The 72,089-nt window shown below is 37.7% G+C and overlaps 3 protein-coding genes across 4 annotated transcripts in view; all 3 read left to right on the top strand.

The window, feature by feature from the left end:
• The first annotated feature begins 18,054 nt into the window (after nucleotides 1–18,054).
• LOC137175709 (mucin-2-like) lies at nucleotides 18,055–39,314 on the top strand. The gene is made up of 44 exons (XM_067581539.1): nucleotides 18,055–18,172; nucleotides 18,750–18,794; nucleotides 19,169–19,397; nucleotides 20,026–20,155; nucleotides 20,263–20,326; nucleotides 20,556–20,638; nucleotides 20,901–21,096; nucleotides 21,295–21,420; nucleotides 21,534–21,654; nucleotides 21,787–21,922; nucleotides 22,010–22,087; nucleotides 22,195–22,264; nucleotides 22,362–22,499; nucleotides 22,664–22,813; nucleotides 23,689–23,783; nucleotides 23,901–24,033; nucleotides 24,897–25,140; nucleotides 25,386–25,426; nucleotides 25,712–25,800; nucleotides 26,023–26,177; nucleotides 26,306–26,444; nucleotides 26,594–26,698; nucleotides 26,893–27,084; nucleotides 28,203–28,275; nucleotides 28,359–28,528; nucleotides 28,824–28,980; nucleotides 29,472–29,582; nucleotides 29,995–30,136; nucleotides 30,263–30,291; nucleotides 30,487–32,070; nucleotides 32,184–32,384; nucleotides 32,643–32,878; nucleotides 33,081–33,267; nucleotides 34,918–35,131; nucleotides 35,657–35,829; nucleotides 36,004–36,073; nucleotides 36,194–36,303; nucleotides 36,502–36,533; nucleotides 36,630–36,774; nucleotides 37,258–37,295; nucleotides 37,434–37,508; nucleotides 37,933–37,972; nucleotides 38,145–38,253; nucleotides 38,477–39,314. The coding sequence occupies exons 1-44, from the start codon at nucleotides 18,124–18,126 to the stop codon at nucleotides 38,643–38,645; spliced, it is 6,873 nt and encodes a 2,290-aa protein (XP_067437640.1). The 5' UTR covers nucleotides 18,055–18,123; the 3' UTR covers nucleotides 38,646–39,314.
• Nucleotides 39,315–39,954: 640 nt separating this feature from the next.
• Nucleotides 39,955–52,369, top strand: LOC137175710 (solute carrier organic anion transporter family member 1C1-like). Its single transcript, XM_067581540.1, has 15 exons — nucleotides 39,955–40,131; nucleotides 40,614–40,720; nucleotides 42,919–43,060; nucleotides 43,276–43,408; nucleotides 44,488–44,612; nucleotides 44,803–44,949; nucleotides 45,203–45,301; nucleotides 47,144–47,410; nucleotides 48,348–48,512; nucleotides 49,574–49,769; nucleotides 49,858–50,023; nucleotides 50,779–50,963; nucleotides 51,343–51,407; nucleotides 51,500–51,617; nucleotides 51,927–52,369. The coding sequence occupies exons 2-15, from the start codon at nucleotides 40,670–40,672 to the stop codon at nucleotides 52,135–52,137; spliced, it is 2,070 nt and encodes a 689-aa protein (XP_067437641.1). The 5' UTR covers nucleotides 39,955–40,131; nucleotides 40,614–40,669; the 3' UTR covers nucleotides 52,138–52,369.
• An 11,335-nt stretch (nucleotides 52,370–63,704) lies between these two features.
• The window catches only part of LOC137175802 (solute carrier organic anion transporter family member 1C1-like), an 18,045-nt gene continuing 9,660 nt past the window's right edge, over nucleotides 63,705–72,089 (top strand). The window contains exons 1-8 of one of the 2 annotated variants that reach the window (XM_067581695.1): nucleotides 63,705–63,921; nucleotides 64,115–64,253; nucleotides 64,695–64,844; nucleotides 66,807–66,948; nucleotides 67,106–67,238; nucleotides 67,347–67,465; nucleotides 69,508–69,654; nucleotides 69,862–69,960. In XM_067581695.1, coding sequence (XP_067437796.1) covers nucleotides 64,743–64,844; nucleotides 66,807–66,948; nucleotides 67,106–67,238; nucleotides 67,347–67,465; nucleotides 69,508–69,654; nucleotides 69,862–69,960 — 742 coding nt within the window. In that variant the 5' untranslated portion in view covers nucleotides 63,705–63,921; nucleotides 64,115–64,253; nucleotides 64,695–64,742. Of the gene's footprint in view, nucleotides 63,922–63,944; nucleotides 64,254–64,694; nucleotides 64,845–66,806; nucleotides 66,949–67,105; nucleotides 67,239–67,346; nucleotides 67,466–69,507; nucleotides 69,655–69,861; nucleotides 69,961–72,089 lie in introns of those variants that run through there. The other variant, XM_067581694.1, reaches the window with a different exon arrangement.

Genomic DNA, 72,089 nt, shown 5'->3' with positions numbered 1-72,089 from the left:
AATGTGGAGTATTGCATTGTGGGATTTTTAGCAGAAAGAAGTTCACATGCCATCAACACTTCTTTTTTCGTTCCACTGTGGAATTTTTGAGGGCGCTATATAATAGAAATATTCACACACTGCATTTGGACACTCAAATAAGAGAGTGGAGGGTAAATGTAGTGAACCATATAGCAAATAGGGAGTGATTTTGGACACAGCCTGTGTGTTTAGGTCATATTTCTTTGTGCATGATTAACTGAACAAATTAAGCATATTGACATACTGAGTGACCAACAGTAATTAGTAATTTATTGCCATATCTCATTCTAAGGTGATACATTAATACGTTCTGCATCACCTGTATGCATTCTTCACTTCAAATTACATGGAAATGTTATTGAGATATAAACAAGGTTATATGGCTTTACAAAATTTTACAAAACATCAAAATGCGACATTTCACAAAACACATCATTTAATAAAAGACATCATTTCACAAAACATATTTCACAAAACACATCATTTCACAAAACACGACATTTCACAAAACACAGCAACATTTCACAACACAACATTTCACAAAACATGGAATTTCACAAAACACGACATTTCACAAAACATCATTTCAGAAAAAACATTTAAAAAAACACATCATCTCAGAAAACACAACATTACACAAAACACAATTTCACAAAACACAACATTTCAATTCAATTCAATTCAGTTTTATTTATATAGCGCCAAATCACAACAAAAGTCATCTCAGGGCACTTTTCACATAGAGCAGGTCTAGACCGTACCCTATAATTTACAGAGACCCAACAGTGCCCCCATGAGCAAGCACGTGGCGACAGCGGTAAGGAAAAACTCCCCTTTAACGGGAAGAAACCTCAAGCAGAACCCGGCTCTAGGTGGGCAGCCATCTGCTATGACCGGTTGGGTTCAGAGAGAAAGAAGGGGGGGGGGGGGGGGGGGGGGCACAACAACAACAACAACAACAACAACAACAACAACAACAGCAATAGATACATGTCTAGCAACAACAAACAGCAGCAACAGCTGGAGAAGGACATCCCTACCGCTAAGGCCCACAGCCCGGTCCCTGGGGTTTCCTGCGGATGAGAGAGCACAAAGAACTCCAGGGGAAGAAGCCAAATTGGTAACATGCAGTAATGGTATATGAATACATACAGATGGAGAGGAGGAGAGAAGAGCTCAGTGCATCATGGGAAGTCCCCCGGCAGTCTAGGCCTATAGCAGCATAACTAGGGGCTGGTCCAAGGCGAGCTTGGTCAGCCCTAAATATAATTTTCATCAAAAAGGAACGTTTTTAGCCTACTCTTAAACGTAGAGAGGTTGTCTGCCACCCGGACCAAATCTGGAAGATGGTTCCACAGGACAGGAGCCTGATAGTTGAAGGCTCTGCCTCCCATTCTACTTTTAGAGACTAGAAACCACAAATAAGCCTGCATTCTGGGAGCACAGTGTTCTAGTGGGGTAATAGGGTACTATGAGCTCTTTAAGATATGATGGTACCTGACCATTAAAAGCTTTGTAGGTGAGGAGCAGGATTTTAAATTCAAGTCTGGATTTTACTGGAAGCCAACACAGCAAAGCTAAAATGGGAGAAATATGATCTCTTTTTCTAGTTTTTGTCAGTACACGAGTAGCAGCAATCTGGACCAGCTGGAGAGTCTTTAGAGACTTGTTAGGGCAGCCTGATAATAAGGAATTGCAACAATCCAGCCTAGAAGTAACAAATGCATGGACTATTTTTTCTGCATCTTTTTGAGAAAGGATGTGCCTGATTTTTGCAATATTACCTAAGTGAAAAAAGGCAGTCCTTGAGATTTGTTTTATGTGGGAGTTAAAGGACATATCCTGATCAAAGATAACTTACCACTGATGATGAAGATTCCTTACAGTGGTACTGGAGGCCAGGGTAATGCCATCTAGAGTAGTTATATCATTAGATCATGTGTTTCTAAGGTGTTTAGGGCCAAGCACAATAACTTCAGTTTTGTCTGAGTTTAGTAGCAGAAAATTGGTCCAGGTCTATATGTCCTTAAGGCATGCTTGGAGTTTAGTTAAGTGAATGGTTTCATCTGGCTTCATTGATAAATATATTTGGGTATCATCTACATGGCAATGAAAATTTATTGAGTGTTTCCGAATAATATTGCCCAAAGGAAGCATACACAAGGTGAATAGTATTGGTCCAAGTAGAGAATCTTGTGGAACTCTGTGTCTAACTTTTGCATGCATGGAGGATTCATCATTAACGTGTACAAACTGAAATCGATCTGATAAATAAGACTTAAACCTGCTTAATGCAGTTCCTGTAATGCCAATTAAATGTTCCAGTCTCTGTAATAGGATGTAATGATCAATTGTGTCACACAAAACACATCATTTCACAAAACACAAAGATATTTCCCAATCATCATTTCAAAAAACACATTTAACAAAACAGATCTTTTCACAAAATACAGCATAATTGCACAAAACACAACATTTCACAAAAAACGACATTTCACAAAACACATCATTTCACAAAACACATTTCACAAAACACGACATTTCACAAAACACAATGACAGTTCACAAAACACAACATTTCACAAAACATATTTCACAAAACACATTTCACAAAACACAGCAACACTTCACAAAACACATTTCACAAAATAACATTTCACAAAACACATCATTTCACAAAACACATTTCGCACAACACATCATTTCACAAAACACATTTCGCACAACACATCATTTCACAAAACACATTTCAGAAAACACAGCAACACTTCACGAAACACATTTCACAAAATAATATTTCACAAAACACATCATTTCACAAAACACATTTCGCAGAACACATCATTTCATAAAACATATTTCACAAACCACATTTAACAAAACGTTTCACAAAAAAAGATTTCACAACAGACAACATTTCACAAAACACATCATTTCACAAAACATAATGACAGTTCACAAAAACAATTCACAAAACATATTTCACAAAACACATCATTTCACGACATTTCACAAAATAACATTTCACAAAACACATCATTTCACAAAACACAACATTTCATGAAACATATTTGACAAAACACAACATTTAACAAAACATTTCACAAAACACATCATTTCACAAAACACATTTCGCAGAACACATCATTTCATGAAACATATTTCACAAACCACATTTAACAAAACGTTTCACAAAAAAAGATTTCACAACAGACAACATTTCACAAAACACATCATTTCACAAAACATAATGACAGTTCACAAAAACAATTCACAAAACATATTTCACAAAACACATCATTTCACGACATTTCACAAAATAACATTTCACAAAACACATCATTTCACAAAACGCAACATTTCATGAAACATATTTGACAAAACACAACATTTAACAAAACATTTCACAAAACACAACATTTCACAAAACACAACATTTCACAAAACATCATTTCACAACACACAATGACAGTTCACAAAACATGACATTTCACAAAACATATTTCACAAAACACATTTCACAAAACACAGCAACACTTCACAAAACACAGTTCACAAAACATTTCACAAAACACATCATTTCACAAAACACAGTAAAATTTAACAAAACATATTTCACAAAACAGTAACATTTCATAAAACATATTTCACAAAACAAAACACATAATTTCAAAAAACACAACATTTCACAAAACAGCAACATTTCACAAAGCACATCATTTCACAAAACACATTTCACAAAACACAATGACATTTCACAAAACAGTAAAATTTAACAAAACACATTTAACAAAACATCATTTCACAAAACACAGTAAAATTTAACAAAACACATTTCACAAAACAGCAACATTTCATCAAACACAACATTTCACAAAACAGCAACATTTCACAAAGCACATCATTTCACAAAACACAGCAACATTTCACAAAACACGACATTTTACAAAACACAACATTTCACAAAACACAACATTTCACAAAACACAACATTTCAGGAAACATATTTCACAAAACACATTTAACAAAACACGACATTTCCCAACATTTCACAAAACACATCATTTCACAAAACACAACATTTCATGAAACATATTTGAGAAAACACAACATTTAACAAAACATTTCACAAAACACATTTCACAAAACACAGCAACACTTTATGAAACACATTTCACAAAACATTTCACAAAACACATCATTTCACAAAACACAGTAAAATTTAACAAAACACATTTCACAAAACAGCAACATTTCACAAAGTGCATCATTTCACAAAACACATTTCACAAAATACGACATTTCACTAAGCACATCATTTCACAAAACATATTTCACAAAACACGACATCTCAGAAAACACATTATTTCACAAAAAACAAATATTTCACAAAACAACATTTCATCAAACACAACATTTCATCAAACACAACATTTCACAAAGCACATCATTTCACAAAACAAATTTCACTAAACACAACATTTCACAAAACACATTTCACAAAACATATTTCACAAAACACATTATTTCACAAAAAGCGAATATTTCACAAAACATCATTTCACAAAACACAATGACATTTCACAAAACATAACATTTCACAAAACACAACATTTCACAAAACACAACATTTCACAAAACACAACATTTCACAAAACACAACATTTTACAAAACACAACATTTCACAAAACATCATTTCACAAAACACAATGACATTTCACAAAACAACATTTCACAAAACACAGCAACATTTCACAAAACACGACATTTCACAAAACACAACATTTCACAAAACACAACATTTCAGGAAACATATTTCACAAAACACAACATTTAACAAAACACAACATTTCACAAAACACAACATTTCACAAAACACATTTCACAAAATAACATTTCAGGAAACATATTTCACAAAACACAACATTTAACAAAACAACATTTCACAAAACATATTTCACAGAACAACATTTCACAAAACACAATGACAGTTCACAAAACACGACACTTCACAAAACATATTTCACAAAACACATTTCACAAAACACAGCAACACTTTACGAAACACATTTCACAAAACATTTCACAAAACACATCATTTCACAAAACACAGTAAAATTTAACAAAACACATTTCACAAAACAGCAACATTTCACAAAGCACATCATTTCACAAAACACATTTCACAAAATACGACATTTGACAATACACATTTCACAAAACACAAAACACAACATTTCACAAAACACATCATTTCACAAAAAAACACATTTCACAAAACACAACATTTCACAAAATACATTTCACAAAGCACATTTCACAAAACAAAACATTTCATGAAACATATTTGACAAAACACAACATTTCACAAAACACAGTACAATTTAACAAAACACATTTCACAAAACACAGTACAATTTAACAAAACACATTTCACAAAACAGCTACATTTCATCAAACACAACATTTCACAGAAGAGCAACATTTCACAAAACACAACATTTCACAAAACATATTTCGCAAAACACATTATTTCACAAAAAACAAGTATTTCACAAAACATCATTTCACAAAACACAATGACATTTCACAAAACACAGCAACATTTCACAAAACACAACATTTCACAAAACACAGCAACATTTCACAAAACACAGCAACATTTCACAAAACACAACATTTCACAAAACACAGCAACATTTAACAAAACAACATTTCACAAAACATATTTCGCAAAACACATTATTTCACAAAAAACAAGTATTTCACAAAACATCATTTCACAAAACACAATGACATTTCACAAAACACAGCAACATTTCACAAAACACAACATTTCACAAAACACAGCAACATTTCACAAAACACAGCAACATTTCACAAAACACAACACTTCACAAAACACAGCAACATTTAACAAAACAACATTTCACAAAACACAACATTTCACAAAACACATTTCACAAAACAACATTTCAGGAAACATATTTCACAAAACACAACATTTAACAAAACATTTCACAAAACATATTTCACAGAACAACATTTCACAAAACACAATGACAGTTCACAAAACACGACACTTCACAAAACATATTTCACAAAACACATTTCACAAAACACAGCAACACTTTACGAAACACATTTCACAAAACATTTCACAAAACACATCATTTCACAAAACACAGTAAAATTTAACAAAACACATTTCACAAAACAGTAACATTTCACAAAGCACATCATTTCACAAAACACATTTCACAAAATACGACATTTGACAATACACATTTCACAAAACACAACATTTCACAAAACACATCATTTCACAAAAAAACACATTTCACAAAACACAACATTTCACAAAATACATTTCACAAAGCACATTTCACAAAACAAAACATTTCATGAAACATATTTGACAAAACACAACATTTCACAAAACACAGTACAATTTAACAAAACACATTTCACAAAACAGCTACATTTCATCAAACACAACATTTCACAGAAGAGCAACATTTCACAAAACACAACATTTCACAAAACATATTTCGCAAAACACATTATTTCACAAAAAACAAGTATTTCACAAAACATCATTTCACAAAACACAATGACATTTCACAAAACACAGCAACATTTCACAAAACACAACATTTCACAAAACACAGCAACATTTCACAAAACAACATTTTACAAAACACAACATTTCACAAAACACAACATTTCAGGAAACATATTTCACAAAACACATTTAACAAAACACGACATTTCCCAACATTTCACAAAACACATTTCACAAAACACAACATTTCACAAAACACATCATTTCACAAAACACAACAGTTCATGAAACATATTTGTCAAAACACAACATTTAACAAAACAACATTTCACAAAACACATTTCACAAAACAACATTTCACAAAACACATTTCACAGAACAACATTTCACAAAACACAATGACAGTTCACAAAACACGAAATTTCACAAAACATATTTCACAAAACACATTTCACAAAACACAGCAACACTTTATGAAACACATTTCACAAAACATTTCACAAAACACATCATTTCACAAAACACAGTAAAATTTAAGAAAAAAACACATTTCACAAAATACAACATTTCACTAAGCACATCATTTCACAAAACATATTTCACAAAACACGACATCTCAGAAAACACATTATTTCACAAAAAACGAAAATTTCACAAAACATTTCACAAAACATAACATTTCACAAAACATTTCACAAAACACAGCATCACTTCACAAAACACATTTAACAAAATACAACATTTCACGAAACATATTTCACAAAACATCATTTCACAAAACACATCATTTCACAAAACACAACATTTCATAAAACATATTTCACAAAACACAACATTTAACAAAACACATTTCACAAAAAAACACATTTGACAAAACAACATTTCACAAAATACATTTCACAAAACAAAACATTTCACAAAACACATCATTTCACAAAAAAACACATTTCACAAAACACAACACTTCACAAAACACATTTCATAAAACACATTTCACAAAACACATCATTTCACAAAACACAACTTTTCATTAAACATATTTGACAAAACACAACATTTAACAAAACATTTCACAAAACACATTTCACAGAACAACATTTCACAAAACACAATGACAGTTCACAAAACACGACATTTCACAAAACACATTTTGCACAACACATCATTTCATAAAACATATTTCACAAAACACAACATTTAACAAAACAGCATTTCACAAAAAAAGATTTCAAAACAGACAACATTTCACGAAACACATCATTTCACAAAACATAACATTTCATGAAACATATTTAACAAAACACAACATTTAACAAAACATGACATTTCACAAAACATCATTTCACAAAACACAGTAAAATTTAACAAAACACATTTCACAAAACAGCAACATTTCACAAAACACAGCAACATTTCACAAAACACAGCAACATTTCACAAAACACAACACTTTACAAAACACAACATTTCACAAAACACAACATTTCAGGAAACATATTTCACAAAACACATTTAACAAAACATGACATTTCACAACATTTCACAAAACATGACATTTCACAACATTTCACAAAACATTTCACAAAACACAGCATCACTTCACAAAACACATTTCAAAACACAACATTTCACGAAACACATTTCGCAGAACACATCATTTCATAAAACATATTTCACAAACCACATTTAACAAAACAGCATTTCACAAAAAAAGATTTCACATTGGACAACATTTCACGAAACACATCATTTCACAAAACATAATGACGGTTCACAAAAAACAATTCACAAAACATATTTCACAAAACACATAATTTCAGAAAACACATTTCATGAAACATATTTGACAAAACACAAAATTTAACAAAACATTTCACAAAACACAACATTTCACAAAACATTTCACAACACACGATGACAGTTCACAAAACATGACATTTCACAAAACATATTTCAAAAAACACATTTCACAAAACACAGCAACACTTCACAAAACACATTTCACAAAACATTTCACAAAACACATCATTTCACAAAACACAGTAAAATTTAACAAAACACATTTCACAAAACAGTAACATTTCATAAAACATATTTCACAAAACACATAATTTCAAAAAATACAACATTTCACAAAACAGCAACATTTCACAAAGCACATCATTTCACAAAACACATAATTTCAAAAAATACAATGACATTTCACAAAACACAGCAACATTTCACAAAACACATCATTTCACAAAACATAACATTTCATGAAACATATTTAACAAAACACAACATTTAACAAAACATGACATTTCACAAAACATCATTTCACAAAACACAGTAAAATTTAACAAAACACATTTCACAAAACAGCAACATTTCACAAAACACAGCAACATTTCACAAAACACAGCAACATTTCACAAAACACAACACTTTACAAAACACAACATTTCACAAAACACAACATTTCAGGAAACATATTTCACAAAACACATTTAACAAAACACGACATTTCCCAACATTTCACAAAACACAACATTTCAGGAAACATATTTCACAAAACACATTTAACAAAACACGACATTTCCCAACATTTCACAAAACACAACATTTCAGGAAACATATTTCACAAAACACATTTAACAAAACACGACATTTCCCAACATTTCACAAAACACAACATTTCAGGAAACATATTTCACAAAACACATTTAACAAAACACGACATTTCCCAACATTTCACAAAACACAACATTTCAGGAAACATATTTCACAAAACACATTTAACAAAACACGACTTTTCCAAACATTTAACAAAACAACATTTCACAAAACACGACATTTCACAAAACATATTTCACAAAACACATTTCGCAAAACACAGCAACACTTTACGAAACACATTTCACAAAACATTTCACAAAACAGCAATATTTCACAAAACACATTTCACAAAATACGACATTTCACTAAGCACATCATTTCACAAAACATATTTCACAAAACACGACATCTCACAAAACACGACATCTCACAAAACACATTATTTCACAAAACAACATTTCACAAAACATAACATTTCACAAAACATCATTTCACAAAACACAGTAAAATTTAACAAAACACATTTCACAAAACATCATTTCACAAAACATAACATTTCATGAAACATATTTGACAAAACACAACATTTAACAAAACATGACATTTCACAAAACATCATTTCACAAAACACAGTAAAATTTAACAAAGCACATTTCACAAAACATCATTTCACAAAACATAACATTTCATGAAACATATTTGACAAAACACAACATTTAACAAAACATGACATTTCACAAAACATCATTTCACAAAAAACAGTAATATTTAACAAAACACATTTCACAAAATAGCAACATTTCACAAAGCGAATCATTTCACAAAACACAGTAAAATTTAACAAAACACATTTCACAAAATACGACATTTCACTAAGCACATCATTTCACAAAACATATGTCACAAAACACGACATCTCACAAAACACTTTATTTCACAAAAAACGAATATATCACAAACCAACATTTCACAAAACATAACATTTCATGAAACATATTTGACAAAACACATCATTTCACAAAACATGACATTTTACAAACACATCATTTCACAAAACACAGCAACATTTCACAAAACAAAACAAAACAAATAAATAATTAAAAATGTTATTTTAACCTTATTAGAGACATGAATTTCTGAAAAATCTATTTTGCAATTGATCTGAATTGGTGTTATTAATTTTTCTGGAGTATGATTTGAAAATGTTTACGTTATTAGTTTGTTTTGTCATGTAAAACCATCAGTGCTGCCCACATTTATACACATGACTCCAAAATAAAAACTGTATCTGAAGATTGACAGAGTTGGTTACTTACAAGTAGTTTCCCTCTTCAAGTTTAGAGTTAATCTGACAGAATGTGAATCCTATAAATTAAGGCGTTCCATTGTCATTGTCCATTGAGACGTGATGTCATAGAACCTGGGGACATTCTAATGATGTCATAGGCACTTGAAAGGACACCATCAGCTGTAGAGTCACATGATGGTAGTTTTCACCTCTTTAAAATGTGAAGCATTGCATTGTGGGATTTTTAGCAGAAAGTGGTGCACATGCCATCGACACTACTTTTTTCATTTCACTGTGGAGTTTTTGAGAGCACTATATAGTGGATATATTTACACACTCTGCATTCAGACACTCAAATAAGAGGGTAGAGGGTAAATGTAGGGCACCATATAGCAAATAGGGAGTGATTTTGGACACAGCCTGTGTGTTTAGGTCATATTTCTTTGTGCATGATTAACTGAACAAATTAACCATATTGAAATATTGAGTAACCAACAAAGTAATTTATTGCCATATCTCATTCTAAGGCAATAAATTAACACGTTTTGCATCATCTGTATACATTCTTCACTTCAAATTGCCTGGAAATGTTATTGAGATGTAAACAAGGTTAGATGGCTTTTTTAATTCTGCTACTTAGTGCAGGAAATCTCTGCTGTCCTCTGTCAGCTGAAACCTTAAAAGAACCCCTCCAGGCATGTTTTAAGACATAAAAATACTCTGATTTGACTAATAATTTGTCTGAAATGTTTTTCACACACACACACACACGCACTCACACACACACACACACAAATGTAAAATGACCTTGTTAATTTATTTAAAATGACATCTACTCTTTATCCCATTGAAATCCCATTTAAAAATACAGAATCTATGAATATGCAAATATACGGTGGCCCTGAGGCTCAAAACACAACAACATTTCACAATTCATGACATTTCACAAAACACAATGACACTGCAAATAACGGAAAGGGTTGGACAACACTTGTTGTTTGTGATGGGCTGGATGTGGCTGGCTAGCTATGCACTTCAGCTAACTGAGCAATGAATCAGAGCTCCAACTGCAGCTGTCGTTCCTGCTGCTTTTGGTAACTTTTATTGCCAGCATCGGACTGTAAACAATACTACTTCCTGTTTGTTAGACTGTAGACTACCTGAGAGGTTCTTTGTGTCATTGTCTTTCGGTAAGTGGGGTTTTAGTAACATTTCATTTAGCTTGCTAGTACAAACAGGTGTGCACCTTGCTGTTAGCATAGCTCATTAGCTATCTAACAGCAAGGTGCACACCTGTTTGCACCTCAACAGTAACTCACGCTACTGTTGAGTTTGCAGATACAGTTTTGATGTTGCAGGATGTCATAGGATCATAGCGTTGTTATTTCCACTTGTTTCCAGAATATTGGAAACATGAAAACCAAAGCATATTACTCTACTCAGCTTTTCATAAAAGCAAAAAGTATACAGTATTAGGCAGCTTTATGACACCTACCACATAATTACTGTGCTGGTTTATTAGGCCTATGATATACTCAAGGCCATAATTTCTAGTTCATTCTGAGTTGATAGAGAGAGAGCAAACCCCAGCAACATGCAGGACAATTTCACAATATCTGCTAGTTTTGATCCATTAAAAATCTAATTTATTTGACACGAAAGCATGAACAAAGCATGAAAGCAAAGCATGAGCCGTATACACAAACATAGACATAAAAATATGTGATTTGTTTGTGCTCCTAAATATTTGACAGTGCTCCTAAAGAATTTAACTCAGAGGCACATGTGTTCCTAAATAAAAGTCAGCGTGGAGCCCTGCACAGCATCACACGTTTACACAAATACAATTTAGCTCATTAAATTCAGATAACCGCCTGCTTGTGATCGTTTAACGTTATGGGATAAAGCTCAGACAGATTAAATTTAATGTGCTAACTGGCCCACTGCCACAGGCTGTACCTGTATAGTTTCATTATAAGGTACTGACAACACAACAATTCTTATTTTCAGGTGATTACACACTAATGACAACATAATTCTGAATATTATAATCAATTTCTGCCATATTCTGCCAATAGATCCCCCTAAATCCCAGATCCCGGAGGAAAGGATGTTTAGATACAAGAGTAGCTCAAACATCATGGTACTGCCTACTGGTTGAGTACCTTTGAAAAGAAACACAGAGTTCGTTATCATTTTAACGACTGATTAACATCACAGTGTTTGTTAATGTTTTGTAAAACTGTTCTTATTTGGATACTTGTTCATGATTAAAGCACTATCTATAAGCACCATGGGTCCAGGCTTGGATGTGCTTCTGATAGACATTGACTTAATTATGCAGTTTTGTTTAGTTCTCCATTTTCCATTGCCTCAGGCTAAACTTACCATGTGTACATACAAATTGTGTTAAACAGGACAATGTATGATCTGGGACCTCCACTTTGATCTGTAGGCAGGGGTATGAAAGTCCAGACTCTCCTCCATAAATTTGCGCTTCAGAACAGATGGAAACTCTGGTAACTGAAAAAAAATGAGCTTTTTCCTGAGGAGAGCTTAAACATTATGTATGATTAATCTTAGTTATCAAAATCTGACTTCACAACTAGATGCATTATATCTGATGGAAACAAATAAACAATGGGAGAGGGCACAAACTTCAATTTTGAGAAGCAGCATGCATTCCATTCTGGCAGTGCACTGTTTAAAGAGCCAATTAATCACCTGTTTTGTGGTTATGTTGTTAAGGAGATAGTTGTGTTAAGTTAGTCCCTCATTGCCTGTTTTGTTATTTGGTGCTTACTTATGCTAATATCAGCTATATGGTTAGAGAGCCTTGTTAAGTTTAAGAATTAAGCTATGTGGAAATTGCTAGCCTTCATGTTGTACACCTATTATTTTGATTGAGAGATTTATTCAGTTTGTGTTGACTTTCCCTTTCTGTTAACTGTTAACTGAGTCTAGTCTTTCATGCTTTTTACCTTATTACTATCTGTTTCAGACAACACACAAACATATACACACCAACCAACCACCACATCCCTGCATTGTGGCAGACAGATAAGATTACACTGTAAAGAAAAGAGTGCACACAACAGGTTTATTTAGGTGATTAATTGGCTCTTTAAACGGTGCACTGCCAGAGCCCTTTCAATCCAAAATCAAAAATCACACAAAATCTGACTAAAACATCACTGAGTAACACCTCATGTTAATGTTCTCTAACACAAGGAAACATAACAATAACATATTTTTTGTTGTCATGTAGAATTTGGTTTAGTCTATATTGTTTCATAACTTAAGATTGGAAGTGAGCAACCTAGGATGAATTTAGAAGTAAACAGGCCCTGCCCTGAGCAAAGAGAGTTCAAATGTGTTCCCTCATCCATCTGTAGCAAGACAAGAGCAAAGAGAGTTCAAATGTGTTCCCTCATCCATCTGTAGCAAGACAAGAGCAAAGAGAGTTCAAATGTGTTCCCTCATCCATCTGTAGCAAGACAAGAGCAAAGAGAGTTCAAATGTGTTACCTCATCCACCTGTAGCAAGACAAAAACTTCCATTGTGTTCCTGATTGATCCAGCCAGTGTAAACTGAATATATAAGGGAAGGCACACCTAGAAAAATCCCCAGGTGGCAGCAGTTAGTAGAATCATGAGTGTAAATTTACAGTTTTTTATTGGTGTGTTTCTTGCAGTAAAATGGAGCAGTTTCCTATGTTGACCAAGTTTCTATAATCAAGCTTAATCTGTGAAAACAAACTGTGAACACTTACACTTTTACAATATGAGTCTGTGAGGCTAGCTGAAGTACAGCAATACAGGAAGAAAGCAGAGACTTAAGGGAACCCTATTCTCTGTCTTTGTGTAAACCATCCTCAAATCAAAAGCCAATAGTATGCTTGTTCTTCATTATATCTATATGTAAAGATATTTATATCGAAAGTCAATACTTCCACTTCATCCTCACAATAATCAACATTAGATTAAACATCCATTGAATCAATCTTGTCTATCTGTCCATTAATATCTGCTATCATTTCAGATCCTGCTATTCCTCTCCTGCCCACCAGGCTTCCTTATTGTGTTCCTACTTTTGCCAGTTACCTGAGCTCCCACCTGCATGCTGATATCCCTCTCATTACCTCGTTATCCCCACAGTTTATACTTTATACCTGCCCAGTAACCTAGTCATGTCACAGTCTTTTTGTATCTTGAGTCATAGCATTACAGCCCTTTGTTGAATGTATTTTCTTGCCTGTCTGCTATTGAGATTTTGACCGATGATGAGATTTTGAGTTCTTGCATGCCTGCCACCCTGCAATGGAGCCCTGTATTCTGCCAGCTGAAAAAAGTAGAAAGTTTTTACTTAACTGCGCCTACTTCTTTTAATACACACACACACACATACACACACACACACACACACACACACACACACACACACACACATACACTCTTTATTTCTTCTTGCCTCCTTACTACTTTATTACCCCTCCTGCTGTTCCACTGTCATTTGTGCTTCATTCTTTTGTCTCAATTTCCTTATGTCTTACTATCTGGCCTTTCTTACTTGGTTTCCTATCCTTACTCCATTCTGTTTCTCACCATCCTTCACTTTCTGTCTTTCATTCCTGCCTACCATGTCTTCTGTGTTACTCCATCCTTCATTCACTTCCCTCTCACGCTCTATACATTGTCTGACTATATGACTTTCCCCACTCCTTTCCCACCCTTCTTGGTGTTTCCTTCCTTATCTCTAGCTCCTCTTTTTTATCTCTTCTCTCTCTACTCCTTTTATCCTGCCTTTGGTTAAAAGCCCAATATGTAACTTTTCTGCATTAAAATATCTAAAAACAACTAGACCTATGTTATTTATTTTGTTGAGTTGTGTAGTTATCCCAAATGTTTTCAACAATTTTCAAACCTAGAGAAATCCATAATTTTAATCAAGGTAATTGTTTGTTTAATTTGTCAGCGGCGTCATATCAATGATGATGTTCATCTTGTGCACATGTGTTGACGTTGTGGTTGTCTGCCAGAAGCTCTGTCATAAATTGACTTTTTATCCAGTTTTAAGCCACATTTTTACGATACACTTTTTGGATCTTGGTCATTTTTAACGGTATCTTTTAACTGGATGAAGGATTTTAGTCGCCGGACGTCTGGATCTTACGTTATCAGAGTAACAAGCCGAGCAAACATTAGCAGCAGTTCGGCTCACAGCCCCTCTGGACGTACACTGTCTGCCGAACAGCATCAGAGAAACACTGATTTTTAAAACTGCTTTACTCAATGTTTTTACCAGTTTTCTAAAGTCATCCAATCTGAAATATTTGAAGGGGCTCATGCCCCCAAGTTGAATGGGAACGATGACTCTGGTGACAACAGTCTACTAAAGATGTAATTAGTAACTTTTACAATGACATCACTACATTAAGATGAACCAGTTCCATGCTCTTGTATTGTGCGTGCTGGCATGGCTTACTGGAGCACTTAATGGAGCGCTAATTTATTAGTTACACCTGTGCTTTTTCTCAAAGTACAAGTTAAAATGTGTGCAAAAATTGATACTGTACTACTGACTGTGGTTTGATATAACTGTTAAAGCTCTACTATTCAATTTAATTACCAAAGAATCAAAATACTATGTATGATGAAAAGGTTTGTTATCACCCAATCTGCATTTCTACACAACTTTTAGCCTCTTTTAGCTTATTGCTTTGGTGTTGTGGCACGTTTAAGGTTCAGTCTCACTGCTCTGATCAACCTTGTTTCCAGCATCAACAGGTAAAGCTCTGTTTTTTAGCCAAGAAAGCTCCAGTAAGTCCACTGTATACTATGTGCCCAGCACCAGATAGCAGACAGACAAAGTTAGCAACTCGCTTAGCTGAGCAGGTAGCAGCTAACAGACACAGAGATTTTTTGTCAGGAGTTAATGGAGACCAAACCAGAGTGAAAAGGAGAGTATATATTGGGCTTAAATTTGCCAGTGGCTAGAAATATAACTTCAAAGGAATGATAATGTTGCTGTATGTGTGCTGAATGGGTAAGTAGGCAGTTTTTTGCTAATACGTTAGCCATAGCCTTTTAAGGCGCCAATATATCAAAAGTGTGTGTCTGTTACCTTGTTTTTTAGTTCTGCCTAACAGTGGCAAAAATATGAAAAAACAATTCATGTAGCTTTAGCAAAATTTAAAATGTTTTGCTATGTTCAAAATTTAAGTTTCTCTCTACCTTAAAAGCAAAGTATGGTGAAATAAACCCAGTAATGAGGAAGCGAAATGTGTTTGTTCTGAGGGTATGAAGCAGGTGTGGTTGCTTTGCAGAAGGTGGTTTCTGTGAAGAAAGATTAACAGGCTTCCCGGAGGAACACAATCGGTTAAAGAATTTTGTCAAGAATGGTCCACGCTTGGATACACAAATCTTAATGGCAGGTAGAGAGAGTTATTGCATGTAGAAAGACATTTCGCTATATACATCCGTTACAAAAGAAAAAAAAATGTAACACCATGAAGCTTAAAAAAATCTGCATCATTGAAATCAGCAAAGAACATCTGAATCTTAATTTCATAACTAAAACCGTTTAGCATTTGCACAGGTTATTGCAACACCAATCCTACTTATATGCAGTGAAACTCCTCAGTACTAAACTGACTGAGGGCTTGAATCAGAACATGTGACATCTCAATTGACAGGTGGGGTGCGGTGGGTTAGGGGGAAAGATCTCACCTGTAATGTACATGCTGAAGTGTCGATAAGCCACTTAATCCTTTCACCACCTCACTGATTTAAGATAAAAAAAGAAAAGAAATCTGAATAGCTACAGAATACATCTTTAAATGCCATGTGGTACTTTCCCTCAGTTCTCAAATTAAAAAATAGCTAACTACATCCTGGTTCATGCACCCTGGCCATTTACCTAGCCTAATTTTTCACTTTCACAGTGTTCCGTTTGTCCTCTGTTAACTTGAAAGGTATTGTCTGACTAACCAATGTTTGTCAAGATGTCAGCATCCCCTCTTGTTCATAATGCAGGACTTAATATTTTATCCATTAGGGGTGAGGTTGGTGACACTCTCATTGTCTTACTCTAGTTGTTTACGTTACTCTATTTGATGGAAGAAATGAAATAAGATGAAAACAGTTCCGAATTGAAACTTTGAAAACCTGAGAACATAGATTATATTCAGCTATCATTTTTAGAACTGTTCTACCAGGAAATATTAAGTTTAAAGAGACTAAGAGAACATGTTCAAGTTTCAAACTCTCCTTTATGATTTGCTTTGTGTGTCCATCCATTCATGGGTGATTCTTTGCTGAGGTTCTGAACCACTTCCTCATCAAGATCTCTTTCACACACATGATTTCTCACAGGGATTACTGTTAAACCATGAAAGAGATTTATTAAACTGTTTTAGTTTCCTGGAAGTGTGTGTGTGTTTGTGTGTGTGTGTGTGTGTGTGTGTGTGTGTGTGTGTGTGTGTGTGTGCTCGTGTGTGTGTGCATATCAAACACACACAGTGTACCTGCGTGTGTGTATGCATGTGCATGTGTGCATGGACACTGCATATATAGGCCGTGTGTGGTGGGCAGTGTCTGTACTTTCTCCTGGACTCACCTGCTCCTCTGCAGCGAGGGAGCATCAGGAAGCATGACCTCACAGCGATGGATGCTGGCTGTCTGCTCTTCACTGACCTTAGGTACCATGCAATCTTTTACTTACTCATCTGAATTTTCTTTTCTTTTAACATTTTTTTGCCTGTATTTGACAGTTGAAAGTGCAGAGAGACAAAAAACAGGGTTAGAGAGCCATGTATGACATGCAATAAATGTCCGAAGAATGTTTTTATCAGTTGACTACTGCAGTACCCCAAAATATTTCTTTATTTTTTTATGCAGAAAAGGTGACAAAGGACAAGGATATTAAAAATAAAGATAGAAGGATATGACCTAAACACTCAAATGTGGCCAAAAAACCCCAACTATAAAATTATAATAGCATAAACAACAATTTTCATTATAAATAAGTTATGAATTAGTTATAAATTAGTTTTTACTTTATTGATCAATTTCACGAGGTTTTAATCACAAGAACTGAAGTAGAGAAAAAGCCCTTTATTTTTAATCACATTTGACAGGATGTAATGTACTGGAATAACAGTGATGATGTGCATTATATCAATATATTTATTAATTAGCATTCTGATAACATCCTGCTATATCCAAGGTATTTGTGTTATTTTTATCTCCACATTGACACTGTTTTCTCCCTTCTAGTTTTAGGGATAAGTGAATCCATCACAACAACAGAAACTCAGAAATGTGAGTACAAGTTGGTCAATGTTGGATATTTGATCAGTTTAATTTTACATTACCAAACAGTTACTTTTTCAGATAATTAATCATGTGGTTTAATGATTTTGAAAGACTGCCTGATCTTAAAAAGCCAATAAATTATTCTATAAAATATTCTTAATTAATGCTGTTTTGCAACTTTGTAATGAAAAGTTATTAGATTTCATTATCCAAATTAAGTTGTGTATCGTAATTCTGATTACATCATTACAACATTTACATCATTACAACTTTTCGAATCCAAATGGCAAAATAATTAAACTCATACATGAATTCAGTCATGTCTTCTGTCATTGTCTACTCCCAGCGAGAGTCAGTAAATTGATTTTTGTTGTCATCAGACACTTGCAGGACATTCGGCAGCGGGGTCGTCCAGCCTTTCAATGGCTCTATTTTCTACATGCGATCCACTTGCCCTTTCACCCTCACCCGCTTCACCCACAACCGAGTGGAATGTGACATCATGATACGACGCGGGGACAGCGGGCTGATGGTGCAAGTTGAGATCATCGTCAACAAAGTCAGAACCGAACTTTTGCAGAATGGAAGCATCCTGGTGGAGAAGAGAAGGTTTGTTCCCAAGCCAAACCCACCCTGACACTGAGTCTGTATTTGTGCTGGATTTTAAATTATAATCTTAGAAACTCACATTATTTAGTTGCGTAGGAGTGTGAGGATGTGAGTAACAGAGCATTCACTCAAACAGCATTCAAACACAGTCACACAGCCAGGAGTTTTATCACATGAATGACATCAATGTCAAAGTTAGTTGATTATTATCTTTGACATTGTGCATTATTAATGGTTTTTCTCCGGTTGAGTTCAATGAAAACATACTTGGAAGTTATTAAATTCTTCAAGGTGACTTTCAGGCTGTTTTGGGGAGGGTAGGCAGTGTAATATTTTACCAGTGTTGTCATTTATTTATTTTATTATATCAAAGCTGCGGAAGTGAGGAGACTTCTGATCAGTCGGATGTAGAGAGAACTGTCTTTACAGTTTAGCTGGTGCTTTTATGTTAGAAATAGATTTTCTGACTGCAATCTGCATTGTTTTGTCAAGCGGGGACCTAAATATCTTTCTAGTTTATAAAGGGATGTAGTTGTTAACTATCTGAGATCGATCTCTAAACATCACTGTGATAAACCCATGTTCTCTGTATTTGTACCAGTACCTCTGTGTGTTCATTTGTCAACAGCGTTTCCCTTCCATACGACCACACTTATCAGCATATTTTTCACTACGGCATCTACACCAGACTGAGGAGCTCGCTGCTTCCTCTGTCTGTCACCTGGCACAGTGTACCTGGAGGAATAGACACTCTGTGGGTGAGAGGACACTAATGCTACACAGATCATGCATCATTATTCACAGCTGGTTTGGTACCATGGAGGACCAACTACACCCTCTGACATTTTTTTTTCTTTGTTGTTAGGTGGAGCTGAAGCAGGAGCTGAGCACAGACATGACTGGACTGTGTGGAAAACACAGTGTTGCAGGTGTGATGGCTAAATTACAGGAATTAATAGTAGCAGTTGCTGTATTATAGCAGTTGTAACAATAGCAGCAATACTACCAATAGTAGTAGTAGTTGTAGTATAACTAGTGGTTATACACCATACATCTTTATTGTATTGGAATGGTAAGCTTTTGTTGAGTGTAAAATGGCCTACTGTAAAAAGTTCTTATAGATATATTATTTTTACATACTTTTTCTTATTTGATTAGGAACCAAGCAGCAGTTGATTACAGACAGCGTGCTGACTGAGGACACATGTCAAACACAAGATCCTGTCTCAACTGTGAATTCAGTAAGTGGACAACTGCCATCACTGACATATAATTTAAATCACAATCTAGTTATGATAACATTGTGCTTTGTTTTTTTTTTATGTTTTAATATATTGATCATTTATAAAATAATTTACATTGTTGGGAGTCAATCCATTTAACTGTATTTACATTTTAAACATAAAATGAAGGTAGACACCTCAACTTTGAACTTGTACAAACATATAAAACAATCCATCCGAGTTTCAAACATTCAGATGGTTTCACTGATGATATTTGCAGGTATGCAATGAGTTCTTTTCCCAGGCCATGGATTGCCTGAAAGCTATGACGCCTCACTATATCCAACTCTGTGAAGAGAACATTTACGGCTATGAACAAAGCAAATACATTGGCTGTGCTTTCTTCAAACAAGTTGTACAGCAGTGTGGAAGTAACAGCTATGTCCGGTACACATGGAGACTTATAACCAAATGTGGTAGGTACTCTTTCATTAATAGACTCTCATCATTAATAGACTCTCATATTGTTGAAGTTTAAAGGATATCAAAGTAGTTGTCTTAAATTTGTTTTTCATCTATTGATTTATATTTCTAACCAAAAATGTTGATTTAAGGGACATTTCCTTTAGTTACATTCATTTGATATGGTTGTCTGTTTCTGTGGTTGAATGTAGATCAACCGAGTTGTCCAGGAGACCTGATGTATAAAGATGAGGGTCCTGCCTTTATTCCCAGCTGCTCCAACCCAAACCCTAGATCCTCCAATCAGGATCTTACCAGCACTTGCGTGTGCCCAGAGGGTGAGATCTAAGTGACTGTATAATTAAGCTTGTCACTTAAGTGACTCTGTTGTTTGCTTTTTTAAGACTGTACAGGAGCATAACCATAAAGGATTTATTGATTTGTGTCATAGGTAAGATGCTTAATGATCGTGCAGATGGTTTCCGCTGCATTCATGTGGCCAACTGCCCCTGTGCGTTGGCTGGCAGGAGCTACTCAGCTGGAGATACACGTAGCACCAAGTGTCAGTCATGGTATGTAGGCAGAAGAAAGATTTTTATATTTATGGAATATAAAAATATATAACTGTGAATTTCCATTTGGGATCAGTAGAATTAATCTTTCTGAGGTTTCTGTTAAACTTTCATCCTCATTTTTCTCTACAGTCTGTGTGATAGTGGGAAGTGGCATTGCTTTGAAAAAGCATGCCCTGTCAAATGTCTCATTGAAGGGCAGTTTGTGACAACATTTGATGGCAAACAATATACTCTCCCTGGTAAATGTGCATATGTGGCCTCACAGGTAAATTTCCCTCCTTCACCATCATGTAATATAAACTCATGTTATCTCTTGTGTTTATTTATTTATTTTGTTTATGTCCATCTGCAGGGTCTCAATTGGTTAATAACAATTAAGTTTTCTGAAAAGGCGGCCTCTCTGAAAGCAGTTATTCTCCAGCTTTTCCAGGTACAGGCAGTCTTTGAATATGGCTTCAAAATTAAATAAACCATTAAACAGATGTCAAGTAAGAGTTGCATAACTGAATATAACTGTCCTCATTTTGGGATTTGCAGGAAACTTACACATTCACAGCAAATATGGTTAAATTCGGAGAGGAGGCGATTACTGAACTTCATCAGTCTGGTAAATAGAAGAAATTGATTTGGTAGCCTTGTAAAATATCCATAATAGTTGGGTTACTCATCCACTGAGTCACCTTTTGATCCCTGTCACCTGTCAGATCATGCCCTTGTGTACTGGCCGTCCTCCATGTATGTCCAGGTGCACACATCCTTTGGTATGACAATCCAAGTTCAGATGTCTCCTGAAATACAGCTCGACATCACCCCACCTAGAAACCACACTGGCATGATCTCAGGTAACAATCACAGTCTGCAAAAACACAAGTCAAAATCTATTTGCATCGGAACTTGACTTGAGATTTAATCTTGGACATAGCATTTGATTATTACATTATGACAACTATAACCCTTGATACATGCTCCAGTTTGACTTGTAATTATAGTCAGTTTGTTTTTGAAGGTCTCTGTGGAAACAGCAACAATGACACCACAGACGACTTAACCACCAGCAGTGGGATCATTGAGAACTCAGCTCAACCTTTTGCTCAGTCCTGGAGTGTGGGTGTTTGTGCAGTGAATATACCCCACACCTGCATCAACACAGACAATGGTACCAAAGAATGATATAAATGCACCTGTAAAATGTTGAAAATATGTGTAGAAATTCATACGTGACACTGTAAAGCAGGGTTTATAGATAATTTAAAGAATAAGGCTGGCGATTTTCCATATTTTTCTTATTGTCCACAAAACTCATGTGCAGAGCCAAACCAACAATGAATTGATCGTATCGTATTCCTCTGTGCCGTAGACCTCTATTGTTGTCCAAAAACTATTAAAAACACATCAATTAGCCACACTGTTGCACTGGGTGACATGTGGCCACGGCAGTTAGTTTAAGTGTAAGGCAGACGCCACTAAGCATGTGCATACGTGGTTCTGTTTACAGAGCTTTACTAGCTTGTTGTGCTACATATCACAACCCCTTGACTTTTGAAGTTCTTTGAGAAATGAAAAATTTAGTACAAAGTGAAGAGGTTGTGATATGTAGCACAACAAGCTAACGTAGCTATGTAAATGGAACCACATTCCCACACATGCTCAGTTGCGTCTGCCTTACACTGTACTATTCTCCGGAGACTGAAAATGTTTATTAGTCTTTGGAGCCATTTCTAAACAAACTAACTAACATGACTGTAATCTTCGGGCAAAGTAACGTCTCAGCGCAGTGATGTGACTCATTGATGTGTTTTTAATAGCTTTGGACAACAATGGAGGTCTACAGCACAGAGGAATACAATATATCAGACTTTGGATAAACACACAGCACTTGTAAGTAGGATCAGTTCATTGTTGGTTTGGCTCTGCACATGAGATTTGTGGACAATAAGAAAAATATAGAAATTGCCAGCCTTATCCTTTACTTTACTTCCAATGATTTTTGAAAAATATGTAACCACCCTAACATTTGATCGTTTTTTCTAGAAATATTTGCTGAAGAAAAGTGTTATGTGTTGAATGACCCAAGTGGGATATTTGCTAATTGCCATGGTCACATCCCAACTGATCAATACCACACGGTAGGAAGACTTTTACACAACATATCCTCAATAAGTTACTGGAGTTTTCACCAACTAACTGATATTGGCATATAAATTGTGGACTCATGATTACATGAAATTGATTTTTGTTCCTAGACTTGCATCCAAAGAACCTGCAACTGCGACGACAACCTGCAGCAGTGTTTGTGTGTTTCTTTGGCCAGCTACGCTAAAGCCTGTGCCCGTCTGGGTGTAGAAGTTGGTGACTGGAGGAAAGCTACCGACTGCAGTGAGTTTAGCTTTTAAGGGGACATATTATGCACATTCCCAGGGCTACATTTTTAATCTTGGGCTCTAATGGAATATCTTTTCATGATTTACAGTTGAAAAACCTCCTTATTTATCGTATACTGACCATTTCCACAGCCCCTCAGTTCAGCCTGTGTCTGAAACAGGCTGTTTTAGCTCCCGTCTCTGTGTTTTGATTGGCCAGCTCTGGGAAGCTGCCACTCCGCAGACATCCACCAGCCCCAGAGGCTACATCAGCAAACCATGCAACAAACTATAGTAGTGGGATTTCACTACTTTTTCTCATTCTTTACTCGAAATGTCAGCTTTTCAAATACATCCATACATGTTCAAGCTGAAATCCGATCCGAAATATGAGAGTGGACAACACAAACAACACATGGAAAAACCTTAGCAACATCCTTAGCAACCAAGGCTATGGAATGTTTGGCCATTTATGTGCATGTGCAACAAGCTGACATCAGTTTGTCAGCAAGGTAGAAAAAAACATTGCAAACAAAGCGTTCAGAGCAGGCTGAAGCCCTGGCTCCTGGGAGCATTTCTATATTAACTTCAAGTTTTGGAACTTTGTCCATGTTTAACATGGATATCCGACATCATAACAGTATATAAATAACAGAAAATATGTTCCCTTCAATAAATGTACAGCAAGCTCAAGAAATGTTCCTCTTCTTTGACTCTTACTTTTTCCCTTATTCTATCTACATACCGCCACTGGAATAATGATCACACTGGTGATCCAAAAACATAGATGGTGCAAAAAAATGAAAATGTCACAAATTACGACTTTAAGAAGTAAGAAAGCAGTGCTATGCTTAATGTTATCACAATGTTGTCTTGCAGCTCCTGTGTGTCCAAAGAACCAAAAGTTCTACTACGACATGCAGGCCTGCAACCGTACATGCCTTTATCTGTCTGATCCTGACCCTCGATGTGGGCTGAATGATACCTCTGTGGAGGGCTGTGGCTGTCCGAAAGGCACTTATCTGAACAAAGGAAACATCTGCACCCCAAAGGCAGAGTGTCCATGTCACTACAAGGGTGGAACAGCACCACCTGGGGCTGTTGTTATCGATGGACAACAGTGGTGAGCTGATAATTTAAGTATTTCTAGTTATTTCAATGCTCAAAAACCTTTCGTATTCAGATCTTGCTTTTGCAGTTTATTTCCACAGACTGAGATTATTACCCAGTAGGGCAGCTAACATACCAAATCTTCCTAATGGTTTTATATTGTGCTGAATTATGTTGTCTGACTACACCTATAAAGGAGATGTACTTCAGCAAAAGTTATTATGCTACACCTAAAACCAAATATTGTGTCTTCTGAAGCATCTGTGAGAATGGAAAACTGAGTTGCTCCAAAGACTGTGGTAAATAAATTTTCATTTATTATATATTCTACTATATAGTATTAATTATTATTATCATACTCATGTTTTGATATCTTCACACTTGAGAATTAACAAAAGTTCCACCATAGTTTCAACTACATTCATTTGGTAATAGTGATAAATCACATGTAGGAAACACATGTTAAGTTATGTTAAGATGAATATACATCACATTAATATCACAGCATTGTGCCATTTTTTAACAATATGACACATAATTTACACATTAATATGTTTATGGCTGTAATAATTTGTTTGTGTCAGGTTGCAGCAATGGGATGGTTTGTGTTCACTGCTCACAGCACTTGGTTAATACGGCTCAGAAAACTTGTGACAGTCTCAGTAAACCACGGGTAGGTCAACATATATTATTTGTTCATGCTTAGACACATGACTTACCATTGTTCATGTTTTTCATTCTTTAGTCATGTCATTTTATCTTAACACAAACTCTCTGAAAGGAAATTGCAGCCCTAACACATTCCCTTTGTCCATAACATATTTCTATAATTTGATCACAGTTTTGCTTGATATAGAAAGGTTTTCTTGGGGGGTTGTTTTTGTGTGATTTCCAGGATACCAGTTTGACCTGCGAGAGTGGCTGTTACTGCCCGCATAACCAGTATAAAGATCACAGCGGAAACTGTGTTTCTTCAGACAACTGCACCTGCGTGTACAGCGGCAAAGTATTCAGTGCAGGACAGACAGTCAAAACCAACTGTAAAACATGGTAACACCTGCATTAGTGCTGCTTTCCTCCTTATTTATTTGAAAAGTTGTATTCCTCCTAAAGCAAATATAGTGTCAATTGTGAGGCTAGATATTTGACTAAAACATTTATATCATTTTATCTCACAGTACCTGTAGTCAGGGTCAGTGGCACTGCACAAAGGAGCCATGTCCAGGGAAGTGTCAAGTATATGGAAATGGACACTACCAGACCTTTGACAACAAATGGTACCGCTTTGATGGACACTGTCAATACACACTTGTAGAGGTGAGACCAAACATGAAAACTTCCAATATATTATATTAAAGTGACACCACCCAAATGCCCTATCAAAACTGGTATTTTTAACATATAAGCTTAAGTTTGCTATACTTTGCATACCAGTATTTGTTTTAACTCTTCTCTTTTTACTTCAGGATGACTGTGGACATGGAAATGGTACCTTCTCTATCAGAGTGGAGAGTGTACCCTGCTGTGATGAAGCTCTTACCTGCTCTCGTGCCATCGTCATAGACCTGCAGGTGACTGTTTCTGTAATTTGTTTTCACCAAAATCCTCAGCTGCTCACCTTGTTATGTCATTCACTCAGTTATTCATAGATTAATTTGATCCCTTCATCCATTTCATCCATGTAACAACTTTAGTCAATTAATTGGTTTCTCACTCAGATCAGAATATGCCTTTCGTTGTAACTGGCCTGTCCTGTATCATCTAGGGTGAAGTCACCCTGACATTGAGCGACATGAGGGTGACCAGACTCCATAAAGGCTGGTCTCTGCAAGAGATTCCACTTTACACTACACACACTGTGGGGCTCTACATCATAATCTCAGTGCCAAGTAGAGGGATAACTCTCATCTGGGACAAACACACCCGGATCACCATAAAGCTGAGTGCAGGCTGGAGGGTGAGTGATTTTGCATTGTAGTCATTTCTATGTCACTTATGCCAACTTAACACATTTTTTACCTCAGTGTAAAAATTATTTTATCTGTGACTGCCAAAAGCAATGCAAAAATAATTAAAACCATATTTTCTACAATTGCTTGATGACTTTCTTGCTTTTTAAAAATTTATTTTTAACCTTCAGCCTACCCATACTTCAGACTTCATGACAGAACCATTCCTCCTAATACATCATTAAAAAATCCGGGTGTCACTTTTGACTCATCATGTTCATTTGAAAAACACATAAATGATGTCACAAAATTAGCTTTCTTCCATGTCCACTACATTGCCCAAGTTCGTCCGTTTTTAACACAGTCAGATGCAGAAATTCTCATTCACTCATTTGTCTCCTTCAGGCTTGCTCACTGCAGCACAAGAAACTCCAGCTTGTTTAAAATGCAGTTGCCAGAACTCTTACGGGAATTTAAAATTCTGTCCTCACTCCACTGGCTCTCATTCAGGTTTTCAGTGCAGAACTCTTTATGGACTAGCACCATTCTAACTGGCCTGGAACTTCTCAGTCCCTACGTTCCCAAACGTATACCCAGTCTGACCATCCCAAAGATTAATAAGCAGTCCTTTGACGACAGAGCATTTTCATACCGACCTGCTGTTAAATAATTAACCACACTCAGTCAGAGAGGCAAATCAAGCTGAAAACCTTTTTTAGTCTTTTTTCACTTGCCTACAGTTGAATAACTTAACCTTGAACCAGTAGTTTCCTAAGCATTGGTTTCTGTTCTGTTCTGGATATTTCTTATTTATTTATTTATTTTATTGTACTGTGTTTTCATGTGTTACAATATCCATCTGTTATGTGTACTACCACTCTTGTGATTTTACACTTTAAATAAACCTACTTGTTTTGTACTGATTTATTTAGTCAGTGCGATCAAGTTAGCTTTGGATAAAAGCCACGATGTGTTGGATTTGACTATGTCTGACTTTGTTGATATCAGACAGTGTTATCACAAAAGACACTAATATTATATCAAAACACTGATGATCACTGATTGATTTATCTGCCCTAGGAGTCAATAGTTACTTTAATTTTAATTTCATGTCTCCGTCCTCTAGAACCAAGTGTGTGGCCTCTGTGGGAATTTTGACTCCAGTGAGATGAATGACCTACAGATAAGTGGCTCAGCAGGTAAATTGGTTCTCCCTTTGTGTTATGATGTAGTAATCATTTTGTAATGGCTGTCAAAATCATAACAAAAATCTTGCTTCTAGTGGTGTCCAGTCCCTTGGCCTTTGGTAACAGCTGGAAGGCCACCTCGCCCCCTTGCTCTGATGTGACCACTGAGATATTTCCATGCGAACGCAACTCCTACTGCTTGGCCTGGGCCCAGCGGCGCTGTATGATCCTTACAGGAGACAACTTCAACGACTGTCATCTCAAAGTATGATATTTAGCATGGCACTGACACCAGGGTCAGGGGTAGGATTCCTATTCAAGCTTTTCATCGTTAAATATTGGCAGAGACCATCTTCAGGGACTCAGATCAGTAATGAGCCAACAGCCCATAAGAGCTAACAGTCAACATTATAAATGTATTTTATCTAAATCTGTTTCATTATAATACCATACAGCACATATTTACAGTAAACGAACTGTGCAGAGAAGGGGCTGTGACTGCCATTTCTGAGTCTTAAACCCAGTAAAATCCCTGTTGTGGATGTTCCACCAATCCCCAGGTGGACCCAGAGCCCTACTACCACGCCTGTGTGCAGGACTCCTGCTCCTGCGAATTTGAGGGGAAGTTCTTGGGCTTCTGCACAGCTGTGGCAGCCTACGCAGAGGCCTGCAGTGAGCAGGATGTTTGTGTAAAATGGAGAACACCTGATTTGTGTCGTAAGTCAAGAAGCTGTTTTTTCAAGTCAGTTTCCCATCACATTCAGATGGTTAGCATGGAGTAACAATGAATAATGTCTAACTTAAATCCAGAAAACATAGATCAGTACTACTCAGTTGATTATTGATTCTGTGCAACTATATAAAATCAAATTTAAAAAAATACAATCAGTTAAACAGTAAGCTGATTGAGAGGTTCAGTCCATAGCCAAACCAACTTCCATCAAAGGGGATTATTATGTCAGGATACTTTTTTACAGTGGACCATTTTCAAGGTAAAAATCTGAAATCAAGCATGTTTAATTAACATTGAAGTGTTCTTTTTCGTTATGCACAAGATCAACATTATACGAGATATATAGTAATCACTAAAAAGTCTGTATGATGAAAAAATGTGTTAATTGTCCTTGGAAAATTACAAACCATACAAAGGAACTCAATTGCTATAATACAGTCTGTAATAATTTAACCTGTGATCATTTAAACCTTAGCTGTCTACTGTGACTACTACAACGAGCAGGGCCAGTGTAGCTGGCACTATGAAGCCTGTGGTGAGGTACAAACCTGTGGCAAAGGCCACCATTTCACTCACAAGTTGGAAGGTAAGTCAATTCAAGTCAATTTTATTTATTTTACTCAAAATCACAAGTTTGTCTCAGTACGTTCTGCAATCTGAATAACAAACTGCACTTTGGATCTTTTGGAAATCAAACTAAATAATTATTAATCATCAGTTGAGGATGAAAGGTGATGACTAAGGCATTACTGTATTTATATCTATGTATAATCAATGCTATTTTCCAGAAATTGTGTTCTGGAGTTTTAGGTGACTATTGTCTTTCTCTGGCTGTGTTGTAAGGGTATCAATGTGCATGGAAGAAACATGGCATTAGATTAAAATTCTCTGAATTTAATTATCTTATGGGTTATTTCAAGTCTTGTAATTGTTCTATTTAATGACTACAAAAGCCACCTGAGACCATAACACAGATACTATGTTTGTCTGTGGAAAAGGCTGCTACCCCAGATGCCCAAAAGATGCGCCATACTATGATGAAAATACTGGTGAATGTACCAACTTAAGAAACTGCACCTGTTATTTTAATGACACTATCATTCAGCCTGGGACGGTGGTGATGATTCAGTCTAATAAGTGGTAAGTTATGCCATTCATAATATACATAGAATGTTTATGTTGTAACCATAAGATGAGAAACTGCACTCAACATAAGTCATTACATGTATAACTAGATATTTCTCACTCTTGTATTATCCTTGACAGTCCCTGTGAAAATGGAACAATCAATTGCCGTAAGTATTAATGACATTCAGTAACTACTAGATGTGTTTCATTGCAGTAGGACGAATAAAAGAAAAAATGGAAAAATAAAAGAAAATGAAGAAATGCACTTTGTGAAAAATGGTTTTTAAGTGTTTTAGATTATATGTCCTTTACAGAGCCTGTTTTCGAAACACCAGATCTCACTACCACCTCTACTCCAACAGCACTTCCACCAACTGTACCTTCCACCACTCTGACATCAAATACTCTCACCACAACTGCTTCAACTAACACCACAATAGTTAGTTCCACCACCTCTACACCAACAACTATAACTGTCTCAACTACAACTGAAACATGGTCAACGACGTCTTCCACCACCTCTACACCAATGCCAACCATTACCAATGTCTCACCTACCACTGAAAATTGGTCAACGACACCTTCCTCCACCTCTACACCGATGACAACCATTACCAATGTCTCAAGTACCACTGAAAATTGGTCGACGACACCTTCTCCCACCTCTACACCGATGACAACCATTACCAATGTCTCAAGTACCACTGAAAACTGGACAACGACATCCTCCCCCACCTCTACACCGACAACAACCATTACCAATGTCTCAAGTACCACTGAAAATTGGTCAACGACACCTTCTCCCACCTCTACACCGATGGCAACCATTACCAATGTCTCAACTACCACTGAAAATTGGTCAACGACACCTTCCTCCACCTCTACACCGATGACAACCATTACCAATGTCTCAACTACCACTGAAAATTGGTCAACGACACCTTCCTCCACCTCTACACCCACAACAACCATTACCAATGTCTCAAGTACCACTGAAAATTGGTCGACGACACCTTCTCCCACCTCTACACCAATGACAACCATTACCAATGTCTCAAGTACCACTGAAAATTGGTCAACGACACCTTCCTCCACCTCTACACCGATGACAACCATTACCAATGTCTCAACTACCACTGAAAATTGGTCAACGACACCTTCTCCCACCTCTACACCAATGCCAACCATTACCAATGTCTCAACTACCACTGAAAACTGGTCAACGACATCTTCCCCCACCTCTACACCGACGACAACCATTACCAATGTCTCAACTACAACTGAAACATGGTCAACAATGTCTTCCACCACCTCTACACCAATGCCAACCATTACCAATGTCTCAACTACCACTGAAAATTGGTCAACGACACCTTCCTCCACCTTTACACCAATGACAACCATTACCAATGTCTCAAGTACCACTGAAAATTGGTCAACGACACCTTCTCCCACCTCTACACCGATGACAACCATTACCAATGTCTCAAGTACCACTGAAAACTGGTCAACGACATCTTCCCCCACCTCTATACCGACGACAACCATTACCAATGTCTCAAGTACTACTGAAACATGGTCAACGACACCTTCCACCACCTTTACACCAATGACAACCATTACCAATGTCTCAAGTACCACTGAAAATTGGTCTACAACACCTTCTCCCACCTCTACACTGATGACAACCATTACCAATGTCTCAAGTACCACTGAAAACTGGTCAACGACATCTGCCCGCACCTCTACACCGACGACAATCATTACCAATGCCTCAAGTACTACTGAAACATGGTCCACCACCACCACTGAACTAACAACCCATAAAGAGCCAGCCACAACTGCCACAGATATGACCCCCCAAACAAAGACTACATTCACAACTTTCAGTACAGCATTAACAACTCCTGACGTCAAGACAGGACCATCACCCACCTTTACCCAGGGTACGTGTATTTGTCCCACATATTACTTTGTTTTTGTAAGCATCCTAGCAGTCAGTTCCTTAATGTTTTTGTCTTTTCTATTTTTCCTGTCTTCTCTGTGGTGATTACCACAGCGCCATTGTGTAGAGACCTGAAGAGAAATCAAACATGGATTAATAGTGAGAATTGGACAGAGGACTGCTTCCATAAGATCTGTAAAAATGGGGGCATAGAGTTGACTCCAGTGGTTTGTCAAGAGCCTACAATTCCCAACTGTCCCAGAGGAGAGGTCTCAAAGGTCTCGGATGGATGCTGTGAAACTTGGAAGTGTAACTGTAAGTGTATATTTGTCTGTCGCTGCCACTGCTCTTGTTAGCCTTCTGTCCCATATATTTAATGTTTAATATTTGCCTCTGCATGTCTGATGTTTTCTGCACTGTAGTTTGGTTATGCAAGGTATTTTATTTTTATTCATTGTAGCAAGTGCTGTTCAAAGGCGAGCAGTTCATATAATAAAAAATATATAATCTTGCTTTCTGTCCCTAGCTCTGTCTGCTAAATTCACCTCTCATCATTTCCTGGAACTTCCCCAGGTCGCTGTGAGCTATATGGAGACCCCCACTACATATCTTTTCAAGGTGTACCATTTACTTTCCTGGATTACTGCACCTACATCCTAATGGAGGAGCGGTCACCACGTCATCATCTGACTATTGCTGTGGACAACTTCAATTGTGACATGCCTGGCTCCTGTACTAAAGGCATCATCATGCAATATCAGAACAATACGGCAACACTCAGTATCATCCCACATTTGTCTGCAGTAGAGGTAGGATATAAAAGACCCCTATTTATTTACAGTATGTTATGTCACCATGCCTTTTTAATAGACTATTTGCTATTTGGCAACATCTACTGTAAGCAGAGATATAGGATATTTTTACTTTACAGCTATTTTAGGCTACTATACTGTGTTGAAAGAACAAGACAGTTAAGTACTCTTATACTGATACTGATACATTGTGTCCTAGGCCACTCTGAACAATGTGACCATACAGCCACCATATGAGGCACATGGGTTGAGATTTGAGAGCACAGGCTACATAGTGTCAGTCTACCTCCCAGAGGTGCGCTCTTACATCTCCCTCAGTCCATATAACGTCTTGGTGGTCAGTCTGGCTATGGAGCATTTCCTTAACAACACCCAGGGACAATGTGGTGAGTAATGGATTGGGGGGATGGTCCACAGGTATGGTTGAGTGCATAGTGCATACATTTAAGCCTCTGTATTGTATTGTATTTATTTATCGGGACAGTGTACAGTTTTTACCATAAATGATGCACTGTACCAGATTTAGCTTCAAGCTAATTTTCATTTGCAGTCTCTTAAAATTAAAACATATAACAGCACAATAACAAACAATACAAAGCAAAAAACACACAGGACACACTACACAAAATACAAAGCCACACACAACAGCACATCGCATACACCAACAATGTCAACCAGAAATCAACAATGCAAGTAAACCAAAAGCAAGATTATTTGAGAAGACCATGAGATCAAATCCAGACTCAGTGGCCACAGAGCTGAGCAGCCTTCCACAGATTCTTCAACCTAGTTCTGAATGCACTGATTGAACTGCAGCTCTTCATCAGATCAGATATCATCAGATATTCCACTGAGTTGTGGCTTTTACAGAGAAAGCTGACTGTCCAAATGCAGTGCAATGAAATGGTATGGTACAATCTTGTATGTATGTGTAATCTGGAGGATCTAATAGAACTTACTGAGTGAGTGAACACAAAGTCACATAGTGGAGGAGAGGCCAAACCATTTAAAATTTTATAAACTAGGCACAAATTTGAGAATAATCTAAAATTCTCAAAGCTCAGTAAATTGTATTTCTCCAGTACACTACAGTGATGGAAATGCATTGGCTTTTTGTCCAGAGTTTGTTTGTATAAGGACTCAAGAGGTTTTATGGCTGTTTCTCTAGCCTGCCCCCACTATGTGATGCAGTAAGACATATGGGAAAGAATCATAGCATGCATAAATATCTTGGCTGCTACCAAACCAAAGAGAGACAGTTTCTAATAAGTCTAAAGTTTGCTAAGTTGTACTTTATGGTTTTAACCGTTTTTTTAACATGTTTCTTAAAGTTCAAATTTGGATCCAGTGTGTGTGTGTGTGTGTGTGTGTGTGTGTGTGTTTCACATATTAGCCATAAAAGAAGTGACAACACTGTTCAAGCGCCACCAAATCGTACTGATTCTTGTGAACTTGTTGGCTAATATTTATGTCTGTCAACCTCCAGTGTCATGGGTAAACACATACAGCATGACTTGCACAGTTGCCATAGTTCTATGTTGGCTACTTGGCTAAAGTACCTTACAGGCTAGTTATCTAGCAAATAAAGTCAAACCATATGTTTAGGTCAAAGCTGCATTAAATGATTGTTGACCACTAGTGGGCAGAAATTACAAAAACATCAGACACACAGCAACACAAGCATCTAACTGCTTGCTACAAGCTCTTGTTTCTCTACCATCTCTATTTGTCAGATAGCATACACACAGCGTGTCTCAGGTTGTTTACTGGAAAAAGCTGCATAACAGTTTATAGAAGTAGGGTGGGGATGTATGGATGCCAGAATGCACTAAAAATATCTAACAGTGTCCAAAAGCTGTGTATGTAGGAGAAATTTGCTTTCACAGTGTTCATTGTGCATGCCTCCAGAACATAGATACATTTGTGCAGTACATACTTTCACATAAAAGCCAAGCTTCTATTCTTTTTGCTTGTTTGAAGTGCAGTATGTATATGTGTGTAAAATCTGAATGTATATATCACATATCTCCTTGCAGGTGTATGTGGCGGTGAATCATGTATCCGTAGAGGAGGGCATATTGAGGATGACAGCTGCTGTGATAAGACGGCCTATGACTGGGTGTACGCTGACCCAGCGAAGCCATCTTGTGCTTCTGCACCAAGGGGCATACCCTGTCACCAAGGGACCACTCCACAACCCACTTCCACCCCCTGCCCTGGGAACACACTATGTGAGCTGCTATTGCACTCGTAAGGCCCACACATTAACACACACATACACAAACACACCTAATCCCAATTGGTGGTGGAATTAGAGATGATTGTGCTTGCTGTTAAAAGATAAAGCTGGCGATTTTCTATATTTTTCTTATTGTCTATAAATCTCATGTACAGAGTCAAATCAACAATAAACTGATCTATTGTTGTCCAAAAATGATTAAAAACATATCACTGAGTCACACTGCTGCACTGGGTGACATGTTCCTTCACCACAAAGATTACAGTCACGGCAGTATTTTTAGAAATTGTTCCAAAGACTAATAGCAGTGATCACATTTTTAGTTTCAGGGGAGAAGTTCCTTGTAAGGCAAACACCTTGACCACCTTAGCAGCCTACAAGCAATGACCTAGTATCACCCACGCAACCACATGCATCCTAATTAGTTTTAATGATAAGTTCATCTTTTTTTGTAACCTTGACTGAAAATGTGTGTGTTTTAAATTGCTGTTTAATGATTTACTAAAAGTCTGTCATAATCCATTCTGCTTCCTCAGAGTTTTTGCAAACTGCAGCCAGAATGTGGATCTGTACATTATTAAGAAGAACTGTGAGTTTGATTCATGCAGTAATAGAACCACTGCTTGCTCTTCTCTGGAGCAAGCTGCTAAAATATGCAAGATTGCTGGCATCTGTATCGACTGGAGAGGACTAACTAATGGAACCTGCGGTATGACCCTTTTACAGTTTTTTCATGCTCTCTAACACAATGCCAGCCCGACCTCGGACGAATCATTATATTGATGTATTGTATTGTTGAGATGTCTGAGTTAATTTCAGTGGTAACTTCCCTTTTAAACAGATACTTAAAGTAATAACTGTAGTGTCTTTGTTCATGTTTTAGGTGTGCAGTGTCCAGAAGGACTGGTTTACAGGGAATGTCGCAACAAGCTGGATGACTTCTGCTATGGAGGGTTTGTAGACCTTTATCAAATATTGTCTTCACACATTCATATCATACCCTATTAAATCCAAAATGCTTCCCTTGTCAAGATTTTCACCATATCTATTTCTCTTCTGATTTGGCCTTGCAGGGCTCGTCATCCCGGAACCTCCCTCGAGTACAACAGTGCAGGGTGCTTCTGTCCCAGTGGCCAGTTCAGGGCGGGAAATCACTCAGACACCTGTGTGGATGACTGTCGGTGTACGTTAAATTGCCTAACAGGGTGACAATGGCTCTTAGAAGATTGTTCATTGAATTCTCATGCGGTGCAATGGCTTTTAATGTTCTGTCAAAGCATCACATTAGTTTAAATGTGCATTCTGGAGACATTTCAACACGTTTTAGATGTCATAAATAGTGTTGATTTATTTTCCCCTTCTTTTATTTTCTTCCCCTCAGATTGTAGAGGACCACTTGGTGAGCCCAGATTGGTAAGAAGCTCTGTCTCCATCAATGTGAAAATAATAATATATCTGACTCCAGATTGGATTCTAGATTTGAAAAGTATCTCTATACCTGTTTTCCAGCCGGGTGAGGTGTGGCAATCCAACTGTCACCTGTGTACATGCAACAACCAGACTCGGACAGAAAAGTGTTCTCCAAAACCACCTCCTTCTTGTGGCCCCAACGCTGTATTGGTGAACACCTCTTGTTGTGGTAATCAGACTTGTGGTAAGCACTGACACTTCATAGTATTTTAGAATATTTTCATATTTTCTACAGTTTAATATAGTTTTTGATGATTTGTTTTGCATGTGTAGTATAAGGTTAGAACAATACTAATACTGTATATCAGTTTGCAATTATGTTATATGTTATGTATGTTATTGGTACAAAGCTGCAACCTCTGTGTCTTTAGTGTCCTGTGATTGTTTTAATAATAGAATTTTCCATTCCTGACACCGTGAATACAATTTTATATTTTACATGAAAAAGAATAATAACTTCAGGTAAGTAAGAGAGTGTACAGGCACAAAATATTATTATTTTCTGGCCTCAAAATCAGAGTTTTGAAATTGTATTAGGATTAAAATCACACTTTGTTCAAACCTTTTTTCACAGTATAATGTGCATCACATTCAAAGTTTCTGTAAAGTTATCACATCTTTAATGTAACCTGACATGTAGGCTTAATATTGTAATATTATTTTTCAGTTGAGAAGACATGCAGTTATAATGGGAAGACATACAAGGTATGTTGTGTCTAATCTCACAACAACAATCTCTGTTCATGTCAAAGAAAAAACTTTCTTTCCCTTAGAGGACAGTTGCATTTTGGATTGAAATTATTCAGTATACAGTGTATTGTCATGATATCTATATGTGTGCAGGTGGGAGACAGATGGAAAGATGCCACTCATCCATGCATATTGCTCACCTGTGGAAGAGAGGGTATTCAGACTGAGGTCTGTCCCACTGAAAACTGAGTAACTGTGCACCCAACGCTCTGTTTCTTACTCATTACTGCTCATTCTACAAGTCTCATTTTACAATAATAAACACATGTTTTACTTTGTTTACTCCAACTTAAGAGTTTTCCTATAGTAGAAATGTATTGTAAATATTGTGTAGCTGCACTTGGAACTGGGAAAAGTTTCCCATCCATATTTACTGATGGTGGAAAGATGCCAGTTTCACCAAAGGAGTCATTATGAAAGGAAAAAATAACTTAACAAGTGAAAAATGCATTCTTCATTTTATTGTAACTTTAAGAATTCAGACAGTATGCTTACAAAGATGATGCAGTGGAACCTAGCCATAACTAGATCTTTAAGCAATAAGTAGAACGACAAATAATTGACCATGAGCTCTTATGGATTTGCTCTCCAGGAGAACAGGATGAGGGAGGACCAAAACTGCAACTTTACATGTAAGTTCAGAATCAATAAAACACTGAAGTCAGTTACAGCAGGTCAACAGATCTTTGCTAGATTGACTTTTGAGTGATTTCAACAATTTAATATGTTTCTGAGACTATTTTTAAAGGTGTTGTTTTCACACTAATTACATTACCTCACATACTGCATCTCCTCCAACTCCAGGTAACCAAAGCTGTGTTCCCAAGATGTCCAGTATCAACATCACCACAGACAACTGTACCACCATCATGCAGATGCCTGTGTGTCAGGGCCAGTGTGTGTCTCCATCAGGGTGAGAAGAAATATACCTGTCACTGGTCAATAGTAATATGACACAGACAATTAACACATCCTGAGGTTTGTTATTAGTGTTATTTGTTCCTTCAGATCAGGTGACATACAGTATCTCTCCCCCTGTCTGTCCCTTTTTCCTTCCCTCCCCTGCCTCTTCCTTTCCTCCTCCACCCATTTCTTCTCTCCCCTCCTCCTCTCTTTGCCCTGGTCCACGGCAACAGGGTGGTATTAAATGGTGTCCTGCAGGTGGAGCCAAAGTGCAGGAGTTGCCAGGAGCTGAGCTCAGAGAGGAGATCAGTGACCCTGCAGTGTTCTGACCTCACTACTAGACAGCACGCCTACAAGCATATCACCAGTTGTGAGTGCAAAGCTTGTACCGTACAGCGCTGAAAAGTCCTGACACCACAGACCAAAGAACACATTTTCATCATCAACAATTTTGTATTGTATGCATTTAAAAGATGAACAAATCAAGAACTATTGTATTCAAATTGAAATGATTATGAGATTAAAAACTTTATTCTTGATTGGGTGCAGTAAGCACTGAATATACTCCATTTTCACATAGTGGACTTACTGGCAGTCTCTCTGCCCTAGCTTTGACCATTTCCATAGCCTATCTTCTAGAAGTTAAATTACCTAATCACCTAAATTACAAAAAACATTCTTCTCACTTATCTCTAGTAGTATCTAGCCATGCAGATAGTTTGGGTTTTATTTACCCAGATTTTGAGATATCTGTCTATGAGATTTCTGTCACCACCCCAATACCAAGGAGGTATTTTCATTTTGAAAAATCACATAAAAAATGTAACAGCAGCATTTTTTGCAGAATGAGTGGACCCAAAATAATCCACAAACATCACTGTAATTTCACTGAAACTACTTTCTGCTGAAGAAATAGTCCCTATGAAAACTGTTGACAGTTGTTCTGCTGGTCTGCTGCTCTTGATCTTTTAAAAAATTCTAACTATCTGTGTGGCTAGATACTGACAGAAGCAAGAAATGTAATGTAAATGCAATTGCCAATGCTGCAATAAAATGACCAAAAATATGAAATACAGCTGGCAAAGTCTCATGTTGTTCAGCCACGGTGCTAATTAATGGAGCTGACGTTACTTCTGCAGCTGTAATGTCACAATGTTCTCAATGTGTGGAGAATTTTAAACATGTCAGGATCAAATCATGAGCATTCATTATTGAAGGTCTGTTGGAGGTACTCTACACTTTAAGTATGATCAGGTTATGTGATGTGCGATACTCAGCCATTAGGACAGAGAGAAAAAGCCATTGTTAGGAGCTATCAATAGGGCAGGAAGACTTTGATCATACCTAGGAAACATCCTGCCTTACAAAAGCTGAAATTCTCCAGAAGAGGAAAGCATTTCAGTCTTTGAAAACAACAAACTAACAGAAGCAGCAGGCTTGTAAAATAAGCTTTGGGCAGCTTCATGCTGCTGCTGTTTGTTGTGCGTTCAAAAGGATTGATACTACGGAGGCTTATGATGTTCATAGAAAAGGATGTACGAGTGTGCGCGGACTGTGAATGTCAGTGTGTTTGCATTCAGTGAACTTCTGAACCTTCCGGTGCTGGTTAGACATGCATCCCACTGGACCTTACCCAACCAGAGCAGTCACGTTTGGTTTTGTGTGTGTGTGTGTGCCTGTCTGTGTGCATGAGGGTTGGAGGGGTTGGAGGGCTTTTTATTGACATGATCAAGTGCACATGAGTGGCTAGGTTACTGATTACGGGTAATGTTGTAGTTGGTTTGTGATAAGACTCTGTTTTAAGCACAAAGTCCTGCGAGGTACACCAAGCCTTCAGCTAGTTTACCACATCTCTTCCATCCCTCGTAGGACCACTGCAGCCTCTCAGGTAAATACCTTTTCTGTTGTTGTTTTTTTTTGCTACTAACTCAGACTCAACAGGTTTCTTCACAAAGATACATTGAGGCAAAATTGTAGTATTTAATGGTGTTTTAGTGTAAATTACTGGTATATTGGCTTTATTATATCATCAGAAAACATGTTGGTAGAAAATCTCTTTTTAACCTTCTTAAAAATGTATATACCAGCATGTATGACAGCAAGTAATTACCAAATCTAGGCTGTGGATGTTTTTGCTACTTACATTCAATCAATTTCCAAGTAATACTGCTAAACACTCTTACAATTAACTCTTTATCATTAACCATTTACTTTATTTGACGAAAAAAATCTAGGGGATTGGTAAGAAGAAAACAATACATGAGAAATTACTATAATAATTGTTTTTTGAATTTTTTAAAGAAAATCAATTTGATGAATCAAATTTGCCCCAAACTCTGACATGCTCATAATCTTGGTTCCCTTCTGCAGGTCCTCTGGTGGTGTGTTTTCTGCTTACTTTCATCTGTTCAACACAAAGCAACATCATGAGTGTAGAATCCAAAAAAACGAGTGAGGCTTGCTGCTCCAAGCTCAAGGTCAGTAAAATGTTACCCCTGGGAAAGGGGATATTACTCAGTGTTAAGGTGTTCAATCGCTTCCTTGTGAATACAGAATGACTTAGCAAAACACCCAAAACCTAATGAACCCAAAACTTTGATTGTGCCAAGTTCTAAAATATCATTGCAAAACTGCTTTTTAAAAACCTTATCTTTGTGTATTTGTCTTGGTTTCACATGCCTATGTCAGTATTATCTGTGCCACACAAATACGAGGCAGTAAAACTAAGGAAAGCCTCATTTTTCTCAACTAGATAAAACTTTGAGACTTTGACACCAAATGAAACTTTAACTGATGGTAAAGTGTGTTTTATTGCACCCATGGGATGGAAACAAAACCTTTTTTATGAGTGTGAAGGTGTTTTAAAACACATGTGAACACACAGAGATAAAGTTGACAATCAGTAAAGTGGTCACAGTGACCAGCGTATACTAAATGTGGAACCTAAACGTATTTACAGAGTAGTCTATGACCCACAGCCCAGAGAGAATCCCTTTCAATCTTTAACTATCCATGTGGCAAGGATACAGCTGCACACAAGAAGGATGCAGTGGTAAAACAAACAAACTCCAAAGTTTTATAATTCATTCAATTAAGGGTTCACTAAATATTTTATTTTATGCAATCTCCAGAATTTCAACACAGCAAAGTTTTTCTTGGTATTAGTTTCTTTTTCCCTCCATATTTGGTTCAGACATTTGACAACATGTATACTGTGTACCCAACATCCTCCTTCTTTGTCCATTACAAACATGATGTAGAAATGAAGATTTATGAACATTTATGTGTCTGTGCATGTCATCGTTTGTAAACTTTTGGCTGCTCTAAATTTAGATATTTATATCTTTGTGTTGTAAACTCATACAGGTTTATTACTTAAGTCATTTTTTTTCTATAGGTAGCAATTAATAGTCAATAGACTAAGCCCTGGTGCCTTTAATGTTGCCACACCAGTCAAGCTTTCTGTTCTCATATGGCACATACGCAATTTACAATAATGGTGGCACATTTACTGCTTTAAATTCATAGTAAATTTAGAAACTATAGGTCCATGATTTTAGACAGAGAGAAACAAGTAGCTCTCATTTCTAGCTGGTGACTGGTGATTTTATCAGCTATAGCTAACTAGCCAATTAAGCTATCATTAGTATCATTAGCTATCATTTTTTCTTAAATATGCACTTGATGGTTACATATATTGTGCTAAAAGACTGAGGCTAAAGCTGCATATCCAAGGCAGAAAAAGTCACATCAGTTGATGACTCATGTAGAAGACTGGGAAATAAACAGTATCACAGTTGTATTGCAGTGTAGAACTAGTTATTCCTACTATTATGAATATGATCAAGAAAAATGTAAAATCAGATAATCAGATAATGTTTGGCTGCTTACCTTACATATTTTTCATATTTTCAACCATTTTCCTTTTCAAGAGAAAAGGGTTAGTCAATGAAAAAAGATGAAGACTATGTGTTTGGCAAATATAATGCTATCTTGGGTAATGCTGGCTGGGGTTGCAGTGTAAACTTCCCCAAATCCAATGGAACAGAATCTAAACTCTGATAGTTTCCAGGACCAGCTTCCACACAGTGGGGAGGTAATACAAAGTATGTGCTAGTCTTGAATGGGTCTTTTCAAAATCTACCTTTTACCCCACAAACTATATGTACTGTAGTTAGTTAATGATGTGATTCTTTGACTTGTAAGTAACACTCAGTTACTTACTTAATTTAGGTTGCAAACATGCTAGCCTGACATGCTAACAGGTGCAGCCTCTGTTAAAGCAGAAAAACACACAGTTTATTCAATTTATTACACATTTACTCTTGTGGTTTTGGTTTAGGAAAGGTTAGTGAATAGGACACCACCCTGTAAACTCCTTAAATGATCACTCTTACTAGGGCTCCATGCACACTGTTGCAGCATGTGGAGAAATACAAAGCTTGACAGGCCTGCCATGTCAAGTTACGGGTGCTAAACTATGATTGGACAATTGCTGATCAAGAGAAGGGTTAAGCTGATGATCCATTGCTTTATTCTGATTTAAATCTTAACCTAAGTGAGAAATAGTCTGAGTGAAAACCCTTTCACTAAGGCTAATCAAATCAAACATCGCCATTGTGTACCTGTTTTATAAGGGAGTAGCTTCATCAAATGTCTTGTGTGTGTTTTCCAGCTCTTCCTGGCTTCTATGGCATTTGTATACTTTGCCAAAGCCTTTTGTGGAGCCTATATGAAGAGTTCCATCACCCAGATTGAGAGGCGCTTTGATATCCCAAGCTCCCTCATTGGAGTCATAGATGGCAGTTTTGAAATGGGTATGTGCAGTTTTTTAAAGAAACTGGTTGGTGAAGATATTTTTAAGCCACATCAATGTATTTAAAAAATAAATAAATAAAATAAAATATTGAGAGAAGATTATTGGATTTATGTAGTATGTGAGGCTCCAATGTACCACAGCACAAAAGTCAAACTGTGTTGAGCCAATAATTAATTTTTATTCAGTTATTTTTTTAATACTTCTCCTTTGCAGGCAACCTGTTGGTGATCGCTTTTGTGAGCTACTTTGGTGCCAAGCTCCATCGTCCCAGGCTGATTGGTATCGGCTGTTTGATCATGAGTGCTGGATCATTTCTAATAGCCCTGCCTCACTTCTTCCAGGGCCTGTCAGTACACAGTTTCCTTTATATTCTAACTATTCAATTTCAACATATTTAATACTGTGGCCTTGTTAATGTACACATATCCAGCAGAAACAATTCACTCCATTGATTTGAATCATAATTATAAAAATTTATTGAATCAAACTGAACCACAATGGGCCCTACTCAACCTGTTGCTTCCAAGTCCCATTAAGTACATTGCACAGACTATACAATGGAGCTTCATCATAAGCAGAGTCACAGAAAATAACCAGTTCTATATGCTGAAATAATAGTACATGCTTTCAGATTTTCTGTCTGTTTATTACTTTATGGTAGTTAAAACTAAACTTTATTTAGTACCAATATGTATCATGTGAGCACAACATGAATGAAAAGTAAAATTGTCAAAATTAGGATTTGACACAAGGCCCCCCTACAATAATGGACCAAAAGATTAAGTAATGATGCATGACAATAACACATACCTTAGTTGATATTGTGCTTTAGGGGGGCAAATTCCTTAACAAACTTTCAGTTAATTAAATTCCTTAATTAAAAACCAAGTGATGCAGAGTAAATCTGGGCCTTTTGGGGCCCTGGGTATGTGGGGCCACTTTTCCAAGGTTATAATCCAGCCTTGAATGTGCATCTCATTGGCCATTCCTAAAAGTAGTTAGTTATCAAGACACATACAGTATGTTTTTGGCATGTTTTCCTTGCTGCTTGCCTGTCCCCACTAAGCTCCAGCTAGGCTCTGATCCATGATCCCAAATTTGGATTGTCTGACTCCAGTAGAGCGCTGGCGGATGATAAACCCAACTTTGGACATTTAAAACATCTTCTAAAACCACATCACCCAATACTTTTTGTCTGCAATCCAGACACTGTCTGCCTCCAAGAAAATTAAATTATAGTCAAAATATAAACGTAGTTCACGTGCCATGTGTAGGTCACAGGATTTTGGAGTTTGAATGATTCCTCTCTAGATGCATCAAAAACTATTTGTCAAGATCGTTTCCAGATAGTTTTTCCTTATTTGTTTGTTAACTTTCTTGAGCAATAAGAAATGAGGCCGTTACACTTGTCCCAATGTTTTTCAGATATAAATATGAGACCAGTGTGTCTCACAGCACTGGTGTCAACAGCACTGAGAGCATCCTGCCCTGTATGTCCAACCACAGCATGATTGATGCAGATGAGACACCTGATTTAGCGTCCAGAACAGGTATATGGCAGACAAACTGAGTGCATTAGATGTTGCAGCAAATGTTGCTGTCGCTGTGATAGAAATGTCAACTTATCAGTCAGTTGTCCATATTAATATGATACCAAATCAATTTGTAGAAGTAATGCTCCAGAAAAAAACAACAATGTACAGTGTCACTTCCTGCTCTAAGACCAGTTTCTCTCCTCAGCTTGTGAAAAGGCAGCTGGCTCGTCCATGTGGATTTATGTTTTCCTGGGAAACATGTTGCGTGGGATTGGAGAGACTCCCATCATGCCTCTGGGAGTGTCTTACCTGGATGACTTCTCTAGAGAGGAGAACACTCCGTTCTATTTAGGTTTGTTACTTATTACTTCCCATTTTCTTAGTTTACCTGTTAGTGTTATATTTTATACTCCTTCCTGACAATGTTTTAATGTTAAACTGCATTATTTTCCATTTGCTTGAAACACTTTATTTCCCTTCATCAATTAATGTTAAATATTGCTTTTTATTTTTCTCCATGCAATCCACTGTCCCTCTAGATAATGCTGGCTAATTTCTACCGTACTAGAGTATTCATATTTCTTCCTCTACTTCTGTTTCTCCAGCCTGCATCCATACAGTGGGAATCTTAGGACCTATGTTTGGGTTTATGCTCGGATCCTTCCTTGCCAAGATCTACGTGGACATTGGATCTGTGGATTTAGGTACAGAACTTCTAGATATCAAAACAAAAAGTGTTTAATTTAGATAGTTTTGTTTAACTGTTGTTTGAACATCTGACATTGTCCAATGTTCATATTAAACATGGCCAAAGTGTCAAATAATGTGGTAAATATATGTAGAAGTAATCCCTGTTAGTAAAACGCACCAGCTTCAGACTGCTCAGTTCAGACAACAGGGCCAACGTTGGCTCATGATGGATTTCTTTATATGGTCATCTGCTCCACACACAGTGTGCAAATTCACTGTTCTGCTTTACTAACATTATGGCATTTTTCCATTGTTTTGGGGTATTCACACCGAGCCAAGTCAAGCTGATACGCTGTGAGTGTTTTTCCATTACGCAACAGGGCAAAGGCCAATCAGAACAGAGTGGGCTCATCAGGAGGGGGGCCCTAAAGAGACAGTAGCTAAGACTGCCTGTTAAGAGACAGAGGCTGAACTGAGAGGCTGCGTAAAGGGCCAGTATAAGACATTTATATTACACAGGTTTTCGAACTGTGAATCATGCAAAGCTACTCTAGTGGAGTCCCAGAATAAAATTATAGAGCTGGAAATGAGCATAATAGGTCCCTTTTTAGTTAGTTAGTGTTAGTTAATTAGTTAGTGTTACCATTGCTTGATAAGAAAATGATGTGGCAGTATGCAGACCTATTACACAATCTCCCTTCTGTCAAAGTGCCATTCAGCAAAAGTTAAACCTTATTCCTTTTAAACCTACATGGTAAAACAGTTTGTCATGGAGTGATTATGGGTCTTCCAGAGATTACAGGGTTTCCTAACATCATCATCCCAGGGCTGCTGCTGGCAATTTGGGTGCCTTAAAAAAAACACAAATATTTGGAAGTGCAGTCTTCTTTAAACTGAAGATATATTTTCATTACAAATAACCAGGAAACCGGTATACAATAATAGTACATAGTATATTACACTAAAGAACTAACTATAGAACAGGCAAGAAATCCACATGCACAAATTTTCATTAGGTGTTCATTTTGTCAGCAATTTTAGTTTTTGTATTTAGACAACCTCATCCTGTTTTTTTTTAAAGTCAGGTTTTAGTTGACTAAATGTCTGGGCATTTTAGTCTCATCCTAGTCAAAGAAAACAATGAAAACTGTTGACAGTTTAGTCTGTGAGCCATCGGATTATATTGAACATTTCAGTCAATCCAGTCTAGCCAAAACCAATAATTTTTCGTAATTTTAGTCAAACTTATTTCACGTAAGATTTGATCAAGATCAAGGTTGCTACTTTTGTTAAAATAAATTAATATAAATAAATACAACTATTTTTTCTCTTCTCTGCCCCAGACTCCTGTTGCCTTTTTGGGGCCATTCTTTCATGCATTGTTGCATTACCTTCAGGCTTGAATTTGTCAGGCACAATCAAACAAACCACAGGGAAAGGGGGGAGGAGGGTAATATAATTCATTTTTATTATTTTGAGCAATTATATATATCTTGTATTGCCTACAATGGTCTTATGGTGCCTATTGTAGTTAATGTAGTTAGTTTAAATAATTCAGCATTATGATTATTATGATGATCATTAGGCTGTTTTAGTGACCTCTTCGGCACTTGGTGCCCTACTAAGCGGTGCTTGGTGCATAGCAGCAGCACTGGGTCATCCTGTTTACATAGTAAGACAAATTCACAATTTATTGCATGGATTAGAACTATTGACAGTCCCTGAGCAAGACCATCCCCCTGCTAATGTTTAACATGCCACATCGAAAAAGGTCAGGGATTACCAATGAAAGTCCAGTAAACACAAAGAGCCGTGCCCTTCATAACCTGCTGTCTTCAACCATCTCCCTCTCCCAGACAGTGTGACCATTAACCATAAGGATTCCCGCTGGGTGGGGGCCTGGTGGCTGGGCTTCATAGTGACAGGCACAGTGATCCTGCTGTCAAGTATCCCCTTCTGGTTCCTGCCAAAGTCTCTGCCCAAGCAGGGGCAAGAGCAGAGCCAGGCACAGAGTAAAGGCACAGAGCTCGCCACAGTAGCAGAACAGGAGAATTTCCTGCCAGAGGAAAACCAGGATCATGAGGAGAAAGAGAAGCCAGTTACATTCCAGGAGCTGGCTAAAGGTATCACACAACCTGAACAACTTTAAGACACTATGATTTGATTTTAGCCTAAGGTGATGCTGACATACATACCCAGCATTTAAGGACAGGTTATAACATAAGACTTGAAAACATTCCATAATAAAAGATAATGGTTGTGATGTTTTAGTCTTTATCTACATTGAGCAGAGAAATAAGAACAATGCAGGTCCTAAACTATTACATTTTAAATACCAGCAGATGTGTCACTGTGCAAATAGTTTTAAGGGTTTAATGATTAACCAGTTATGGCTCAGACAAATCAGGGCCCAGACTGGTAACCCTGAATCCTGGACTTAAAGTAACTAATTGCCATGCAATCTGGGCAAGAGTTGAATGACACATCTGGACAGAGAAACATGTGGGGACAGTCATGTCAAAGTACATGACAGAACATTATATCATACTACTATAACAGTGTCTCCAAAATGTTCACTTTTGTAAATACTTCTTTTAAATTTATATTATTTGAAGATTTTATTTCCAAAAAGCAGCAAAAAAAGAGCTAAAAAAAGACGACTATAGAAAACAAAAAATTTTAGAGTTAAAAATTATCAGTAATACAAAAGAATATGAACAGTATGCAGGTTATGTAAAATTGTTTAATGTGAGCAAAGATCAGCATGTAGACAATGTGCATAACATGAAAATTACTGCAGTGAAACGATTAGATTATTTAATTAATGTTAATTTAGTAGTTTAAGTTAGACAAGTAAATAGATATAAGCATACTAAATATATAATGTGCATAAACATTTGCATTGTAAATGTGTATACATGTATACTGTAAGTATGTATACTATTTTGTGAATAGAATGCTATTAAATAAGTTATTTTGATTTAATGCATTTTTACAGTGTATATTTCAATAAAACTCTTTAAATGAATGCTGTCATATATACTATTTGTTCTTCACCAGACTTCATTCCATCTCTGAAGAGACTCTTCAGGAACAGCATCTTCTCACTGATGATCCTCACTTACCTGGTGGCTGTCAACGGCTTCATCGGCATGATCACCTTCAAGCCGAAGTATTTGGAACAAATCTACGGCCAATCTGCCTCCAAGGCCATTTTCCTTATAGGTACAGAGCAATAACTGACCCCCATTCACTCTGCATTTACTGCACTTTGCAGCCCAAGGCCACTGAAACAATGATGTTATTGTTATTGAAGGGAAGTGTGATTGAATGAGATAAAGTTGACTTGAAAGCACTAAAGTAGCCCACTGAGGGCTACTGTTGTGTTTGTGAGTGTGTGTATGTGTGTGCATATGTATGTGAAGTGAAGTAGCATCTACGGTTATTTTATTCATTTTTTATGACTGTTTACCAGCTACTAGCCTAGCTACTGTTATTTTTGGAATATTGATATTCTAAAGTCATTGTTCTACAATCACCTACTGTACAATTAGGAAGTATAACATTAGAACAACAACGACTGTGTGTTTAACAGCACTAGTTTTAATGCAAAGAGATGTGGAATTCTCGCTTCCGCAATCCATGTTTTCTTATTGTTTGTCTTCTGGGTTTGGCTTTCTGACAACATAACTTTCAAATGCAGTGGTGTTTGGTTGGATATCTATGATTACAGAGCTTCTTACTGGCATGTGAATGCGTCATGAGGTGGACATTGCAAATGAGCCTGCACACAATGATTTAATTAAGCCAGAAGTTCCTAAGAAGTGCTTGTACCCAAGGGGGTTCTGCATCTGCTGGGTGGAACATGGAAAGATTATGGAGAAATTAGAAACACTGAGTTGAAAAATCCACTCATTGAGTCAACTGTAATACCTTACTATGGATTCCATTTGAAAGTGTGTGGAAACTGAGTGTCAGTCAGCTAAAATGGTTGAAACAGATGACTAAAAGTATTAACAGCACACAAAGTAATTTCTTAATATAAGGGAATATGGTTGAAATAGTTTGTTAAAAGTAATAGTTTCAATTTGACAGTTCAAACAGCTAAAAGGAATGGATAAATGATTACTATGACATTTGGTTTTTTATCACATTTTATTACTCACATTTTATTATTATGGCATATGTATATTGTTTGACAGTATGGCATAAAATTGGGATCAGTAGGACATTTTCATTTTGTAGTATATCCAGTGTATTGATCTGTTTCATCCACCACCATCCAGGTATACTGAACCTGCCAGCAGTAGCTTTGGGCATCATCACCGGAGGTTTCGTGCTAAAGCGTTTTAAACTGGGCATCATTGGAGCAGCCAGGGTGTCTGTAGCTGCCTCTTTCGGATCGTTTTGTCTGTTTTGCGTTCAGGTCTTCATCCACTGTGAAAATGCAGAGGTGGCTGGTCTCACTGTCTCATATCAGGGGTGAGTGCTTTGTTAAGTTTCCTATCACTATGTCTGAATTGATTGTGTTTATTGATGTGTTGTTTCTTTTTATATCTGTGTGCATCAGGGTTCCTGAAGTGTCCTACAACCAACAGACTTTGCTGTCACAGTGCAACATGGGCTGCTCCTGCTCAATGAAGCACTGGGACCCAGTATGCGCCTACAATGGCATGACGTATGCCTCTCCCTGCCTGGCTGGCTGCCAGACCTCCTCTGGCATTGGCAAGGAAATGGTTAGCAGTACTTTATATGTTCTTATAGAGATCGATGAGACAGGTATATTAACAGGTTGGGCTAGCAGTGAGGCAAACAAGTTCTTCTTATGTGTAATTTCATGTGACTTCTTGCAGAACCTTAATGGAGAGTAAGCATAAGTTTCCCACAAGTTTTTTCTGGATAACTTGCAATAATATTAATCACAAGAGGTTACATTTACAGCAAAGTTAAGTTTGACACCGTCATGGTTCTGTTTTAAGTCTCACAATGTCATAGAATCTGATCATTTTGCAATGACAATGATTAATCATACAGGGAAAAGAGGGGGGAAAGGGACAGAAACACAGCACAGATACCAATTTGTGCACAGACAGTAGCTTCAAAAAACAAGATGCAATTAAACTAGACAGACAAAAAGTCTCATAGTGTCAGAGGGTTGATATACTGTAGGTGTAAATTGCCACTGGCAACTCCTAGAGGCTGTCATACTGAAAACTTTGCTATTTTTCTAGCCTCATCAGTTTTTTTTCCAGATGGTGGCAGGAGAGTAAAGGCCACAGGGTCATTAAAATCAAGGGGGTTTATCCTCCTGGGAGCATAAATGTGCTATCCACAGCTGTTATAAAAATATGAGTAGTAACTGTCATGAAACTATATCAGAAAAACCCAAATGGACTCTTATTTTTCTCAAAGCAGCAAATGTTAAACACACACTTGCAGCCCACAATTACTGTAAAGTTGTTATTCTCATCTCTTTTCTCTGGTTCTTCAGGTGTTTCATAACTGTTCCTGTGTTGGGGAGATGATGAGTCCAGGCATGAACATGTCTGCAGTGCTGGGCCAGTGCACCAGGAAGAGTGACTGTGATCGTATATTCAAAATCTACATGGCTTTGTCCGTACTGGGATCCTTCATATCTGCCTGTGGAGGCACGCCGGGATACATTGTACTGCTCAGGTCAGAGAGACTGAAGCTGAAGGGGTTAATACCTCAGCTCCCTTCTTAACAGCTGGCTATGATGATACCTTGCAGCGTCTCATTGATTTTTATATAGTGATTTTAAGCCATTACAATCTTTAGAAAGGTGTCAGCAAGCACGAAACAGATATTTTGTATTATAGTAATGTCAAAATTCATCATGTTTATGGGTCTTTGCTCTAAGAAAGTTTTGTGTAGTCACTAGTTTTATTCTCTGGTTACCTCAAACATGCTTCACTTGGAGAGAAGAAGCCACCAAACTGCCTCTGTAACACTATTTTCAGTAATATATGTGTGTGGTTTAAGCTAAAATGCTAATATTAACGTCTAATATTATGACTTTTGGTCAATGTTCTAGGTCCATACAGCAAGACCTGAAGTCATTGGCCTTGGGAATGCAGACACTGATTGTAAGAACTCTGGGTGAGTACTCCTAGTTTTTTGAATATACAGTATTTTTGTAAGTATTTTGCATGTGTTTATATGTGTGCACCTGTGACTTTGTGTGTTTGCAGGGGGCATCCCTCCTCCTATATATTTCGGAGCACTCATTGATCGGACCTGTTTGAAGTGGGGCACCAAACAGTGTGGAGGTCGAGGAGCATGTAGACTCTATGACGCTACTGCATTTAGGTACAGTGAAACCAGACTTATTTTCTTGCTAGAATATCCTTCCAGTAATCTCTCAGACAGACAGAAGATGTGTTTTAAACATTTAAAAGGCGATATCTAGATTCAAAAAGGGTTTCTAGAAGTAGAGGATCAAATTAATGCACATTTATTCAGGTTATATAATTGAGTAACTTTAATGGGCATTTTATGACATCTATTTTACATTTTTTCTAATTCTGTTTTGTGTTTTAAGTATTTAAAAGTATTAACTATTAATTTTAAGGATTCTCTATAAATTCCTCTGTCTATTACTAATACCTGTACTTGCAGAATTACATTTATGGGGCTGATTACTGGACTCTACTTCCTGTCCAACACGCTGTGGGGATGCCTCTACCTGAAAATCGTCAAGAGACAGAAGAAGTTGGCTCTCAGGAATCAAGCCAAAGAAAATGGACTGGAGGGTAACGAAGTCAATGGACACGCCAATATCAACATTGCCAAAAGCACAGAAGATACAGACAAAGAAAGCACAATTTAAGGTGTTTTGTAGTGTAGGAGGAACGACACAGATTTTCCATAGCCTACGTACTGTACTGCATCCATACTGGACCAAATGTGGTAACGGTACAGTGTCAGCGCTCTTTGGTCAAGCAGTATGCCTCTTTTTTTATGCAGATATTGTGCCCAAAACATCACCTACTGTTTGCTCACTTTAAAAGTCAAAGATCCTGACTAGAACTTATTGTAAAAAAAAATTTAAAAAAATCAAATCATATTAAATGACAAGTAATCCCCATCTGAAGAAAAATACTGAACAAAAATTGACAGAACAACATACTTAAAGGTCATTTTTAGCTCTACTTCTAGAGTAGCAAAATAGTCAACACTCAAGATGAAATCTTTCATGTCAGAGGACGTGAGAAGATATCTGTCAAATATTTGGCAAACAGTTAGCTTGTGAGCTTGTGTTCGCCATTTATACTTCAACAGCAGTAGGTCAGGTAATAGTAATGTCTCATCTAGCAGATGCACATTAAAAATATGGCATACATGTACACGGTATACACACAATATATGGTTTTAAATACTAGTACAAGACAACTGTAGTGTTTGTGGACAGAGATGGACATCACTTAATAACATAAAGTATTGATCATGTTTTTTGTTAGTTATTTACAGTGTTTTCTGTCATGTTTTTCAGTGGGGAGAGTGAGAATTAGACTATAAAGATTAGAAAGCCCCTGTCATTGTCTTCACTGAATGGCAGTGTAATGGGTGGCTGAGGTTTATGTTTAGAGTGTGTTAGAGTTTAGCAAAAAGTTAGAAGCATAGTGTAGAGTTTAGACACGACCAGCAAATGAGCCAACTAAAATAACATAAGGAGGAAATCAGATTAGGATTCCTAAAGGGATAATCAGAAATTAGTTTTGTGCGTATATAACTGGAATAATTAGGATTGCCAGAGATTTGACTCTGTCAAAAGATATTTTTGTTGCAAGAAAGATCACAAGTAAAATATGAGATATTGTAGATGGTACCTAAGGCAGCAGTAGTGCTTTGTTTCTTCCACTCAGAGTCTGTGCTGCAGATTAGCAGATTCAATGTTCGACTGTTCGATCAAGTCTCTGATTACTGCAGGCTGATCCAGTCAGTGAAAGTAGCACAAGCGTTCTCAGAAGATGAGAGCAGTCATCTATACACATAGACTGGCCAAATCCGTAATACTTGACAGTGTGTCTGTGTCTCTGAGCATCATGTTCATGCCGATGCAAAGCAGTTGGAGGTGAAGACCTTTTTTGGTAGTTTGCACCTCCAAACAAACCTGCTTGCTGTGAAGTCAGTGCTATGAGTAAAGGAATAGTGTAGCATATTGGAAAAAACACTGATTTGCTTACTTGCTGAGAGTTAGATGTGAAGCTACAGCCAGAGGCCAGTTAGCTTAGCTTAGCACAAACACTAGAAACATGGGGAAACAGCTAGCCAGCCTGGCTCTGTCCAAGGAAAACAAAATCTGCCTAGCTGACTAATTAACACATTATATCTCCTTTATTAAAGTGTAAAATCGTCATGTTATGGTTTTACAGAGGGTTATATGCTGGACTATGTCTTGGCCAAGTGCAGTGACTTACTATGCTTTTTTTGTTACCTTTGGTCAGAGTAAGGCTAGCTGTGTCCCCTGTTTTTATGCTAAAATAACTTAACTGGCTGCTTCAAATTTACTGTGCAGATGTGAGAGCAGTATTGGTTTTCTCATCTCACTCTTGTCAAGAAAGAAAAATATGCATATTATCCAAAATGTTGAACTATTCCTGTAAAACAATGTAAAGTTTTAAACCAAAATGCTGGACACTGACAAAATATTAGCCTAAAATGTATCATACTAAGTTAGTGCAGTTGTAGCCCAACCTCACATCGGACATTATTGTCCTCTAAAATAAACATAGTTATTAGGATCTCAGGGTTTCCTGAAATTTGAATTCATCTTTAAAAGGAATATAATTTGCCCTCAGAGCCACCAGAGTGCTTTATGTAAATATTTGGATTGCATTTTATTTGTACTTTGGGACTCTGCACCTCTGTCAATTGCCTCTTGCCTTTCAGAGTCTTTCTTGTGATCTTATCAGTCATATTTCCAGTTTATTACCTTGCACTCTTGTCTGTGACACATATTTTTTATGATGTATATATGGGGCAGGTAAGGAGGGATATGAGGGGGTCAAGGAGACATTGGAGCCAGAAGAAGTACGCTACGAAACTACTTTATTTCACCAAGTTACATGTCAGACTGGCAACCTTTATTCTGGCTGTTATTGCCCGCTCAACAACATGTGACATGTCTGACATTGCACACGTCTTGTTACATCACATCATTTTACACAAACACTGAAGGTCATGAACATTCATATAAGCCTCTGACTTGCCGCTGTTTGTCTGTAAAAGTTCACCATAGTTTGGACAGCGGACTAAGAGTTAGAGGAGTGTAACTCAAGCTTGATTGTACTATGTTTTACTTTGTTATACACTGTAGTTTATGATTAAATGTATCATTACTTAATATATATATAATTACTGTTGATAATGAGAATTTATGTATTGAGTCCGATATGTTTGTACTGTGTCCATATATTTTGTTTTATCATCATTTCTGCCTTCTTTTTTACAATTTCGTTGATTGTCCTTGAAGCATCATGTTACCATTAAAGACATTTTCACAATATTTCTTTCACATTGTGTCCTTAATGGCTTAATTTTTGTAAGATGTTCTATTAAGGCTGGGAGAGGTCTGTCGTCATGAATGCAACAACCATCTATCCTGTGTAATTTTCTAATTTATTTTTTGTCTCTTAAGTTAGACGTGACAAGTTCACGTTTCTATGTTATCAGTGTGTCCTACTGTAAACCTGTTATGGTCTATTGTGAGATGATGAAAGTCTGTACAAAATTTCATGATAAGCCATTTAATAGTGGTTGAAATATTTCAGTCTTGAGTAGAGTGGTGGACCAGCTGACAGACCAACATTGTCATTCTAGCATGGCTAAAAACTTATGAAAATTGTTATAAACAAAGAAACAAAAACCAAAAAAGATAGAAAATAAAAATATAACTGTATAGACTACACATGGAGCATGAACTGGGTCAAAGGGCCCCAGTGACACAGGGGTCATTAATCCTAACAATCCTCATTGGTTCAATCTCTCTCCGGTTGTGCACCTGCTGATTTGATGAACTAGGCAACTTATGTATCATTACATCTCCATTTTTCTGAGAAAATCTCCACTACCTACTCTACTTCATCCTTCTCTTTGCACATGGTCTGGTGTGCCTAAAGTTGAAAGTTCTTATTACATAACACACTGTTTACTTTGAGCTTCACCAAATAGTTTTTTTTTCTTTTATTGGACCAAAAGCAACAGTATACTTCTTCTGTTTAAACTTGTTTCTTTTGGGTTTTTTTTACCTTTTACCATGTCATGTAATGTATTGTAATTGTTATGACCAGTGATTTTATGATTGTTAATCCATTTTATTACTATAATTACACCAAGTAATGTTTTACTTTAGTGTTGATAAGATTTAAAAATTCGGCAACTTAACTATTTTATGCGTTTAATGGAACTGATATATTCATCTTTGTACATGTATGTACTCCCTTCATTTTAATAATCCACTTATGTTATTCTTCCTAAATGTCCTGTCACTAATGAACCTCCTGTGTAGTGTCTGGTTTCACCACCAGGCTGTACTCTATACAACTAAATATCAGCTGTAAAGCACTGCAATGCTACTGAAAGACTCATTGCTTCAACGAGTACAAACCAAACCCATATGAAATATGTAATGTAGAAAATATTAAATATAAAATGTTAACATGCCTACTCTCATTTAAAATTTTAAAAAATACAATCATCTATTTATAGGAGCTTTTGGTCAAAGAGGGACTGATGCAGTGATGTTGTGCCCTTAGAACAGGGAAAATAGTGAGGGAAGAGGGATGAAGAAACCTGCACACTTCTCTCATTTTCACTCGTTTGTATTGAGTGAGGCAGAGAGCGCGATTCCCCCCACTGGAGTCATGAAGCATAACCAATAGATCGACGCACAATCAACCCAGAAAAAGAACACACATTACCTATTTGTACGGTTTATACTCTGGCTGGATATTCTCCACAGTAATAACCTTAGCAACATAACCGAAATAACAATAAAATTATGTATTAAGGAAATAGAATATATAAGACATATAATTGCATAACTCTGAAAAGAAATAAAATCATGTTTCTGAAAAATCTAATTATTTTCAAATTCTTAACTACCACATACTCCCCCTCAAAATAGATGTTGTCCCCAACATCCTGACATTTGACCTTTAGTGCAAATAAGAGGTTAAACTACAAACCATCAATAAACATTCACTGCGACATTACATACTATCACTTTTGCTATACCTTGCCTTATGCTCTACAAGTGTTGTTTTACAGGCTAGAACTTTTTTCATACATTCTTTCATATGGGTTAATACCCAGAGTCCATCAGTGTTCTCTTTTGGTCTGTGGGGCCTAAAGTGTCCAAGTTAACACAGTCCATTGCTGGCTTGTAACACTGTTCTGCTATTGCAGCATGTCCAAAGCAACTATACTCTCCTTTGATAAAGGTCCATGAGAGTGATATGATTAACTGCAATCATGTGATGTTCTTTAGATGTGTAAGGTGAGCTGTAATCACAGTCTATATGTGTACCAATTGTTCAATAGTCCCTTTGAATGTAAATTCTGTGTTGAACAGTCCATTTGCTTTGTCTAGAATGTAATGTATGTGCATTTACTCAGTTCAGTGACCTGTGCTGTGTGTGATCACAATGTTTCTACCGCCCATGTCCATAGGGTTGCTGGTAGTAGTATGGCTGCACAGTGTGTGTCCATGGCACCTTAAGGTTTGTATGATGTGATAGTGTTCTCAGATTGTAGCAAGCTGGTGAGCCAAGTTGATCATATGTGAAGACCTTAAGTCGCCTGTGCTGTCGTCTAGGCCCCGGCTCACTGGTCCAGTAAGTGCTCTGGTTGGTTTATCACTTCATGTTCTCTCTCTGATTCAGATGACACGTTTTCCTCCAACTGTATTTGTTCAACAGGTTTATCCGTCCTCTCAGGATTTGATGTCTGAGGTTGACATGGCTGAAATGGCTGCTGAGGTGGCACTGGATAATATTCATCGTCGTCTTCCTCTTCCTCTGACTGCTCCACTTCCTCAGTTGTCTCTACAGTTCTTTTCTTTGCTCGTGGCTGGACAGACATTTCGAGTGGCAGATGGTCACACGGTAGGAGAAGATTGTGGTGTAATATCCTTGATCTCCCTTTTTCCTTCTCAGGTCTGAGTTCATAAACAGGGATGTCTTCACTGACTTGACGGACAACTGTATGGACTACATCCTCCCAGTGGTTTCTCAACTTGCCTGGACCACCACGAGGTGTCATGTTCCTGATTACAACGCGATCACCAGGCCGTAATACTGAATTTTTCACTTTACTGTCATAAAGTCTTTTGCTCCTTGTGGCCGCTTTGTGAGCATTCTCTCTTGTAATCTGGTATGCCTCTTCCATGCCCTGTTTCCACTTTTCCATGTAGTGATGATGATTACTGTCTCCTTGTTCTGGGGTCAAGTTAAACAACATGTCAACTGGCAAGCGTGGAGAGCATCCATATAACAAGTAAAAAGGAGAGAAACCAGTCACCTCACTTCGAGTACAATTGTACGCATAGATCAGTTTGTTCAGTGAGTCTTTCCAGTTGGTCTTTTGTTTTTCTGTGAGTGTCTTTAACATTTGGAGTAGTATTCGATTAAACCGCTCCACCTGTCCATTCCCTTGGGGGTGGTGGGGAGTAGTTCTCGACCCTGCAACTCCACAATAGTTTTTCAGTTGTGCAAACAGCTGATTTTCAAATTCGCCACCCTGATCATGGTGTATTCTTGTCGGGAAGCCAAATCTTAGAGCATAGTCATTAAATATTTTGTCTGCAGCTGTTTTGCCTGATTTGGAAGTTGTGGCGTACGCCTGGGTGAAGCATGTAAAATGGTCAATGATGACAAGAATATATTCATAACCACCCTTGCATTTGTCAAGGTGGAGAAAATCAACAGAGACGAGCTCAAACGGGTGAGTTGTGACGATGTTGGTCAGTGGTGCTATTGTATCACGGCACAGCTTCTTCTTGTGTTTAAGACACACACATCTTCTCATGACATAATCCTCTATCTTTCGTTGCATATAGGGCCAGTAAAACCAGTCCCGTATCAGTGATGTTGTCCTATCTACACCTTGATGGCCCATTTCATTGTGGAGTTCCCTCAACACTGTACTTTTGTGTTTTCCTGGTAGGACCAGCTGTTTTCTGCGAGCTGTTTTTCTGTATAAGACTCCATTCTCACTCATCTCTAATTTGTCTTATTCTCTCAGAAGACAAGTGATCTATGAGCTGAGTTGTTTCAGTTCTGGACCTGATGGCTTTTGCTCTGATAGTTTACACTGAATCACAGGTCCAATAGTTGGATCACTCCTCTGGTCCTGTTTGATCTGTCCTGTTGTCATGTAGTTATGGTTGCACACTTGACCGAGACACCCATGGACCATGACACACTGGATTCATCCTGATTTTCCACTGCCTGTGAAGTTGCCCCAAGCACATCATATGACATTTCCTCTGAGCACTCTTTCATGAACCTCTCCATATCTATAGGCATCCTAGACAGACTATCTGTGTCAATGTTTTCCTTACCAGGGCGATATTTGATCGTGAAACAGAAATCGGCCACTTCCACTACCCATCGGCACCCTGTTGCATTCAATTTGGCAGTAGACAGTACATAGGTAGGTGGATTATTGTCGCTATAGACTGTGAAGAATGGTGCATAGTAGAGGTAATCACGAAATTTCTCTGTGATCGCCCACTTGAGGGCTAGAAACTCTAACTTGAATGAATGCAGATGGTAATTCTTCTCGGCTACAGTTAAAGTACGAGAGCCATAAGTGATTACACAGAGCTTTCCATTCTGCTTTTGATACAATACTGCACCTAGTCCCTGGTTTGATGCATCAGTATGCAGAATGAACGGCTGCAAGAATTCTGGGAAGCCTAGAACAGGAGGCTAAGCTTGACAGTCTATCAACTGCTCTAATACTGACTGATGCATGTCGGTCCACTGAATAGGTGTACTTGATGGAACTCCTCTGCTGTTTCGTTTAGTTTGCCACTTTCTCCTTTTGTTTTGCAGGGTTTCAGTTTCTGCAGGTCCTTTAAGCAGGTCATACAGAGGGCTGGCGATCCGTGAGAAATCCTTGATATACTGTCTGTAATAACTCAACAGTCCCAACACCGCTCTTAACTCACCAACAGTACCTGGCTGTTTGTTTTTCAGAGCCATCACTGCAGCAGTATCAGCGGGATCTATCCTGTTTCCCTCTGCAGACACAATCCTGCTGAGGTACCTTAATTCCGCTTTAAAGAGGTCACATGAAAAGACCTCCCTCAGCCATCGCAGGACCATCCTGACGTCATTAACATGATCCTAAAATGTTCTGCTAAACACTAGGACATCGTCAAGATAAGGCACACATATTTTGTCCATTAATGCCTCCAAGCACTCTTCCATGCAGCGCTGAAATGCTGCAGGTGCGTTCATGAGTCCAAATGGGATTCGTACCCATTCATATAGGCCCCAGGGGGTCACGAAGGCTGTTAGATGTTTACTGTCCTTACCCATGAACCCCTGGTGGTATGCCTTACCCTGGTCCAGCAGTGAAAGGAGGATGTTTCCGCCCAGATTGTCCATAATGTCCTGCACTCTGGGGATGGGGTGGCAATCTGGATGAGTTTTCCTGTTGAGCTCCCTGTAGTCGATACATAAGCACAGAGTACCGTCTTTTTTTCTCACACAGACTACTGGGGAGGAATAGGACAAAGTGGATTTTTCCACCCACCTCTGCGCTCTCAGATCCTGTAAGTAGTCTTTCTTCTCCTGGTACAAGGGCTTTGGGACAGACAAATATGTCCTCAACACTGGTTCATTATCTTTTAGTGAAATGTTCATTTGCAGATTTTCCACACAGCCTATGTCATCATCAGACCTAGAGAATGACTGTGATTCTTCTCTTAACATCTGACTTATACCTTGTCTTTGCCGTTCATTCAGGTGTGTCAGGTCAACAAGGGGATCCAATTGCTTATCAGTGGGTGTGTCTTTACTAGAACTCTTAGCCTGGACTTTGTGGACTGAGACAGTAGGTAGGCAGTCTGATTTGAATATGTTGGCAGGATATACTGATCTAACAGACTGCACTGTTCCAAAAGCAGTCCTTCCTGACAATGTGATGTCATGGCTGGTAGGATTTTGCACACTGACAACAATTTTTGGGGTCATGTCTGCCTTCACTGACACAAGAGTGTCACAAAACTTGAGGCTACTGCGGGTTCTCATGAGGCTCAAAAATCAGAGTCTTATCCTCCTTGAACGGTGGAGCCTGTAAATGACATTCAATCTGGATGGAGCTGCGTTTAGGCACACTGACTCTCTCATTCGCTGTTCTCACATTGTGCTTACATTGCTGCCCTGCACTCACTGCATTAATAAAGGCTTTGGCTCTATTCTTCCTGAGGTGAGGGAAAGCTATCCTTACTGTTTTCAAGAGCTTTTCTCTGTCCCTGTGCTTTGTCCGATCCAGCACACTATTCACCACTAGGTACTCAATGACATTAAAGCCAATAATGGGACATGGTTGTTGATTACCTTTTAGCACTAGCATGGGTATCAGTAACTCTTCATCATTGGCAGTAAGTTTAAAGCTTACCTCAAGCCAACCAATGTATGGCATTTTTGTTCCATTGGCTGCTTCAATGTGCAAAGGGTCAAGTGGATCAATTAGTTCTGCTACATCCCTTAGTTTTGCATCAGGTAAGTGGCTCTCTTTCCAGACCTCATCTATAGCACAAATTTGTGAACCTGTGTCCCAAAGTGCCTGAATTCTCTGTTTGTGCAGAAAACACCTGATGACACATTTCTTTCCTACCAACTCCCTTGCAGCGGGTGTTTTCACTGGTTCGCTAATTTTTCTACACTTGGACTTCTCACATGACTGTGTTTCCTGTTTCTTAATGCCTGAACATGTGTATGGCTTACAGTGTCTTTCGTGAGCCTGCCAGTGGGTCTCTTGGCATTCTTTTGAACAGTACAGTGTTGTTTTACAAACAGAACAACGTCTTAGTTCCTTACTTTCTTTGTGGTGTCTGGATGGATGGCACGGATTACAGCATCAGTGATCTCTGAGTCTGGGTAGCCTTTGCTGAGCCCATTTTCAATTTGCCTAGCCAGACTGGAAAAGGCGAGTCTATCTTTTTGTCCGGGCTCCCCTATTTGGCCTGATATCTTAAAATCTTTGCGCCACATAGAGCCATTTGGCGGTGCTGAAGCCATGTTCTTTATTGGGGTACTAGAACTCAAAGGTAGGTTCATGCTATTTTTCATCAGATCATGCATTGCACTCTCTTTTTCACGTAATGACAGCCTTAATACCTCTACCTCCTTCTGGAGGCTTTCCTGTTCCTCAATTTGATTTAGAAGTTCTCTTGCACTCTGTTCTTTGTCCATTTTTATTTTGTCTATGATGTCTTGAGCATTAAGGAGTTCAGACATACCTTCATCCTCTAGGTTGGCCAACTCTTCCTGTTCGAGGTACCTTAAGACATGTGAGACTAACTGACTGCGTGTCTTACCAGTTACATGCTCTTTTCCTGGTCCTGAGATTTGAAGTGCATCACATACTTTAATCAGCTCCTCTACAGTCAGTTTATACAGTGCTCCTTTAATCTCCAGCTGCAGCTTCTCTAATTCAAATTCCATTTTTATCAGAGGAGTTGGCATAATCAGTCAAATGAGGGTTTATCAAGCTTAATTGGTTTTCGCAGCTCCCTAGTGGTCACGTTGCTCACTTCAGGGCACAAACCACCAATATTGGTCTGAAAACCACCTCTGCTCCTTTGCTGAGCTCCTTTCTGATGCCTGGGTAGTTTGGAGGGATGATGATTGACAAGAGGATTTCTCTTACAGGTTAGGGATGGTCCTCCAGCCAAACATCCCAGCGGTGCCTCCAAATGTTGAGCCCTTAAAACAGGGAAAATAGTAAGGGAAGAGAGATGAAGAAACCCGCACACTTCTCTCGTTTTCACTCGTTTGTATTGAGTGAGGCAGAGAGCGCGATTCCCCCTACTGGAGTCATGAGGCATTACCAATAGATCGACGCACAATCAGCCCAGAAAAAGAACACACATTACCTATTTGTACGGTTTACACTCTGGCTGGATATTCTCCACAGTAATAATCTTAACAACATAACCGAAATAACAATAAAATTATGTATTAAGGAAATATATAAGACATATAATAGCATAACTCTGAAAAGAAATAAAATCATGTTTCTGAAAAAGCTAGTTATTTTCAAATTCTTAACTACCACAGTGACAGCCTACATTCCCGTCTGAATGTACCTGAAATTCGATACAGTGGTGAAAGACATGTAAAATGCTCAGGCCAATCGCACAATACTGGAGTCAAGTATCATTTTTCAGAAAGGGAAAGTGGTAAACACTTCCTTCACTGTTGCCGCGCAGGAATGTGAAGGCTCTTAATCTTAATCCTGGGAATTTGTGAGAGGCCAAAGCTGATTGTGTGACCTGCTGCCGGGCTGCCTGAACCCCCCACTGGTTACTGGACTAATAGAGCATTCCCCGACACACATTTACAGTGAGACACACGGAGACACACTGTTTCTACTGCACAGTCTTCATTAAAGGAGTAGTGTGACATTTTGGGATGTATGCTTATTCCCTTACTTCCTGAGAGCTATATCTGTCTGTTAATGACGCAACAGCCAGTTGCTGGTTAGTTTAGCTTAGCATAAAGACAGGAAAAAGGGAGACAAAGCTACTGTAGCTTTGTCCAAAAGTGTTTCTTTGCTGGAAACCTCACAAAAACTCTTGTTTTAACGATGTGGTTTTTTTACAGATTAAACAAACAAAGTACTATGTGGTGATTTGTCAGCTTTAGAGTAAAGGCTAGCTGGTTTACTCTGTTTCCAATCTTTGTGCTGAAATAAGGTAAATTAACTGTCTATGAAAGAAAAAAGCAAATAAATTAGTTTCCCATATTGTGAAACTATTACTTTAAACCCAGAGTTAAACTGTGATAGATTTTCCTTTTTATGACATTAGCCTACAGCCAAAAATTTGGAAATGGATTTCTCAGCCATATTACTGGAACTGTCTCTTTAGCATTTCTTGGCCACTTCTAACATCTTTATTTTGTTTTTTCTTCTTCTATGGTTATCAGTAGATGCATGAAAGGCACTTATGACCTTCACCAACTAGTTTCCTTTAAACAGTGAGAAACTAAAACTGGCATTTTATATACTTTAATCCTGTTAAACAGCAACAAGCATCTGATATTTTACCTTGTGAGTAAAAACAGAAAAAAAATCCACTGTGCATGGTCTGGGGTTACTAATCTGTCTGCCCCCACCTCCACCTCCTCCCTGTTCTGTTCCCCTCCAGGACTGGCAGGCATGCGTGTGGAATAAAAATGTGCGAGGCCTTTTGTCCTGCTGGTTCCGAGGGACAGCTTTGCCCTCAGACAGGAGAATAGGAGCTCGGGGAGAGCAGGTCTTTCTTCTCTCAGTAGAGGAGAGAAACATGGCTGCTTAAAGAGGAGCAGAAGAAGCAGAAGAAGCAGAAGAAGAGAGGGAGGACCTCAGTCCCTTCAGCCTGGAAATGCACTTGGTATTTAATTCAGAAAGTCCTCTGATAACACAAGAGGCTTGCTGGTCAAGAGTGATCAGACTTAAAAGGCGAGCTGTGCTGTGGGTGGGAGTATTACTCAGGCTAAACCTGAGGGGGGATTATAGGAGTTGTGAAAAACATACTAAATGGTTAATTGTGATGCTTTCTGTTGCATGTATTTCCCCGCTCTCAGTTTTACCAGGGGACAAGTGGAGTCAGAGCCGTCTTTGGAAGCCAGTTTTTTTTTCTGAAATGGATTCAACCTGCAGCTCTTGATGTTTACTGAGTGGAAAGGATAGTGAGGAGAGAACGCAAGTGGAGTTAACACACAGGTACAGTCTGTTTTCACAACTCTTCTGTTTTTTGATGTGTTTGCACCAGGACTTTGCACTTGAGGAGATGTTTCAATAACAATAAAAACTGTGTATAAAAAGCTTATACACTTGTATTTTTTTTTTTACATAGTTTATCTCATATGCTTTGCTCATAATTGCTGAGAATCTGAAAGTCTTGAAACCATAATATGTGTTCTACAGTACAAATATACTTCTATATACAAAATGTATATATCAGTTAAATGAAAAGGGTAACTGTTGATAATACAGTATAAACTGTTCTTGTCTCTTGTGAATCATAGAATTAAAAGAGTGAACTCCAATCAAAAAACATGTTCCTAATCTTTACATTAGACACATTTTACATTACCTGCCTCTTTTAATTGTCTATATGTCTTCTTTTATTGTCTATATTGTCTATGTCTGCTTTTCTTGCAGTGTCCTGTAGGCTGGTAGATAGACCAGTAAACACACGTTCAGTTCAGGATGGAAGAAGCAGCTGAGGACAGAGATAAGATGACCAGCCAGCAGGCTCTGTGTGCCCCTGAGCAGACGACCAGCAAACGTCCTGGCATCTCTACTCTCAAAGTACTAAAGTGATCTGTAGATCAACAGGCAACAAAGATCGAGCCTAATAATCTTATAGTTTTATATCTTGCTGCCTTTCCTTGCATTTCTCTGCTGGTTACCTATATAGTAGTTGTGTTTTTTCTTTATGGACTGTGCTTCATTCTATCTATCTATCTATCTATCTATCTATCTATCTATCTATCTATCTATCTATCTATCTATCTATCTATCTATCTATCTATCTATCTATACCAACACAATATGAGCAGGTATAGATAATTAATGGATGGATGGACGAATGCTTAAAATGTAAGACCATCATCTGTTTTAGGCAGCATTTTCCAAAATTGTGAAATCATGCAAAGAGATGATCTCATGGTGTTTATCAAGCCTTACCAAGTCATTGAAAATCCTGGCAGGCCAAATGTCTACTCTAGATCAGTATATCAACCCTTGTCAAAAACGTCAGTATCAGTCCTGCGCGTCTGAGCTTTGCCTGATTGCAGCACTAGACAGCAGTCAACATCAGCATGCATAAAGTTAATGGAACATTTCTCTCAAAACATTTCCAAACTCAGTCTCATCCCAGGCTTTTTTTCTTCACATGGGCTTTAGTTCAGTTGGTAGATATTTGGTCGAAAAGTACATTTTAAGAAGCATCACCATAAAAACAATAAAACAAGACTAGGTGAAAACTTAGTATATAGCTGGACTGTTTATGGTCAATGTGTGAAATAGTGGCCAATGTGTTACAGGGATAGTCAGTGGTAGTGTCTATAATGTGAATTCCTGGATATTAAATGTTCATCTGCGATTTTCTGTAGTGGTCCCAGTAATATTTGTTGTTAAAGTGTACTGAAGTAGCATCACATGACATGGTTAAGCTAAATTTGAGTAAAAAGAAAAGGTTTAAATGCTGCTGCAAGAACAATATTTTCCACTCATATCTTGAGATGCTTGATTGGAAAGAGAACTTATTTTAATTCTAATTATAAACTATTCTAATTATCTGTTAACTCCCCCTGCTCTTTCATTTGTTTCACTCTGCAGATGTCTCTTGTTTTTCACTCTGTATTGAGTGTTTTGCCAGAGTGATGGTTATTTGGATGCTTTAACTGTGCTCTCTGTCAAGCCTCTATATGCCTTTTTTCTTCTCCCAGTTTGGAATTATGAAGGCTGTGGTGGAAATGAAAGTTTTGACAGCTGCTTGGTAGCAAATTCAGGAGGTTTATCTCCGCCTGGTTACCACAGTTACAGCCAAATCAAATGCACCTGCACAGCAGCTGCCCCACACTAAACTGATACAACAGTTACATGAGTTGCATGTTTGACCTGCAAGACTTGTGTTTTAATACTGCAGTTCATCATTTGTGATGTGAAATATCAAAAGAAATAAAAAGTGTGCATCTTGGTATTAATTCAGTTATAATATGCGGTGCATTTGGATTTTGTCAGCCTGTCAGCATCAGCAGAGTCAATCACACTGGACTGTAGAGGATGAGACAGTAGAAATGCTGTTACGCTTCTGTTTAAACATGAGTTTAGCCGGCTTTGCTGCATTTAACACTGGAGCTGAAAGTGCCCAAACTCGGAGCAGGAAACACAGTCACTTTTTCTTAGCGTTTCTCAGATCATGCACCGATTAATTTTGAAAGAGCAACGGCCAATGGTGTAACTCCATCACTCACTCACTCATGGTCAACCACAGTTATAGGGCTGGTCCATGGCTGGATGTCAACAACAAACCAACATCAAAATTTTGGACAAGACAAATTCAAAAGCTTCTATCATGTACAAGTATGCAGTATATCCAATTTGGCACTTAAATTATACTTATCTATGATCTCTTTGTTGTTCTGTTCAGACAACATGTTGTTTTATGGGCTCCTGTCAGGTAGTGTCAGTATCAAAGTACAATATCAAAGTACATTTACAGTGTACAGTATTTGGCTAATTTTCCCTTTCCTTTGTGTTTTCTAGTTGTTTATCGTAGCGCTGTCCTTCGCCTATTTCTCCAAGGCCCTGACAGGGACCTACATGAAGAGCTCCATCACTCAGATTGAGAGACGTTTTGACCTCTCCAGCACACACATTGGACTCATAGATGGCAGTTTTGAGATGGGTACTGTCTAACTGTTGATTTAACCCTGATCCATAGTGAAACTGATCTGATCTCATTTTGTTATTCCCTCCTTTTTCAGCTGCTGCTGAATTTTTACAGTAAATGTAGCCATGTTTTGTTTTCCTTTTGCTCTATGGTGTCTCTTTCTTGGAGGTAGGCAACTTGTTATTTCTAGCCGTGGTCAGCCATTTTGGTGCAAAGCTGCATCGGCCTAGACTCATTGCTGTGGGCTGTTTCCTGATGGCTGTAGGGGCATTTCTCACCGGCCTGACACACTTCTTCATGGGGCGGTAAGCAAATCATAAAATACCAGGTTTCACAAATAAAAAGAAATGATCAAAAATGGACTCCAGAGTGTCTCCCTTAAAGTTTCATTTTGGCACTGCTGTGTTTCACAGCTACAAGTATGACACAGTCATCCAGGCTTTCCAGAATGACACTGTGAACATCGCTGCCTGTGTGGAAACACAAGATGTGCCTGAAATTCAGATAGAGCCCTCTGTGGAAGACAGCAAAGGTAAGACTGTGTGTGGGATTGAATGGATGCCTTCAAAATGATTCCCACAGACACATCAATAATTTGGATTGTGGTTTATTTATTCACAGTTTGAATCTGCAGTAAGCAAGACTTTTATGCAAGAAATACACTGGTTAAAAATGTTCTTTGTGCAATTTGGATAACCAAAATGCAAATTTACCTTGTGCAGCTTTAGTTAAAACAATCAGTATATACAGTAGATACCCTTAGGTGTAACTTCCACTTCATGGAATACCATGAAATTTTGTACAAACATTCATGAGAGGATGGATCCCTCTGACTACTTTTGGATGGATTGAATGAAATTTAGTTCATTACTTTGGTTAATGACCAAATACCTGCAAAACCAGTGGCATTCCCATCAGCCTCGTTGTACTTTTCAGAATTTTGCTTTAATTAGCTGAAAGCACTGCTGTGCCTAAATATAGCCTCACAGAGCTGCTGTTGTGGCCGTAAACTCTTAGTCTGATAAATTAATAACTAAATCACATGTCTGAGCTTGTAGTATCTTAAACTGAAGATGTGTAGCGCAAGAATTACAATAGTAACAATAACACATGCAACTGTATTGCCACATGTGCAAACATCCTAGTCACATTTGAAGTTTAGTTAGACAAAACCAACGGTATCCTTTGAACAGCCTCTCTTTGACAAACCAGTCTCTATGAAATGGACATCAATAATATCCAATTAAGACAAACTGCACCAGATGCCTGCACTATGGTCAGTAAACAGGAAACCACAACAGCAGCACAAAGAGAGTCTGCTTTAACATGAAATCTGGTTAAACCACAACGACTTAATGGCTTTCTGTCAACCCTCTCTGGAATGCACTGATCCTGGTCTGACCTTTACAGCCACTCGCCTTCCGTGCTGCTCAACAAAGGCACAGTCCAGGTTGAGCGCCGTCTCCAGAACTCAGCAGAGACGCAGTATTCATACTGTAGCCTCATGTCAATAACGCCAATGATCACTCGGTATACAGAGTATGAATTGCTGAAATATGAGCAGAGCAACAACAAGGCTGGATTTGAAAAGGGAAAAATGATGTCAGAGACAGAATATCAGGTCTTACAGCACCACTGAGAGAACAAGCATTTGTAATATGCCTGGTAAAAAGTTCAGTTTTGGATTTATTTTTGTATTGTTCTGATCCACTCTCCCATGGTGCGCTCTCTATCGTGGAGCTTAATTAACTCTTCCTCTTCCAAAACATCTCAGAATGCAATGTATTGATCCAGTTCAGCTATTCTGATGTGATGTATTTCGAAAAAAAGACAATATGGAAGTAGCATACAATGCAGTGATATGCAATATTAGAACCAAATCCTATTATCAGTACTATGATACTGAATCAACACCACATTGTAATCATATGTATGTCTGAGGTTGTCTGCATATTTGAAGAAAAAAATTCTCTTCCTCAATGATATGTGAGCAGAATAAAGGATAAATTTTTATTTAAAAAAATTTGATACACATACACAAAGTTGTCTTTTAGATACAAATTTATAATTTATCAAATTTGTCTTCATCTTGGATGAAATATCCACTATTCCCCTAACAGAAGTTAGCCAGCAGTGTAGATGTGTTACATGTGTGATGGTCAATTTTATTTGCAGAAAATAACAATTGGTCAGTTGAATATGACTAAATCCTGGATGGCTGCAAGTTATGTTATTTGAACCACAGTGTGTGACCCACATTAATTCTTCTCATCTTGGCCCCCTCTGTTAAATCACATGCAAAAAATCTCATAAAATCAATAAGGTAGTAAAATTAAGCTTCATGCGGCTCTGTATCAACTCCAAACTCAGATCACTTCTCTGTACTTCTGACCTGGAGAAAGTCATCCTTGCCTACATATCCTCCCACCTTGATTATTGCAATTTGTTGTATTTTGGCATCACTCAGTCTTGTTAATCCCATTTCCAACTAGTTCAAAATGCAGCAGCAACAGTTTTGACAAGGTCAAAAAAGGGGGAGCATATTACTCCCATTCTTGCTTTGTCTTTGTGCAGTCTGCGTGAAAGAGTCTAGTTCCAACATGTGGATCTATGTATTCCTGGGGAACGCACTGCGGGGGATTGGAGAAACCCCAGTCACACCTCTGGGCATCTCCTACATCGATGACTTTGCTAAAGCTGAAAACTCCCCCTTCTACATAGGTAAGACATCAGTGTTCACTTTAGGTTTCCAGTGGAAATTTATTCTAAAGGTATTTCTTCATCATGTGTATCTTTTTCATCGGTTAAAAGTGTCTTCTAACCTCCTCCTTCTAATTGTCTTTCCACTGGAGACCTATAAAACATCTCTTTTCTTCTCCTGTCTTGTTGACCACATGATCAAAAATGTAAATCTATTTTAATTGCCAGCTTGTCTCCAGACTATTACTCTCCTGGGCCCCATGTTTGGTTTCCTCCTGGGCTCCTACTGTGCCAAACTATATGTTGACATTGGCTATGTTGATATGGGTAAGTGTTATGCATTTCTTTTACTAGTGCAAAAACACTGACCAAAAACAAGTTTTTTTGTAAGATTTACAGTGTGCTGATCTACTAAATATGAGCAGATGAGAATAAAAAAATAACTGTCAATGGATATTGGAAAATTGAAGAAGCAAAACTTCTTAGCACCAAAATGAAAGTGTTAAGTTAAGAGATTTTGAATTTAAAGTTGCAGTACTCAAAAACAAAGTTCTGGACACCAAATGACTATAAAGTCACTCACAGAGTTAATAATGTAGGAGTATTAACACTTTATTAATGAATTACCTTGTCATTAGGGCACCACCTCCTTTTTGGTTAGGATTTGTTAGTGCCAGGAGGGAGCACTAACCCTTGTTCAATTTAATCAATGAATCAGTCTCACAATCGTGAGTTCTTGTCCCAAAGAGTGACCTCTGTTTACTGCAACTCAAAGAAACAACCAAACACTTTTAGGATAAATGAAGATGTATATATATAGAGAGAGAGAGATAATATACAGAAAATAATAAATAAAAAGAAAGTAAAATAAATAAATAAATAAGGCCTTAGAATGATAAAAAATGAATAAAGAAAATTATTCAGCAAGAGTGGCTCGAAATGCGTGACTCGAGGCTTGACGTGTTGTACCGGGGAATGCTAAGGGAAAAGCTAATTCAACTTCTCTAAATAAATTCCTTAATTTTAACGTTATTCGACATCAACCCTTGATCACAAAGCCATGTTATGCCTTACTGTTGGGGTGTCTTGTCGTGGTACAGGCGTCATCTTGGCAGGTCCAGCGTTGTTTGACGCAGCATCACCAGCAGTGTTGAAGTGGAAGAGCCCGGATCAGCTGTGGGCTGTGGCGCATCTCAGTAGATGCAGAGGCGTTGAATGCCGGTAAAGAATCAAGCCGTTTCAGGCTGCTCTGGCAGAGTCTTCAGGCCGGCTTCACTTCTGGGTTGCAGTCTTGCTCTCTTCTTCCTCTTCAAGGGTTTAAGTTGCAGATTCAGGCTTTTGGTTGGCTTGTAGTAACTTAAGTTGAGTGTCGGATAAAGTTTGGTCTGACTACGCTCAAGTCTTCAGCGGCGTCTACTTCAAAATAAAATACTGTACGTGTTTACTTCAAATTAAATTACTATACGTGGAAATACGAGACTTAATGTTACCACTAAAACAAAACAAATTAACTTGTTGCAATAAAAGGTTAAATACGGATATATTTGGTTGAAAAACAAATAAAAGAGAGGTCTTAAGAGTTTTCTTGAGTTCTTGGAGACCAGCTCAAAGAGGAATTTCTTTGAGGCTGTTTTTATAAGTTAGAATAAAACGGGAGGAGTTTGGGTGTGTTTTAAAGGGTTTCGTGCCGAATTATTGATGAATATTCAATTTCTTTGTTCTAGGGGCTTTAGTTGTGGCTGGTGGTTTGCAGCCTGCGTCTCCTGAAGTAAAGGAATTTGGTGAAATCTAATTCGGAGTTTTTACATGCAAAAACTCACACTTCAAGTCACCGTTGCCTATTATTTCACATTAAAGCTGTAAACACATTCTTTTCATAGTGTCCAAGCATTCATGATATTTCTGATTAATAACGGTCCTGTCAGCGTGTTTTATATTTTTGAAACCATTCAAAAACAGTTAAGCAATTTACATGATTCATGATAAGTCAGTTCTTCCAATAACAAACATTAACCTTCATATTAACACTTCATGATGTCTAAGATTTGCAAGGAGGCTTCATAAAGTCCTCAGGAATGAGGGTTAGTTCATGGCGTTGTTGATAAGAGTCTTCCATCTAAGGTGGGAGTTGTTTTACTTCGGTCCAAGTGGCCTTCAGGGTCAGTTCATGCTTTTAGTTCGTGTTATGATTCAACTTAACGGAATGGTTTATTAGAAGGTCTTTGAGTCTGTTGAGCATCACTGATCAAATCCCCACTTAGAGGGTTACAAAGGTCAGTTCTACAGGCCGAAGGTGTGCTCTTACAAATTTAGGAATCCAGAGAGTCTGTCTCTTATTTTCCTGAAGAATCAAAGATTAGTTCACAGAATTAAAGAACAAGTGGTCCTACAACAACATACCTGCCAACATTTAGGTTTCGAAATACGGGAGGTTTTTTTGATGAGGGGGAGGATGA

Source organism: Thunnus thynnus, chromosome 23 (genome assembly GCF_963924715.1).
Source record: "Thunnus thynnus chromosome 23, fThuThy2.1, whole genome shotgun sequence".
In the NCBI taxonomy this organism is placed as follows: domain Eukaryota; kingdom Metazoa; phylum Chordata; class Actinopteri; order Scombriformes; family Scombridae; genus Thunnus; species Thunnus thynnus.
Note: the sequence above shows the minus strand (reverse complement) of the source record. Positions and strands in the feature narration are given on the sequence as shown.

Coding starts and splice junctions, on each gene's coding strand:
- LOC137175709 (XM_067581539.1), top strand. CDS start 18,124: ATGACCTCACAGCGATGGATGCTGGCTGTCTGCTCTTCACTGACCTTA. Junction 23,784..23,900: donor CAACTGATCAATACCACACG/GTAGGAAGACTT, acceptor TTTTGTTCCTAG/ACTTGCATCCAAAGAACCTG. Junction 26,699..26,892: donor CCATCGTCATAGACCTGCAG/GTGACTGTTTCT, acceptor TGTATCATCTAG/GGTGAAGTCACCCTGACATT.
- LOC137175710 (XM_067581540.1), top strand. CDS start 40,670: ATGAGTGTAGAATCCAAAAAAACGAGTGAGGCTTGCTGCTCCAAGCTC. Junction 43,409..44,487: donor CCTCACTTCTTCCAGGGCCT/GTCAGTACACAG, acceptor AATGTTTTTCAG/ATATAAATATGAGACCAGTG. Junction 47,411..48,347: donor ATTCCAGGAGCTGGCTAAAG/GTATCACACAAC, acceptor GTTCTTCACCAG/ACTTCATTCCATCTCTGAAG.